Below are 70,627 nucleotides of genomic sequence, written 5' to 3'. Positions count from 1 at the left end.
GTTGTACCTGTACACAAAAAAAAAACATTTCTTTAGCGTAGGAGCAGCTTGCATCTATCAGGTAGCATCAGTTTTGGCGAGTAATTTTGTCTTTTGAATCCCATATATTGTGTAACCTGTATAATTTTAGCTAGGTAGGCAATGACTTGATTCGGCGTTTTCCAGTGTTGTTTATTTCAGTGCCCCGTGTAAAATAACCACACGTGGAATTTATCTGCGGATGCTTTACTGGTACTTGTGGACATCTTGTTTGTTCTGCTGGGACGCACTTTGATTCGTTGGAACCTGCCGCATCGGTAGGCTCGCCTGGCTGTTGAAGTCTGTGAACACGTATGTGTAGTCCACAGTAGAGGGGCATGAAATCAGGCCCTGCTGAAATGTGGCCTGTGGGGACCGGCCCTGTTGGTGGATCCCCATACGCTAATCCTTCGCTGCCAATCAGCAGAGACGTTCCTCCAGGTCGACCAGCTTTGGCTGTATGTATATGCATGAGCTCTGGCTAGAGCTGTGTTCGCTTTGCTTTTGTTCTAAGAGTGAGCAAATCTAGCGGATGCTGAGCAGATCACTTTCTGCTGTTTTGTAGTCACGATCACGCAACATGAGGATTGACTGACTTGCTAGGAGCCTAGGAGACGGGTGATGCTTAGAAAGTTGGAAGCAGTTTGTTGGCATGGTTGTTCAGACTGTTAGTGAAGGTTTTGTGGCTGCTTGCTGCATCAACTAGGCAGTGTTTGTTTTAGAGGCTGCTAGTGTGTGTTGGTCGAGATAAATTTTGCATGGCTTTGTAGTTTGGTTTTACACTTGTTTAGTGCTGAAATTTGGTTGCTTCACTACATGCCTAGCTCAACTGGCAAGGGACAATTAATCACACAACCAAAATTGGAGGTAGCAAAACGGCAGTTCCTAACCCAACTTGGGTAGGCTTGGCGATTTTCCTGCACATTTAGCACTGCCCAATTCTTTGTAGCCATACGAAGACCTTGGCTACCTTTAAGCAGAAGAAATCAAAGGTCCCGAGCTGAAATAAGAATCGATTGAAGAGCCAATGCATGGTAGATGATCCAGCTCTTTTGTTTGTCCTTTTACCAATATTACAGCTAGCAGGCAAATTGCAATGCATTTCTGGAATATATATTCATGTGAGGTTAAACATGAATAATCTAGCTCGGTCGCTCAGATTGGGCTCCCGAATCCCAAGCCCCAGGAGCAGCCGCCGGTGGAAGCAGCAGCAGACTGGGTGGTCATGGTCATCGTCGTCTCCCTGCTGGCGCTCCACCTCCGGACGAGCTCCTTGTACTCCTCCTCCTCGACGATGGCGGCGCCGACCTTGCTCTTCCACGCCTGCTCCGCCTTGGCGAGCTCCATCTCGGCGTCCTTGATGAGCGAGTCCAGGTCCAGCCCCAGGTCCAGGCTCACGCTCAGCCCCTTCTCGATCTCCTTGCTCCTCGCCCAGTACTTGTCCTCCAGCATCGCCAGGAACTCGTCCTCCACCTTGTCCACGTCGAACGCCGACGTGACGGAGGCGGCCTCCTCCGACAGCTCCATGAACAGGCACGGCTTCTCGTCCTCCTCGTCGGCGGACCCGGACGACACCGTGTCGGGCAGCGGCCGCCTCGACCGCGACGACACCGTGCCCTTCTCCATGGTGATGAACCCCGCGCCTTCCTCGTCCACGTCCTCCGACACGCGGAAGGCCGCCCCGCCGGCGCCGCCGCCGTCCATCTCGGCCACCGAGTTCTCGATCGTGATGAAGCCGCCACGGTCGGAGCGGATGGACGTCGCACGGCGCGCCGATCCGGATGCCGCCGCCGCCACCTGCCGGTTGCGGAGGCAGCTCAGGTCCGGCAGGCAGGAGGCGTAGGAGCCCTTGCCCTTGCCCTTGCCCTTGTTCTTCTTCTCCCGTGCATGACCTACGTACACGATCACCCACCAGTTGCATTGCTGCCTAATGTAAGTATGTAATTATTAACATCACGATGCAGACGCAGTTGATCATCGCATTTAATTTAATCACTTGATGACTAGGGTTCCTTTATTTATTTGATTCCGTGTATGCATCAGCTTCTATATCAAATCATCACTAAAACATCAAAACTTAATTGATAGAATGGAGAATTCTTTCTAAATAATAAATATACTGTGCACGAATTGAACATACTAATACTGCTACTGCATGTATGAACGTACAACTACACAGCTTCAATTCGTCGGTAAATAAAGGTTTTGGATTTTAATTTTTGATGAATAACTAATTAATCTATCGTATATGAATATTGCCTCGCATGTATTATTTGTATATGTGTAGTACTAGATGCATGCAACGCAACTAAAAATTAAAGCTTCTGCGCATCAACTAATTAAAAAACAATAATCACGTACCATTAGCCCCTCCGTGGTTCTCCTCGGCCTCCATGACTCTACAGTAGATGCTGACGGTGAGCACCGCACCGGCTGCCGCCCCGCCAAGCGGGAAGCTGAACGCCTTGCCTCCGAACTTGGGGTTGGAGGTCTCCGCGGCGGCGACCTCGGTGAGGTCCACGGGGAACGCGCCGAGATCCCCGTTCGCCGGCGAGTCCAGGAGCGCCGCCCACACGGTGAAGTTCCGCAGCGTGGCGCCGCCGGCGCTCAAGTAGTTCAGGAACACGTCGTCGAACGCGGCCGCGCCCCGCGTCACCCGCGCCGGCGCGGTGTGCTCCCCCTCGCCGCCCTTGCTTCGCCACCCGACCACCACGCCGCGTCCCTCCGCGGCCGGGGGCAGGCCGGTGACGTGCTGCACCTGCAGGCACACCACGCAGCGCGCGCGCCGTGGGAGGAGGCCGCCCAGGGACCCGAGCAGCCTGCACTTCCAGTGGCCCCGCGCACCCCGGCTCTCAGCGCGGCAGCCACCGTCCGGGGATCCCCTGGCCATGTGCAGCAGGTTGAGCTCCTCCGCCCCAAGTGAGGAGGAGCCATGGTGATGATGCTCTGCCTTGCCTACCATCTTGGCAATGGCAGCTACTATACTTTTCTCAGTCAGCTATATGCTGGAGAAGAGCTATCTAGCAGCTATGGAGGATGGAGCTAGCTAGGTGGAAAATATGAGACTAGACAGCTAGTGTAATTAGGTGTAAAGAGGAGAGGAATATATGTACACATCAAAGTACAAGGTGATGATTTGGGTAGCATGGCTTGTCTCACCATGTGGCTGATGGGTGGTGTGGAACCAGGATAGGGAGGGCTGCCCTAATGTGGAAAGGGGGGACCTGTGGGCTAGGGTTTTGCAACATTCTCCGGAACTTATGTTTTACTATAACAAGAGGGGAGTACTGATCAATCCCTTGGCAATGAAGGCATGTTAGGATATAACCTGTAAGGGGAAAGAGAGCCTTGTAGATCTCTTTCACTATCTTGCAAAAGTTGGGCTCTTGATTGGATTTATGTCATGCATATACTGCTTTGCAGCACTAGTTAATCAGCTCTACAACCCTGATTCAATTTCACAATTTGTTATCTGAAGCTACCTAGCTAGCTGACACATTACTGTTGTGGATATTATTTATCAAAACTGAATTTTGTTGGTATGAATATTATCGATGCAGGTTGCTCAAAATAAAGATTGTTATGTAAACTACCTACTGCTGCCGTTTTTGCAGTGAAGATACACATTTTAACCAATTTCTAAAATAAAATGAAGATCATCATTTTTTCTCGAATGCGCAGGAGAGCTGCACATCAATATATTAAGAAGAAAAAATGAAGATCATCATAACAGAAGCAAATGCCAACTAGCTAGTTTGGGGTGTAAGATCTTAACCACACTATCTGGAGGGAACACAGTGCATGTGCCATGCAGAAAGTGAGGAGGATTAGCACAAGAACTATGCACAATTAATTCTAAAAAATCAGTATGTGGTCCTAACCCATTGGTTATGGTGAGTAATTATCTGTTAATTAGTTTAAGGAGCAATGTTACATGACAATTGACAACTGTCACAATGGCCAATGCCAAAGGTGCATTTCTTTTTTCAGCCAGGGACCAGCAAGTACAAAACTTGCCACCTGCAAGCATAGCTACAGCCCTAGCTTGAAGGGCCATCCAACTCCATCCTTGGACTTAGCCAATTCTTTCCTCTTCTCGTGTACCTGCCTGCTGCTGATTTTTTTAACTTTTTTTTAATAATATTTTAATTTAAACCCGTATTGGTTTTTATTTGCAGGAAGTAGCCCGTTTGGTCGCGCCACTTTCCCCGGCGCGATAAATAGCCACTGTCGCGCCAGTGCATGTGGCGCGACAGGGTGGACACGCTGGCGGCCCGAGCCCGCGCTGCGCCGCGTCGGCGCTGACGTGGACCTCCCTGTCGCGCCACATGCACTTGCGCGACAACGTTGTCGCGCCAGGCGGGCTGGCGCGACAAGGCCAATGTCCTGGGCCCGCGCCGGCCTCTTCTCCCCCACCCTCTCTTTCTTTCCCTCAGTCCTCCCCGAGCAGAGCGCGTCCAGGGCGACGCCGCCGCCCGCCGCCCCCCAGATCCCCCCTAAATCCGGCATTTTGGAGGGGGGAAAGTGAGGGGAAACGTTCCCCACCCTTCCCCGAAGGTATTGCTCCTATTTTTTCCTCCTTTAACCGTGCACATTTGTAGATATTAGCGATTCTAGGTGATTAGGGTTTGGTTCTTGATTTGAAAAATAATGTCGTAGTTGATAGTTTTCTCATGATTAGTGCTTTAGATGATGCGTAGATGGTACTATGCTCTCTATTTGGACGTGAGGTAGTACGTGCATGCATCGATTAATATGATTTCTAGGATTGAGTAGTGGGGATGTTAATATGGGTTTCACCCATGGATACTAGGCACAGTGAAGAATTGTTATTGTAGTTGATTTCTTTGTATAAGTGATGAAGGTACTCCGATTTCTTTTTTGTTGTAGATGGACGAATTAGTTCGGGGTTTTCATGGTGGTATGGTTAAGGAAAATGGAGAGTTTGAGAATATGGTAGAGCATATCGAACTGTTCGATAGTCCTCCATTGTTAAAGGATTTGGTAGACCGGGTGGTTTCAAAACATTCATGTGGAATTGATGAAATATCTCTGTGGGGTAGATTTGATTGTGGTAAAGCTAGAGCACATTATGTTTTGATGACATTAGAATCTGAGATGCATTGGAGAAAGTACAAGGATATAGTAGCTCGTGCAAATGTGATTTGTTTGGAGGTGGTTGTTGAATTAACCCGTAGAACAAGATTAGAAGAACAAGTTGGGAGAGTAGATGAAATTCCATTTCCTATTGAGAATATGACTCAAGAGTCAACCTTTGTAGAAGATGTTCCAAATCCCACTTGTGCTTCGGATTACGATATGGCAGTCGCTTCGGATCATTTGGGGCTAGATAGCTTCGAGGAACAAGATGACATGGATACTGCAGATGATGATGATATTTCTTTAGGTTCGGAGGACAGTGAATACGATAGTAGTGATGAGGACGACGATGGTGAAGACACCGGGTAGAAGAACGGGGGGTAATGGTGTAGAGGCCCAAGTAGAGCAGGAAAATGATGCCGGCGATGGAGCCAATGCAATTGATGATGATCAACGATTTATTTATACCGCCGAGGAGTTGCGCATGTTGAAGTTAGCCCATGTTGAAGTCCCTGCGGTATCAAATGCTACGGACCTTAGCAGGATCGATAGAGCCATTTGCGATTCAACTATTTTTGAAAGTGAGTGTGTAATTGATAGTGGCTGTCCGGAGATTCGAAAGGGCATGAAGTTGCAGTTTTTCTTGGCTGATTATGCAGTGCGTCACCACCGACCATTTGATGTGGTTCATTCAGACAAGAGGGTACGTTACGATGTGCTATGCAAGCAGGGATGCCTTTGGGGTGTTTGGGCACGTATCGTTAGTGGCACTGGTCAGTGGAAGATCACCAATGTAAAACAGCCTCACACATGTGCATCGTCGAAGCCGAAGCAAGTTCATGCACAGTGCACCACACGTTACCTTGCTCATCGGATCCTTGGTATTGTTTAGAAGGACAGCGACACCTCAGTTCCATCGCTCATGGAGTCTATTTTGGCTTTAAGTTCTTACCGGGTGAAGTACTCCAAAGCGTGGCGTGCAAAGCAACATGCTATAGCTCTGTTGTGGGGAGATTGGTTAGAGTCATATGCCAGGGTACCTAGGGTATTGACGGGCATGTCTCTCTTCAATCCAGGCATAAGATGGTTCACGTACACGGGAAACATGATGCTCCCTCATAACGGAGTGTACAAGCATGTTTTACAAAGGGTGTTTTGGTGTTTTCCCCAATGTGCTGAAGCATTCCAGCATTGCCAACCTGTGATTCTCGTGGACGCCACATTCCTAACGGGTAAATATAAGGGGGCACTAGTGATGGCCGTTGCCGTGGACCCTGATAGGCAACTAGTCCCTCTAGCATTTGCTTTGACCGAAGGAGAAAACAACGATAGCTGGTCTTGGTTTATGAAACTGGTGCGGCTGTATGTGTTGGGTCCCTCGAGGCAAGTTTGTATGATATCTGACTGGCACCATGGTCTCCTAAACTGTGTTAAAGAGCACATGGATGGATTTCCACCTCTTGTGCATAGGTGGTGCATGCGACACTTTGCAGCAAATATGTGGAGGCGTCAGAAAAAGAAAGAACTAATTAGGAAACTAAAGTTGTTGTGTTCAGTGCGCACGGAGAAAGCTTTTTGTCAGTGTCCCGACCCGGGGGCCCGGATCCCAACTAGTAAATGCTGCGTGTTTCCTCATCCCAGATGATGATGCAAGAGGCAACACAGTAACACACGGTTTATTCTGGTTCCGGCTGCGGGGCCGTACGTCCAGCAAAGGGGGTGTGCGAGGGCACTGTATTATCTTGCACCCGGAGTGCTTGTATAGGGTACAAGCAAGGCGAGAGAGGGAGAGAAGCTCCCAAGTCTCAGCTAGGAGTGGAGTCGGTTGAGATGAGTGCTCAGTAGTCCCTGCACGTCCTCTTGAAGAGAGAAGCCGGAGAGACCAGGCAGACCCAAGTCCAGAGAGAGAGCTAAGGGGAGCCCGCCTCCTCCTTTTATAGTCACAAGGAGGGGCGGCGTACATGAGTGGGGCATGGAAGTCGCCGTCCTCCCCTGAATCGTGGGGTACAGTGGTCGAACACTGTAGGAAGTACACTGTGGGAAGGCGGCGTGCGTCGCTGTCTTCCTGGATTTCGTCCTTGGTTCCGCGAGGATTGCGCCGATCGTCCTGCAGTGTTCCAGCGGCAGTAATGGCGTGGGACGGCCCCGTACCCCCTGGTCAGAGTGCGGGCATGCACACTAGAAGGTCCGGGGGACACATGGAGGTCCCGGACCTCTGAGAGGAGGGGGAGGTCCGGGACTCCGACCGTGTGTGATGAGCGCTCCTCCTGGAAGGACACGTGACATCGCCGGACTCCTTCCCCAGTGGGAGGCGAGTCCGGGTGGTCGGTGTCGGCAGAACAGGAACGGGAGCAGTGCCGGGCCCGTCTTGTCTCGCGTCGCATGTCCCACAGTGTCGCTACAGCCTTCGGGATGGCGGAGCGGTGACCGAAGTCAGCGGATGGGACCCTGGTCACATCCACTGTGGGAGTGGCAGCCTGACGCCGTCTGTCCTGGGCGTCGTGGCGGAGTGGCTGGCCTTTAATGCCTCCGTACGGCGAGTGGTTGGGCGGCGGGGCTGTTTGTCCCTTGTGCCGAGGGGTGGCCTCGAGCGAGGCGGAGATGGCTTACTTGCTCGAGGGTAGATCCGCTACCCTGGAGCGAGGCGGAGATGACTCACCTGCTCGAGGATAGATCCGCTACCCTCGAGCGAGGCGGAGATGGCTTACCCGCTCGAGGGTAGATCCGCTACCCTCGAGCGAGGCGGAGATTGTCCGGCGGGCCCGAGGCGGGCCCGAGAGGGACCCTCGAGCGAGGCGGAGATCGTCCCGCGAGTGTAGCAAAGTGAGAGAGGGATGTGAATGGACCGCATGCTAGGCTTCATTGAGTCCTTTCCTTTCTTCCAGATTGGAAGGAGGCCGTGGGTCTTTGTGGGCCCAGTTGCCTTAACATGTGTTTGCGTTTTTTAGAATGATCTTGGTACACCGATTAGGGGGACCCTAATCGTGGTACCCGACAGAAGCCCCCGAGGCTTTGGTCGAGTCAAGGGATTCGGCCAAAGGGTAATTCGGTAATTTCTCCCTTGACGTGACCGGTCAATGCCGTGCACCCGCCAGGCGTGCCTGAGCGCCAGCTTAGCGGATGTGACAACACGCCGGTCGGGATAGTACGCCAGTGGAGGGAGTACTTCGAGGCACGCGCCTCTTTGTTTGTTTGTTTAAAGGACAAGATGTGTCCGCGCGCTGAGGGGGGCCAGGGCGACGGTGGCGCCCGCTGCTTGGCAGCTGGCGCTTTCGTCGCGCTGTCCCGCACGTAGGGCCTTGGCCCCGGCGTTCCTGGTCGCCTTGCGGCGCGCCATTCGAGGGCAGCCGGCCAGAGCCGATGCTGCACCGCTTGGCGTCCAGGGACTCAGCTCTGCTTTATTTCGTTCGGTCGTGTCTCGGCGCGGTGACCGAGGGCATCCTTTGTTCGTGGAGTGCCACGTCGTCACGGACGATACAAGCCTCCGCTCTTCGCCAAGCGTGAAGCTTTGTGCCCGGCGCAGCTATAAATAGGGGTCGTGGGGTTCCCTTTCCTCTTCAACCTCCCAACTCTTTCTTCCAGCCTCGCCTAAATCTTGTAATGTTTCCTTTGCCTTTTTGTGACCGGCCCCCAGATGGGGTGGCCTGGCTTTCTTAGGCTTTTGGCGCTATAAGAATGCTTGCGAGCGGTAGGGGAAGACCGGAGTGGGCGTGCGCTCCATCCCTTAGGTTCAGTGGGATCAGCAGAAGAGCATTGGGCCCGTGGGGTCCTGCTCCTGCGATGTCCCCTAGCCTGAAGGGGGATGGAGACGCCTGCCCATGGCGTTAGTGCCAGGTTGGACGACTGTTTTTCGTATCGTCCCCCCGGCGACAAGGTTGCTCTCGGGGAGACAGTGCGGAGGGCGCTGTCCGCCAGCTCGACCCCCCGCATGGTCTTCGGTGGAGGAGACGCCAGAAGAAGGCTTGCGAGGAAAGCATCCCGCTGGACCCGTGTGGTCTGGGGGCTGGTCCTCGCATCCCTAGCAGCCTCGCTGTTGCGTCAGCTAGGGGCTCGGTGCCTTTCTTCGTCGCTCGCTCCTCCCCAAGACAGGGAAAATTGCCACGTAGGTGGCAATGTGTTTGTATCTTTCGATGGCTTCGCGCCGGTAACCGTTTGTAATCTTTATTCGCATTTGAGCAATAAAGTCCCCTTTCTCCTCTACGGGGAGGATTACTGAGGGTATAGGGGTGTACATAGAGTTACGACCCTCAAATATGTGTGAAGTCACCTTCGCGGGGGCGCGTCAGCGCACCCGCGGGTGTAGCCCCCGAGGCCTTGGAGGAGAGTTTGTGCTCGTCCAAGGGCTATGAACGTTGTCCCACTGGGTAGCTTTACTGGGGCGGCCGTCCAACAACTTTTTCAGCCGGCATCGGCACTCTTTCAGCCGGCCTCGGCACTCTCAGTGCTGGTACAGTGGCCCGGCGCTCAGCTTAACCTTCAGGAGAGCGCACGTCAACAGCGGAGGGTTTGATTAGACACGTGGAGCTTCACAATGGACGGTTGTCGACTTATTCGAGGGTGTGGTTTGAACCGTGGTGTGCGGGGAGCCCCCGAGCCCAGGCCCGTGTGAAGGCGTTCAGGGGAACCCTCGACTTCGATTACGACCCTCGTCGCCCTTCCGCAGGGAGGAGGGGTGATGCGCACCATGCTACCCATGCCCGGGCCGCGAGCTATGGCTGCTTCAGTGAGCTATTAGCGGGTTGTTCAAGCGGACGTCCGTGCCCCGTTCGATAGGGGTCGGCTAGTGGTCCATAGACACGTCTTATAAAGCGCTCGCGAGGGTTCGCTAGGCGGGGCTCGAACCCATTCGGTAGGGTTCGAGGGCTCGATGCTCTCCCTCGATGGGATCCCCCTTCTAGGCACCCTCGACTGGCCTTGAACACTGCGTAGGATGTCTCGAACTCCGCGTTCGAGGGTAGCTTGTACGGCACATCCCTGCAGTCCTTGACTCTGGTGATCTGGGGCGCCTGTCGAACCCCCTGAAGGGCCAGGCTTCGACCCCCTGATCAGTAAGGCCTCGAAATGCGATTCCTTCGAGGGTAAAGAGACCCTATGAAGGAATATTTCATCGTGATCTGAAAACATCGTAGAGCCGCGAGCCACGCGCGCGCGGGTCTTCCGCCGGTAGCGGGCGACGTGGCCCGATTTGTGCGGCACGGTGTGGGCGCGCCTTTTCAGGCGACCGCCTCGGGCAGACGAAGTGGCGTGGGGTGGCGGCTGACGGATGGGATAGCGCAACAGTCGCGCCGCGCCCGCCGGTTACCGTGCCGCATTTATTGCTGCGTGCACGCGTGGGAGACTCCGCAGTCGTGGGGTCCATCCGTCAGCGGTAGCAAAATCTACCGCGTTCAATACGGTAGATTTGGGCCGTGGCTGCGGATGCGCCCATCACGGTGAATAAATATGAAGAGAAAAGGGATGCTTTGGGTTCACCTGGCCATTTGCCTCCATCCTGCTTTGCCTTCTCCGCCTCCGTCGCTTCCTGAACCCGTAGCCAAGAGCGAGAAGGAGGAAGAAGGAGAGAGAGAGAGACTTAGCCGTTTCAGAGCCTTCTTTTTCGCATCCCCCTCGACTCACGGAGATGTCGGACATCCAGGAGCCTTTGCCATGGGGGAAGTCCTCCGCCACCGTGGCGGTCCTGGAGCAGCTGGTCAGAGACCGGCTGCTGCCGCGGATCACCGACTCGGGGGCGCCGGCGTGGATTTCCCCGCATCCGGATGAGACCGAGCCGAAGCCCCCGCAAGGCTACGTCGTGAGCTTCGTGCGCCTTCACGAGCGAGGCTTCGGCCTCCCCGTCAGTAGGTTCATGAGGGCCTTATGCTAGTACTACGGGGTGGGGCTGCACAATTTCAGCCCCAACTCCATCTCGCAGGCGGCGGTCTTCGTCGCCGTCTGTGAGGGGTACCTCGGCATCGAAGCCCACTGGGACCTCTGGATCCATCTGTTCCGCGGCGAACTCTTCGTCGAGAACGCGCGGAACCAGCCGAGGCGGTACGCGCGCGCCGATGGCCTGACGATCCACGTCCGCCCGACCCGGAGGAATTTTTACATCACAAGCAAGATGACGACAAACAACTCCGGGTGGAGCCGAGGGTGGTTCTACCTTCGGAACTACAGGGGCGCGCTCCCAGCGTTTACTAACAAAGTTCTCCTGGAGCGACCGCCGAAGTGGGACTGGGGGGTGTCGCCCCTAGCGCAACAAGCCAGGCTCGAGGGCCTCACCGACACGCTTGGCGCGCTTGGCGAGGAAGGGGCTGACAGCAGCGGCCGTTATTGCGAACTTCCACCGGCAGAGAGTTATCCCTCTCGTGGAAAGGGCCCTGCCGATTTTCGAGCTCACCCCCGAGAGCCAGGTGGAGGGCTCGAGGACGTCGAACAAGCTTCTCTCCCACACCAACGCCGCCCGGAGGGCGAAGTACGCGGTGGCGGATTTCCCCCAAAATCCCGAGGATCTTTGGAGGATCAAGATGCGCCCCGAGCTAGGGTACATTTCCCTGGTAAGTTTTGGTTTCGAACTCGTCGTGCGCCGTGTAGTGCCCTTTTCCTGACCCCATCTCGGGCGTGTTGTACAGGGGTTGAGGTGCGGCTCCTCGAGGCCCCCGGTCCCGGAACAGCGCCCGATTAATCGCCTCCACGCGGAGAAGATGAAGAGGCGGAAGGACGTGGCGGAGACGAAGGCCGAGAGGAAAAGGAAGAGGAAAGCGAGGCATGACAAGGCGTGCAAGCTCGCTCGCGCGGAGGGGAAGCCGCAGCCCGCCACACCCGAGTCCTCGGAGGAGGATGAGGAGGAGGCCTCGGATGCCGAGGACCACGCTCTGAGGAGCGACGGGGAAGGTGCGGGCGCAAGCCCCCCACCGTTCTGCCTATGGGACGAAGAAGAGGGAGCGCCTGTGGCGCCAGAGGAGCCGAGGGCCGTGGCGGGGTCATCGGCGAATCCCTCCCTCGAGGGTGCGGAGCGGAAGTCATCCCCGCTGGCGGCCGGCGAGGAGACGCCTGCGCCCTAGGTGCTGACCCGTGGCGACGAGGCTGCGGCGGGAGAGGAGTCGTCCGTGCTGGCAGCCTCGAGCCACCGGGCCGAGACGAGGGGGGCGCCCTCGGGGCAGTCTTCGAGGGACGGCACGATGCCCCAGGCTCGAAGAAGCGCCACGAGGAAGCGGAGCATGAGTGCTCGGTCTGGGTAAGTATTTTGGATTTCGTTTTTGTTACGTGTTGGGTGGATTTCTCAATCCTGTTGTCCTCAACTCGCGTCTCTTGGTTTCCAGCCCCGGGGCCGTTCCCAAAGATGCGGTGCAGCTTGCCCCAGCCTGCTGTGGATCTCGAGGCGGCGGCCGTGAGGATACGGGAGGCCCTGGCTCGAGGGGCCCGGGCGGCGCAGCAGGCTCGGGCACAGGAGGAGGGCGACGCCGGCCAGAGTGGCGCCGAAGCGGCTGCTCAGGCCGACGACGCCGAGGAGACCGGCTGAGGCGGTGCCGGTGGTGCCGCCCAGGCGGCCATTGAAGTTGAGGCTGGTCAGGGCGATGCGGCCAGCGCCGCCCGACCGGATACGGAAGGAGAAGCTGGCGGGGACGCGCAGGAGCGCCCTGCCAGCCAAGCAGAGGAGGAGACCCTCGTCTTCGAGCCTTCGAGAGTCGAGGGTGAGGGCCTCGCAGAGGACACGGCGCAAGAGGCGCCAGGGCTGGAAGGAGCCCCCATCTCGGAGCCCACCGAGGCCTGGGACGAGGGTACCGTTGCGGTAGTGCCCGTGCCAACAGCGCAGGAGGGCGCGACGGCGGTGGTAGAGCTGCCGGACAGCAGCGAGGAGTACGAGGACTCGATGGATATCGACCCCGCTGCTGCGGCAAGCGTCGCCGCGCACATCGCCGAGTTTGCGTCGGCCAGCGCGGGCACACTCGAGGCGGGGACGTCCGAGGGGGGCCATCTCGGGGCTATCGTTCCGTCCGGGGTCCCCTCGGAGTTCCTCCGCAAGGAGGAAGAGGAGGAGGAAGCCTGGAACAAGCAGATGGGCGTGGGTCGGGAGATCTTGCAAGCCCTTGACCGCGCCTTCCAGCTCCACCAGAATGCGGATTACCAGGTCAGCCAGGTAAATACCTCCCCCCCCGAAAATTGCTCGGGTTCGGTTTTAGCTTTTACGCGTCTTCACCCACGTCTTCCCCCTTTGCAGCAGCTGAGGGAAATCTCATGCGAAAAGAGCACCGAGATGAACCGGCTGTACTCCCAGATGAGCCAGCTCGGGCAACACAACGCCGAGCTGGTTCTCAAAAATATCGACGCCAACACCAAAATGGCCGATCTGGGGGCGCGTCAGCAGGCGCTGGAGGAGGAGCTGGCGCGGGTTGCTGGTGGGCGAGACGTCCAGAGGGCGGCAGTGGAGCAGAAGGCCCGGGAGGCCGAGGCACAAACTACCGAGCTGCAGCGCCTTCGGACGGCGCTCGAGGAGAGAGCTCACGAGGCGGAGGTGCAGAGCGCTGAGCTGCAGCGTCTCAGCACGACGCTCGAGCAGCAGAAGGCCGAGCTCCTCCATAAAGAGGTGGCCGTGGTCGCGCTCACCGGGACCCTCCGGGAAAAGGGCGAGGCCCTCGAGGGGAAGGAGGTGGCCCTCCAGAACATGGGGGGCGCCCTTAGAGAGAAGGAAGCCTCCTTGTCCTCGCTCGAAGAGGCCGCCCGGACCCAGAGGGAGGAAGCGCAGAAGAATATGACGGGTGAGTACCTTCGATTTTTCATCGATTTGTTTCTTTTCGTAGCTAATGTCGATTTCCTTTGCTCAGAGCTAAGGCAAAAGGTGGCGGACGAGACCGCGGCGAAGGAAGCGGTCCACACCGCGCTCACGGTGGCACAGATGGAGTTTGCCGAGCTGGAGCAGACCGCCGTGAGCGTTGATCAAGAGCTCGAGGGGGAGGGTGCCGTCTCGGGCAGTTCGGTGATCAGCCCCTGCGCACGCTAGGCGGTCGGATTGCCGAACATGCCAAGAGCACCTTCCACCTCGGTGTCCTGCGGGCTCTCGCCGTGGCTTCGACGCATTACCTCATGGATCTCCAGAGGGTGTCGTCGGGGTACATTGTTCCCGATGACGCTGACGTGAACGCCGCATCGGCCATCATGGTTGAAGCCGACGCAGCCGCGGAGGAGTTCGCCACCGTTCTCGCCGAGAAGCTCGAGGCAGACATCCCTCCCATCGCCGAATTCGACGCCCCTGAAGACCCGCAAGGGGGGATGGTAGCCTGTAGGAAAGTTGGGCCTCGAAGCCCATGTAAATAGATTAGTGTTTATATCATAGCCGCGCTTTGTAATCGCATCCTATGAATATAAAAGATTTTGTTTCGTAATTTGAATGTGTGGCCCATCGAGGCCTTGTGTGTTCGAGCCTGTATTTCTTTACTTTATTTTCGTGTTCTTGTATGCGACTTGGACGAACGTCTCCGAGGGGGTTCGCGTTCATGAGCAACGTAGGCGTAGGGTGGTGAGGGGGGTGCCGTATCCCGGAGGCGTAGGCGGCCCCACGACTCGGCCGGCCCCGTACCGTAGTTGCTTATGCCCCGCGCCTGTTTTTTCCGAGGATACAAGAAGCTTAGGGTCGAGGCGAAAATATTTCGAAAAATATTGGCGACTTTTTGGGGACGTTCGGGGGTTCCCCCCGTAGTAGCCCCCGAGGGAGGCTCGGCTTTGCCGAGGGTAAAGCCGAGCGTACCTCAGTGTCAGCGCGCATCCTAGCCTTCGAGGGCCTAGATGGTTCCCAAAAATAAACCAGTAAAGCGTACTTTATTATTTCGGGAAATTGAAGATGCGAGTACAAGCAAATGTACAAAAAACTTGGAGTTCTAGGGATAGAAGCGACGTAGCTGTTGTATATTCCAAGCGTTGGTGAGGACTTCGCCTTTTTTGTTTGCCAGCTTGTAGGTGCCGGGTTTGAGCACCTCGGCGATTATGTACGGTCCTTCCCATGGAGGTGAGAGCTTGTGGCGGCCCCTATTGTCCTGTCGAAGCCTCAGCACCAAGTCCCCTTCGTTGAGGTCTCGGCGCCGGACCCTCTGCGCTTGGTACCTTCGCAAGGACTGCTGGTAGCGCGCAGAGTGGAGGAGCGCCATGTCTCAAGCCTCGTCCACTTGGTCCAGCGAGTCTTCGCGTGCTCGCTGGTTTCATTGCTCTTGGTATGTCTTGAGCCTTGGCGATCCGTACTCCAAGTCAGTGGGGAGTATAGCCTCGGCGCCGTAGACGAGGAAGAACGGAGAAAAACCCTTAGCTCTGCTCGGGGTCGTCCTTAGGCTCCAAATGACCGAGGGTAGCTCCGTGAGCCACCTCCAGCCGAATTTGTTCAGCTTGTTGAAGATCCTTGGCTTTAGTCCTTGGAGGATCATGCCATTGGCACGCTCCACTTGCCCGTTTGTCTGTGGGTGTGCCACAGCCGACCAGTCCACACGTATGTGGAAGCTGTCGCAGAACGCCAAGAATTTCTTGCCTGTGAACTGGGTGCCGTTGTCGGTGATGATCGAGTTCGGGACCCCGAACCTAAAGACAATGTCGGTGATGAACATAACTACTTGCTCGGATTTGATCTTGCCGATGGGTCGAGCCTCGATCCACTTGGAAAACTTGTCGACCGCCACCAGCAAGTGGGTGAAGCCCCCGGGCGCCTTCTTTAGCGGACCGACGAGGTCTAGTCCCCACACGTCAAATGGCCACGTGATGGGGATGGTCTGCAGAGCATGGGTCGGGAGATGTGTTTTTCGAGCATAGAACTGGCATCCCTCGCAGGTCCGCACAACGTCGGTGGCGTCGGCGACCGCGGTGGGCCAGTAAAAGCCTTGCCGAAACGCGTTACCCACGAGAGTGCGTGGCACGGCGTGATGGCCGCAGACGCCAGCATGGATGTCGCGGATCAGCTCCTTGCCCTCGGGGATGGGGATGCATCGTTGCAGGACACCCGAGGGGTCACGCTTGTGTAACTCATTGTCGATTAGAACGAAGGACTTGGCCCGCCTGGCGAGGCGTCGCGCCTGAGCGCGGTCCGAGGGTAGAACCCCTCGAATCATCCAGTCAAGGTACTGGACGCGCCAATCTCGCGAAGCGGGGGCCTCGTCAACTTCCATTGCCTCGGCCTCGTCCGCGGAGGTGGTGCCGAAGTCAATGTCCATGGGCTCGACCTCGTCCGCCGGAGGGTTCCCGCCGGAGGGTTCCCGCCGGAGGGCCCAGCGGACGAGGGGCCTGACTCCGTCGGGTCCTTGAACTCGACGGAGGGCTTGATGATGTCCCGAGCGAAGATATTCGGGGGGACGGTGGTCCGCCCCGACGTGATCTTGGCTAATTCGTCGGCGTCCTTGTTGTACTTGCGCGGGACATGATTGAGCTCTAGGCCGTCGAACTTGTCTTCGAGGCGGCGTACTGCGTTGCAGTATGCCTCCATCTTCGGGTCGTGACAGCTAGACTCCTTCATGACTTGGTCGACGACGAGTTGAGAGTCGCCGCGTGCGTCGAGGCGTTTGACGCCGAGCTCGATGGCGATGCGGAGGCCACTGAGGAGGGCCTCGTACTCCGCCATGTTGTTCGACGCGGGAAAATGTAGGCGTATCACGTATCGCATATGCTCTCCGAGGGGTGAGATGAAAAGAAGGCCGGCACCGGCGTCGGTTTTCATCACCGACCCGTCGAAGTACATAGTCCAGCATTCGCCCTGGATTTGTGATGGGGGTAGCTGAGTGTCCGTCCACTCAGCCACGAAGTCAGCCAAGATTTGGGACTTGATCGCCTTGCGAGGGGCGTAGGTGAGTGTTTCTCCCATCAGCTCCACAAACCATTTGGCGATTCTACCCTCGGCATCCCGGTTGCGGGCTATCTCTCCCAAGGGGAAAGACGAGACCACGGTGACGGGATGAGCCTCGAAGTAGTGGCGCAGCTTGCACCGAGCCAAAACCACTGCGTAGAGCAGCTTTTGAATCTGTTGATAGCGTGTCTTAGTTTCAGACAACACCTCGCTGATGTAGTACACCGGTCGTTGGACGGGCAGAGCATGACCCTCCTCTTGTCTTTCGACCACGATCACCGCGCTGACCACTTGGGTCGTCGCAGCTACGTACAGATAGAGGGGCTCGCCGTCCGTAGGTGGTGTGAGAATAGGAGCTCGAGTGAGCGATGCCTTCAGCCTTTCGAGGGCTTCTTGAGCTTCGGGGGTCCACGTGAAGCGCTCGGTTTTCCTCAAGAGTCGGTACAGGGGTAAGCCTTTCTCGCCGAGACGCGAGATAAAACGGCTAAGGGACGCTAGGCATCCCATGACCCTCTGTACCCCCTTTAAGTCTCGGATCGGTCCCATCCGAGTGATGGCCGAGACTTTGTCAGGGTTGGGTTCGATGCCCCGCTGGGAGACAATGAAGCCCAAGAGCATGCCTCGAGGCACCCCGAACACGCACTTCTCGGGGTTAAGTTTTACCCCTTTGGCTCGTAGGCAATCGAATGCGATCCTGAGATCAGTAACTAGGTCGTCCGCCTTCCTGGATTTCACAACGATGTCATCGACGTATGCCTCTACGCTGCGCCCGAGCTGGTCTCCGAAAACGTGGAGCATACACCGCTGGTATGTGGCTCCGGCGTTTCTGAGGCCAAAGGGCATCGTAACATAGCAGTACATGCCGAAGGGTGTGATAAAAGAAGTTGCGAGCTGGTCGGACTCTTTCATCTTGATTTGGTGATAACCGGAATAAGCATCAAGAAAGGATAAGAGTTCGCATCCCGCAGTAGTGTCTACAATCTGATCGATTCGTGGCAAAGGAAAGGGAACCTTCGGACATGTCTTATTTAAACTAGTGTAATCTACACACATCCTCCAGTTTCCACTCTTTTTCTTTACTAATACTGGATTAGCTAGCCTCCAGTTTCCTCTAGTTTCGGACATCACCGGCTTGGAGTTGGGTCGGACATCAAGAGAGTGCTCGGCGACCTCCCTCGGTATGCCAGGCATGTCCGAGGGGCTCCACGCAAAGATATCTGCATTGGCGCGGAGGAAATCGACGAGCACCACTTCCTATTTGTCATCGAGGGTGGCGCTGATCTGCAACACCTTGTCGTCGGAGTGGCTCGGATCGAGGGGAACCTTCTTGATACCCTCGGCGGGTTCGAAGCTCCCGGCGTGTCGGTGCGTGGAGTCCAAGGCCTCGCTCGCCATTTTGTCGAGGGTGGCTGCGAGGGCCTCATCCTCCGCTTGAGCTTCCGCGCGCTCAACGCACTCAACGTCGCACTCGTAGGCGTGCTCGAATGAAGAGCCGATGGTGATGACGCCCTTTGGACCCGGCATTTTGAGCTTGAGGTAGGTGTAGTTGGGGACGGCCATAAACTTGGCGTAGCAGAGACGACCAAGGATGGCATGATAGGAGCCTCGAAATCCCACCACCTCGAAAGTGAGTACCTCCTTGCGGAAGTTGGCTGCTGTGCCGAAGCACACAGGCAGATCAATCTGGCCGAGGGGTTGGACTCGCTTCCCCGGTGCGACGCCGTGGAATGGCGACTTGCTGGGGCGAAGCTTGTCCAGTCCGATCCCCATGAGCTCCAAGGTGGGGGCGTACATGATGTTGAGGCTGCTGCCTCCGTCCATGAGCACCTTGGAGAAGCGGGTGTTGCCGATGATGGGGTCGACAACGAGCGGATACCGTCCCGGATGCGGGACGTAGTCGGGGTGGTCCTCGCGGCCAAAGGCGATGGTATCCTTCGACCTGTCGAGGTAGGATGGCGTGGCTTTGGTGACGGAAAAGACTTCGCGGCGCTCACGCTTGCGCTGCCGAGAAGTCATATTCGTCGTTGCTCCTCCAAAGATGAAGAAGGCGTTCTCCACTGGGGGGAACTCGCCATCTCCACCTTTGTCGCCCGCATCCTTCTTCTTGTCTTCGTCGCGATGCGCGACGCGGTTGTAATACTTCTTGAGCATTTCGCACTGCTCGAGGGTATGATTGACCGGGCCCTTATGGTAAGGGCACGGCTTCTTGAGCATGTCGTCGAATTGGCCACCACCACCTCGAGGGGGGCCTCGAGGCCCTTTACGGTCTGGGGCGGCAGCAAAGGCCTCCTCGGAGTCCTCTGCCCGCCCCGACTCACGCTGGTTCGGTGGGACCGGCTTCTTTCCCTTCCTCCCCCGCTTCAGTTTCTTGGCGGGGGCGTTGGGCTTGACGCTGCTGCCTTCCACGGGCGCATCGTCCTTGCGCTTGCTCGATTTGTCGTCGAAGATGGCACCAACAGCCTCCTCGCCGGCGGCGTAGTTGGTGGCAGTGTCGAACAATTCATTGGTGCTGATTGAAGAGGCGTAGGTGCGAGCGGCAGTGTTGCGCATCCCGAAGGGAAAGGGCGAGGGCAAAGTCGAGCCCTCCCTGGGAGGCACTAGCACCGCTGCAGGTGACGGTGCCGGCACAGATGATGCCGAGGCACGTGACGACGAAACGGTGGCCCCGTTCGCCTCGATGCTGAGTTGCGACATGCCAGCCTCGACCCACGTAGGGGAGTTGTGACGTGCCGCGCGACGCCGCTCCGCGAGTGCTTGTCGCAAGCGCTAACCCGAGCGCCTGTCGTGCCGGGCCGGCGAAGTCGGGGTGATGGGGTTGCGTCTGGGCGAGAGGAGCCGCATGAGGTAACCGTTGCCGGTCGCTCTGAACTCGAGACTCCCGAACCAGATCACAAATCCAGCTGGGAGCGGATCCGAGACACCCATAGGGTATGGGTTGGATCTGCTCACCATCCCTGGAGATCAAATGGGAAAAATAGAGAAAAATATCACGCAGCGTCCCCTACCTGGCATGCCAACTGTCGGTGTCCCGACCCGGGGGCCCGGATCCCAACTAGTAAATGATGTGTGTTTCCTCGTTCCAGATGATGATGCAAGAGGCAACACAGTAACACATGGTTTATCCTGGTTCCGGCCGCGGGGTCGTACGTCTAGCAAAGGGGGTGTGCGAGGGCACTGTATTATCTTGCACCCGGAGTGCTTGTAGTAGGGGGTACAAGCAAGGCGAGAGAGGGAGAGAAGCTCCCAAGTCTCAGCTAGGAGTGGAGTCGGTTGAGATGAGTGCTCAGTAGTCCCTGCACGTCCTCTTGAAGAGAGAAGCCGGAGAGACCAGGCAGTCCAAAGTCCAGAGAGAGCTAAGGGGAGCCCGCCTCCTCCTTTTATAGTCACAAGGAGGGGCGGCGTACATGAGTGGGGCATGGAAGTCGCCGTCCACCCCTTAATCGTGGGGTACAGTGGTCGGACACTGTAGGAAGTACACTGTTGGAAGGCGGCGTGCGTCGCTGTCGTCCTGGATTTCGTCCTTCGTTCCGCGAGGATTGCGCCGATCGTCCTGCAGTGTTCCGGCGGCAGTAATGGCGCGGGACGGCCCCGGACCCCCTGGTCGGAGTGCGGGCGTGCACACTAGAAGGTCCGGGGGACATGTGGAGGTCCCGGACCTCTGAGAGGAGGGGGAGGTCCGGGACTCTGACCGTGTGTGATGAGCGCTCCACCCGGAAGGACACGTGATATCGCCGGACCCTTTCCCCAGTGGGAGGCGAGTCCGGGTGGTCGGTGTCGGCAGAACAGAAACGAGAGCAGTGCCGGGCCCGTCTTGTCTCGCGTCGCATGTCCCACAGTGTCGCTACAGCCTTCGGGATGGCGGAGCGGTGACCGAAGTCAGCGGATGGGACCCCGGTCACATCCACTGTGGGAGTGGCAGCCTGACGCCGTCTGTCCTGGGCGTCGTGGCGGAGTGGCTGGCCTTTAATGCCTCCGTACGGCGAGTGGTTGGGCGGCGGGGCTGTTTGTCCCTTGTGCCGAGGGGTGGCCTCGAGCGATGCGGAGATGGCTTACCTGCTCGAGGGTAGATCCGCTACCCTCGAGCGAGGCGGAGATGGCTCACCTGCTCGAGGATAGATCCGCTACCCTCGAGCGAGGCGGAGATGGCTTACCCGCTCGAGGGTAGATCCGCTACCCTCGAGCGAGGCGGAGATTGTCCGGCGGGCCCGAGGCGGGCCCGAGAGGGACCCTCGAGCGAGGCGGAGATCGTCCCGCGAGTGTAGCAAGGCGAGAGAGGGATGTGGATGGGCCGCATGCTGGGCTTCATTGAGTCCTTTCCTTTCTTCCAGATTGGAAGGAGGCCGTGGGTCTTTGTGGGCCTAGTTGCCTTAACATGTGTTTGCGTTTTTTAGAATGATCTTGGTACACCGATTAGGGGAACCCTAATCGTGGTACCCGACACTTTTGAAGAAAAACTTGCTGATTTAGCAAAGGACATGAATGAGAGGGCCAAGGAGTGGTTGAAAGGTGAAATGGTGGACAAGGACAAATGGGCTCTTGCTTATGATGACGGGGGGTGGCGGTACGGTATCATGACCACAAACAATGCTGAGTCAGTGAACAATATATTCAAAGGTATTCGATCAAGACCTGTTGCTGGCATTGTAGAGTTCCCTTTCGAAAAGTTGAACGAGTACTTCGTCGATAGATGGGGGAAAGCTCGGAATTTGTTGGACAAGGGTCAATAGTGGCATGTGTTGTTATAGAAAAAAAGAGAGCCACCACGTTCGTCGAGAGGGTCTAGAAATTTATACATTAATCTAAAAAGGAGAAGGATTTACACCATTGAATTTTACGAAGAACTAATGATCTAAACTGACTCAAGAGGCCATATCATATACAATTGAAAATATCTAATTTCATAATTAAAGAATTAAAAAAATTAGAATATAATTATAGAGTCCATGCCGAATACAAAAATTCGTCAGACTTTCCCACCCAATCAAGACTACGCCGTATGGCACGTCTAATGGGGATCAAAACATGTTGATCCTGATAGATGGAAGTAAAATGATGGGGCATGATGATGGGTCAAAACAACATAATATATGGATGCAAAAGAATGACACAATTATTGATTGTTTTATATGCTTATTTGTATATGGGCTTCCAACAACGTCAGGGACCGTAAGAAATTCGGCACAACGGTAGTAGAGAAGTCTCCATACAGGTGGTGGTGGCAAAACAGTTGTACATATGCACATGTAACTTCGGAGTTGATTTGTACAAAATAGATATAATGTATATGCACGTAATTTGATAGGCAATGTGAAAATATGTATAATAAGACTTAGTGATGTATAGTGGTTGAAGAACAAACTCTAGGGGAACAAACAAAATAGCCTGCTACAACAAAGTATTTATAATAATAAAAAAACAAAACGTAGCAAAACTAGCCACGCTATTAGCATGGACCAACTCAAAGTTAAAGCTATAATTAATAATACCTAGAGTGTTGCATTATATTCCGTACTCAATGATGATATAGTTTGATTTCTCATTGTATCTCTTATCGAACTATTATTATTTAGTCCATATTATTTCATATATCAAACATTATATAGAACATAATTTGTAGAACCATGATAAACATGTCAAGTTAGAGATAATCCGATAGAGGTAAAGTGCTTAATATGCTGTTAAAAGTTTAAATCAATTATTTAACCATCTTAATGACTTCAAATGAAAAAACTCAAAACTACAAAGTTATTGATCTCGTTGAGAGCTACAATTTTTGTATAAAAATCATCTCCATCCGAGTTCGTATGAAAAAGATATGATTTTTCTAAAGTCAGACCTTGTCACGCCAGAGCGGGTGGCGAGACAAGGCTGTACTGTCACGCCGGTGGGAGTGGCGTGACAAGGTTGACACGTGGAATATGAGCTGGCAGACCCCTTCCGAGCGCTCCGAAGCGTGTCAACGTGGCACATCTTGTCACGCCAATGCATGTGGCGCGACAGCGTGTTTTTGTCACGCCACGCAGACCGGCGTGACCAAAAAGATTAGACCTGCAAATATATATCCGAGTGAGTTATTTTTAAAATAAAATTGAAAAATAGGTTAAAAATAAAAAGATATTCGGTGGATACACTCATACCAATGTTTTGACTTGGTGTCGGTGTAGGATTTGAAAAAGATACTTGTAACTTGGATTCACTGGCAAGAATTTTCCATGATTGTATCAAAGACTAGTAACTACTCCATCTGTTCCAAATTACAGGTTATTTGACTTTTTTTATTCTCAGTTTGGTCACCCGTTTTATTCAAAAATTTATACAAAATATTACATTTTTTATTGTGGCTTGCTTTATCAATACAAGTTCTTCAAGAATGAATTAAATTGACTATGTTTACACAAATTTTTTGAATAAGACGAGTGGTCAAACTTTAGGTTACAAAAGTCAAATGACCTATAATTTAGAATGGAGGGAGTAGCTAGGGAGACCACATTTAATCTAATTTGCTAGTGACTTCAGGTTCATATATGTCAAGTAAATTACATACATACATATATATATATATATATATATATATATATATATATATATATATATATATATATATATCTGTTAATTTATTGAGAGGGATGCCTAGTAACCGTATAATGTTATTAGCCTGCATATAATTGATATGCCAAAGGAATTATATATAGCTTAACCCCATCAAGAACATTGTATATGGCCTGATTAATCTTTATGGCTAAAAAATCTCAGTATTGATACAGTTACTCTACATAAGGAAAAAGAAAGGGGACTGGTCGGCTGGCTCTTCAATTGACTAAGGTTTTTTACTGGCGTATAATACCGCATATATATTGTCCCCATATTATATCGCGGGTTATTATTATCTGGATGCATGCATCTAGCTACTCACTATGCAGTTTTAGAAAATACACACACTACTAAAAAAAACATTAACAAAGGCCTTTTGAAAACTCCTATGAGACGGGCAAAAAAACCTCGCATTTGCTAATGCCCAGCATTAATCGAGGCGGTCATTTCTTATTAACTGAGGCGGTTAGCGAAACTGCCTCTCAAAATCGATTAACAGAGGAGGTCACCATTAAAATAGCCGCCTCTGTTAATAGATCTATTTTTTGAGGCGGTTCACTTATATGAGTCAGCTTCAGTTATAATAGACCGGCCCAATAAAAATCCATATGAGCCCTGAAAGAGAGCCAAACTCTAACTCTTTCTCTCTCCCTGTCCATGCTGCCGCTCGAGGCTCGCCGCTCAACTCCCCTGCCGCCGCTCGAGGCTCGCTGCTCGACTCCCCTGCCGCCGTGCGCTGCCCACCCTGCGGCGGAGCTCAAGGCCCGCCGCCGGCCGCCGCACGCGAATCTGGGCAGGAGGAGCGGATCCGGGCGGGGAGGAGCAGATCCGCGAGTAGCGGCTCGAGCGGCACATGATGGCGGCGGCGGCTGTGGCCGGCCGCGGGCGGCGGCGTAGATGGGCTCGGCGGTCCCATGATGGGCTCGATGGGCTCATCCCCCTTTTTTCCTTTTTTTTGATTTTTTGTTCGATTAACAGAGGCGGGCATGCAAAAGGGGCGCATGTTTCATACTGTAGCATGGAGCCGGCAAGTTGTTCGAGATCGAAAATGAACTGCGAAGAAGGTGAAACTGCCGGAGCCTGTTTTTCTGGCTCCGCCGGCTCCGGCTCCGCCTCGCTACAGAACTGCCACAGTACATGGAGTCGGAGCCGGCGAAGCCCTCCCAAAAGGCCTTATATATAACTATTCATGAAGATGTTAATTTTTATTGTAGTACTCCATGAGGCAAAAAATTACACTGAATGAGGCTAAATATATTGTCCTAAACGTCTACTTTTAATGACACTGGAGTATAACGTAAGGTCCTGTTTGGATCCAAGTGCTAATAGGTGAAAGTGCTAAACTTTAACACTAGTCCATCCAAACAGATGTGCTAATGGGGTGAGCTAAACTTTAATCAAGATTCAAAAACTTCAGCAAATGGAATCTGGCATGAGATGGCTTCTCTTGGTAGCCTCACTTTCTCTAGGTGAAAACCAAGATCCAGCTATGTCAGATCGAGAAATGTTGGTATGTTGATGTGAAGTCCTCGTTGGAGGCATTGTCTCAAGATGGGCATCTTGAACTTGTGCATGGTGTTTGCTGTGGTTGCTGCTACATTTTGGAGCTTGTGCTTAGTGTGGTTGTGTAATTCGCGGTCAAGTTGTATGTTCGTCCTTGTGCTAGAATGTGGTGTTGTTATCTGTGGTTATGGCACACAATTTGCTCTTGTGCTAGGGTATGTTGTATAAGACCTAATTTAGCTAGGCAGGTTATCAGGGTTTTAACTTGGCTTTCCTAAAATTAACCGAGCATTGTATGGTTTTTTCTTATTTTTTTCCAAAAAAAAATGAGACCTTGATCCGTGGTTTGCCACAATATTTGAATACAATTTAGGTGGGCCGGGATGCTCCCCCTTCTCCTCCGGTGATGTTTAAAAAAAATTCAAATATATGAGTGCTAATTAATAGATGCAAGAATTTAAAACTCAACTTTAGGCCATCCATGCCAAGTAAACCGCGCCAATAATTTATCAATGTCGTCGTGTGCGCCTACTAGTGGTTGAAGGCTCACTAGCATCATCCGCAAGTTGTTGCTCCCCGATCCCTGTTACGGTCCAGTTGATCGAAAAGCATCTGAATCATCTCCATCTTTTACTCCACAAAAGCAGAGCATATACGTTTCCCGATATAGAAAGGAACGCACAAATATAATACTACATTCGTCCCAAAATATAAGTATTTGTTGACTTTTACTAATCATATTTGACCATTCGTCTTATTCAAAAAAAAATGTGAAAATATTAATATTTTCACAAATTTTTTGAATAAGACGAATGGTCAAACATGATCAGCAGACGTCAACAAATATTTATATTTTAAAAAGAATGTAGTAGTATATATCGCACCAATTGACATTAGTCGGCAAGCTGATCGAGCACACTGCACGCACGGAGAGATAGATAGATAGTAGATAGATGGATGGATCGAGCTATCGATGAGCCAGCTGCTCCTCGAGAGTGAGCGAGTTCGATCACTAACTCGTACCTACGCATGCAGCTGTTAGATGGGGCGGCGAGAAAACGACGAATAACAACGAAATCAAACCACCGGAAACACGAGGATTAACGTGGAAAATCCCTCCAATGCGAAGGGTAAACCACGAGCACCAGCCAGCAAATCTTCACTATATCGAGGTGAGTGTTTACAACGCCAACGGCGGCTTATAAGAGGAATAACTCAGCAGAAGCAAACCCTAAACGCTCCGGCTCAGCCTTCGGCTTTACCGGGCCTCCGCTCCGCTCCGTCGGAAGTCAGCCGTTTTTTATGTAATGAATTTGGATCACAATATAACAGCAGCTAGGTAGCTAGCTAGGGTGGATTTTATTGGAGAAGACCTTCAGTTGGATCGCGTTTGTTCAACCGCGTACCCTCCCGATCGATCCATGTTAAGGCCTTAAGGGAAGGCAAATTATTGGTGCGCGCGCGCGTTCCCAGTGTTAGCTAGGCTTCCTTATTATTAGCTCTTGATGATTATCTATCTGTGCTTCTGCATATATTGAACGCCTCGTTCCCTACCTATACTATTAGCTAGCTAGCCGTGATCGATATCGCCCAATCAGATCCCTCCCACATGAAGCTTGTGCCCTCATGGTACGCGCGCCTACCCTTTAACAAATGCACCCGCTCGTAGCGGCCTTTCGTAGTCTTGCCTGGACACACTCACGGCCATGCAAATTGCAAAAGTATGTGTGAGATTCATGCATGCAGTAAGCAATGACTTTGCTTGACATCGAGGGTGGGGCATGATCAAATTAGCATGCAGGCGTACATGATCCAACTGATTAAAGAACGGGTAAGCTCATGATGGTGCAGCTCACTCCAATTTCCAGAGGATGTCTACGTGGACGTGGAGACGCTGAATAAGGCCAGTCTCACTGTAGAGTATCATCTTACAGTTACCAAGACTATAAACTAGATAACTGAGTTGTAAGAGTGTCTTGGTGATAACAAATCTCTCATATCTCATGACACCCTTTCTTCTCTTTTTTATCATATTAGCAAATTTAATGTTCATCACATTCCTATAATTTCAGCTCGAGGAGTTGCAAATATGTAGAAACTAAAATAGAGATATTCTTAAAAAAAATACAACTCGTAAAGATGGCAAATAGTTAAATATCCCGATTCTCCATTTTTGCTTGTCAAGCAAGATGAGGAGACGCTCCCCGGTATTGTCCTTGTGCTGAGTGGGTCCACCATGCAGACGGCAGATCGAATGCTACCGCCTTTCTTAAGGCTGCCCGCACTGGGTACGCCACCCTCCCCGCTATCCCGTCCTGCAGGATGGATTTGGGGGAAAATAGTCTGCAGCGGGTGCGGTAAACAAGATCGCTAAAGAAGCGGGCGACTTCGCGAACGCTATTCGGAGCGGAGGTAGAGGAGGTCCGCCATAGCTGATCTGGCATGGGGCCCGCGCGCGCAGGCCCAACCGCTGAGCCGCCGCGGCTCTGGAGTCTGGAGCCGCCCTTGCTCCTCCGCCGCACCAGCCTCCGCCCGGCCGGCCTCGCCACGGAGTTCGCCCCACAGCGCCGGCCAGCCCCGCCCCGGAGGCCGCCGCGCCCCGTGCGAGCCTCTGCAGCCGCGCAAATGCGGGCCTCCACCGCCGCGCCTTGCCCAGCCACCGGTCCCTGGCCGCGGCGGCGACAAGGCCGGGGCCGGGGTGGGCGCTTGGAGCCTGCGTGCGAGCTCCGCGGACCGCCGCTCCCGCTCCACCGCCTTCCTCCACATGTACAGGTACGAGCCATCGCCGGCAGAGGCGGCGGCCGCGCGGACGCGGGCACTGCGGCGACGGCCGAGGAGCAAGGAGGGGCGCGGGGCGGTGGCTGGGGACACGGATGCGGCGTGGGATGCCGCCATTGCCTACTCTCGCCCATGGCTGGTGGTGGCGGCGAGCTCCAGGGGAGGAAGCAGGGGAGCCGCCGTCCGTCCCGGCCACACGCCCGCGCCGGACCCTCGCCGCCGCCCGCCCCGGCCGCACGCCCGCGCCGGACCCCAGCACGCCGTCCGTCCCGGCCACACGCCCGCGCCGGACCCTCGCCGCCGCCCGCCCCGGCCGCACGCCAGCGCCGGACCCCAGCACGCCGCCCGCCCCGGCCGCATGCCGCGCGCCGGACCTCCGCACACTGCGCGCCCCGGGTTGTACGCGCCGCGCCGGGTCGAGCTCCTCTGCCCGGCGAAGGTGAGGCCGCCGTCGTCCGTGCGGGGAAGGAGGGGCCGGGCCGCCGTCCGGCCGGCGGAGGGAGGAGGGACGAGGAGCTCGAGGGCGTTGCCGCGAGGCCTGGTCCTCGTGCGCGCCGCCGCGCGCATCCGCCTCCTGTCACGAATGACAAAGAGCTGCTTATTCAGTTCGTCAGACAACATAAGTCGGCGATGAGGGCAACGCTTCATCGACTCCTTCTCTGACCTTGGATTGGCATCCAACGGTTGTTTTGCTAATACGTGATAAATAATATTACTTCTTGTATAATTAATTACGACCATGCCATCTTGCTATTTAGGCTGGTCAGAATTTGTAAGCGGTAGCGCATTTGGTATTCTCCTGAACCCTAGAGTAGTTAGCTTTAGCTGTAGTTCGTCGCTACTCGGCGGCGCTGTATCAGACCTGCCCATTTTGCAAGTAAGCTAGCTATCTCAGAACCCAATCCCGTTGATTGCTTGTTGTGCTCGTGGTTCTTGTCCTATTTCGTTTTCTGGATTTGCTCGATTCCTCACAAGGGTATCCAGAGCTCGGCGTCCTCGGCCGATCCACTCGATTTCCACAGCCAGTCTTCCGGATTCAGTCCGATCGGCGCGGTGGTTGGAGGTTGCAGCTCACCTGCCTAAAATCCCTCCCACCCACCCGGATCCGTGAAGAACAACCCCCAATTTTCCCCAAAATTAGCAGTCAGTTCGTCAACAACAAGGGTTGCGGGACATTGTTTCCGTGTAAAATTCTGTAGTTGTTGTTGGATCGTGACTGGGTGGCGAAGGTGCAAGATGCTCTCTAGCTCGGGTTGCAAGACAAGTTCCTGTGTAAAATTCCAAGGCTAGATCCGTGTCTTGGGCGGCGGTAGAATTGCTTGTGAGCCTGATTGGGGAGAGCTTTGGCTTGAACCGAGCTTACAAGTGGCGTAAGGATGGTGAATCTCACGGATCCAGTCGAGTCCAATTAGTTTGCTACGACAGCTGAAGTGGATGGCATCCGAAGGACATTGGATGAATTCATGAAAAGCCAGGAGGAGACGAACAACACAGTCAAAGCCTCGCTGGATCAGTTATTGAAGCACTTCTCCAACACTCCTGTGCAGGGAGTTCCAACACCAGAGGATAAAGGGTCAACTGTTAAGGGTAAGGGACAATTTGCTCAGAATCAGTACTTTCAGTCAACCCACCCACACACTAGTAACATGAACAGACATCAGATTATGCCAACAAAACATTTTCAGTATCAGTATCCTACTAGAAATCAGTTTAGGGCCACACAATTTGATGAGATGAGTTACATGGGGAGAAATCAGTATAATACTCACCACAACTGGTCCACTCAAGGCCAATACATGGACACTGAAGAATATGCAGAAGAGGAATATGATTATGAACAGGATTGGATTGACCACCCCTGGAATGTCCATGAGATGGAGGTACCTTTTACAAGGCCTCCAATGGATCAGGGAGCTGCTGTTGGAAAAACTCATCAACCGAAACAGCAAGAGGGCCCTTCACACAATCAGGATGGTATACATGACAAACAAACCAACAGAGATTTCCATAGACCGCCACCGCCGCCGCTGCCGCAGCCGCAACAGCAACAGCAGCAGCCGCCACAACCACAGCAACAACAATCTCATCAATTTGGTTCTCAAATTCAGCATCAACATAGAGCTGTGGCCAGAGGACCCAAACTGCACTTTCCTGAATTCACTGGTGAAGATTGTGATGGGTGGATTAGGAAAGCTGAGAAATACTTTGAGCTGGTGGGTATACCAAATGAGGATAGAGTGAGAATTGCAGTGTTGTATGTCAGTGGAAAAGCTGAATATTGGTGGAGAGGGACAGGTTGCAATGCTAACTCACTACCTTGGCATCATTTCTGCAGAATGGTGGGCGACAGGTTTAACCAAGTCTATGAATATGAAATTATTGGACAATTTCATAATCTGAAGCAAGTGGGATCTGTTGTGGACTATGTAGACAGATTTGAGGAAATGGTCAGCATGGTAAGAAGAAATAACCCTGCTTTACCTGACACCTACTATATTAGTAGCTTCATATCTGGCCTTAAAGATTATATCCAGTATCATCTGCAGTGCTACAGACCAACTGCCCTTTCTCAAGCATATTGGTATGCAAAAAGGCTGGAGCAGGCCCAACCAACTTTCAAGAAATTCAGTAATTTCCCTGGACCAGTCAAAGTACAGAAAAATTGGTCAAAAGAGAAGGAAAAAGAAGCTTCAAACCCCACAATAGCTGACCTGAGGGCAGCTGGTAAATGCTTCAAGTGTAGGGAACCTTGGGTCCCTGGACATACAAAGGTGTGCAAAGGCAAACAACTCTATTCAGTGATACTGGTGCAAAATGAAGAAGGCAAAGAAGAAGTGGCTGTGATAGAGGATGCTGATCAGGAAGAGGATGCTGAATTTCAGGATGCTGAAAACATTCCCACCATCCAAATATCTATGCATGCCTTGTCTGGTAGCTGCTCCCCAGCAAACTCATTTACCTTGAAGTTGCAGATTGGGAACAAAACTGCCATTGCACTGGTAGACAGTGGTAGTGATGCTTCTTTTATTAATGCAAAGTTTGCAGTAAAAGCCAAATGCAACATTCAGTCAGTTTCTGAAGTAAAAGTAGCTGCAGCTACTGGTGCTGAAATGCCATCTGAAACTGCCTGCCTGAAATGTCCTTATTCTATTCAAGGCCACCAATTTTCTTCTGACTTCAGACTATTGGAAGTACAGGGCTATGATGTGGTTCTAGGAGCTGATTGGATCTATGAACACAGTCCAGTGGGTCTAGACTTGAAAAGAAGAGAATTTTCCATCACTAAGAATGGCAATTCATTGGTTACATTTACAGATGATATAGCTCATAGCAGCTCACAGGTGATAGGTGCTAAAAAGTTCTGCCAACTGATTAGGAAGAGGGCAGTTGGAGCTGTCATTGTTCTTAACACCATCACAACTGAACAGCAAGCGATTACTGGACCAACACACCCAGAAATAGAAGCTCTCCTCACGGAGTACAATGACATCTTTCAAGAACCATCCGAGTTACCTCCCAAAAGATCAATTGACCATGCTATACCACTGATAGACTCAACTAAGTCTGTTAATCAGAGAGCTTATAGGCTTCCTCATCATCAGAAAAATGCTATGGAGGACATGATCAAACATCTGCTACAAGCTCAATTGATCAGACCAAGTGTAAGCCCTTATTCTTCACCAGTTATCTTAGTCAAGAAAAAAGATGGAACATGAAGAATGTGTGTTGATTACCGACTGCTTAACTCAAATACAGTCAAGAACAAATACCCCATTCCAATTATTGAGGACCTGCTTGATGAGTTATTTGGAGCACAAGTATTTTCAAAAATAGATCTAAGGTCTGGGTATTACCAAATAAGGATGACTGAAGAGGATATTTACAAAACTGCTTTCACTACACACATGGGCCATTTTGAGTATGTAGTTATGCCTTTTGGCTTAACTAATGCCCCAGCCACCTTTCAGACACTAATGAACACAATGCTAGCAGAATTCTTGAGAAAATTTGCATTGGTTTTCTTTGATGACATCCTAATCTATAGTTCTTCCATCAAGGACCATGTAGTTCATCTAAGAACTGTATTGGAAATTCTACGACAAAACAAGCTGTTTGCAAAGCTCAGTAAGTGCACCTTTGCTCAGTCTGAAATTGAGTATTTGGGCCATATCATCAGCAAAGATGGGGTGGCAACTGAACCTTCCAAATTGGCCATAATCAAGCAATGGCCAGCTCCAGCAACAGTTTCTGACTTGAGAGCTTTCTTGGGGTTAACGGGTTATTACAGAAGGTTTATAAAGAATTATGGCATCATTTGCAGACCTCTGTTCAATGCTTTAAGAAAAGATTCCTTTCAATGGGCAGAACCTCAAGAGGAGGCCTTCCAGCAACTTAAGAATATTATGACAAATTCACCTGTCCTAGCCTTACCTGACTTCACACAACCATTTGTATTAGAGGCTGATGCAAGTGGCAGCGGCATAGGAGCAGTTTTGATGCAACAGGGCAGACCCATATCATTTATGAGTAGAACATTGGGACCCAAAGCTTCAGCAGCATCAACCTATGAGAAAGAGGCCATGGCAATATTGGAAGCACTTAGAAAATGGAAACATTATTTTGCAAGCACTTCACTAATTATCAGGACAGACCAACAAAGCCTGAGATATATCCATGATCAGAAAATAGTAGAAGGCATCCAACACAAAGTGTTAGTCAAATTGCTGGGATACAACTACAAGATAGAATACAAAAAAGGCAAGGACAATAAAGCTGCGGATGCTCTATCAAGAGCCACTCATTCTTCTGATATTATGGCTATTTCTTGTATTATACCAAAATGGGTGGAAGAAGTCAATGCCACATACTTACAGGATCAATATTGTCTAGTTATGCTGGCTAAGTTGAATGTGGATCCACATGCGGTCCCTAATTTCTCCCTTGAGAATGGCATAATTAGAAAAAATGGCAAAATCTTGATTGGCTCTTCAGGAAATTTGAGAACCCAGTTGCTGGATAACTTCCATAAAACTGCATTAGGTGGTCATTCAGGGGGGAGAGCCACCTACCAATGTCTGAAATTAATCTTCTATTGGCCACAAATGCACAAGAATGTCAAAGATTATGTGAAAGCTTGTCCTACATGCCAGAAAAATAAATCAGAGAACATTCCTTATCCTTGATTACTACAGCAACTACCGGTCCCTGACATGGCCTGGACTCATATATCCATGGATTTCATTGAAGGCCTTCCAAAGTCCAATCAGAAAAATGTGATACTAGTCATAGTAGACAGGTTCACAAAATATGCCCACTTCCTTACACTGAGCCATCCTTACTCTGTCCAAGATGTCATTACATTATTTACTGACAATGTTCTAAAGTTACATGGTCCTCCTTCAGTAATTGTATCTGACAGGGATAGGATTTTCACAAGTCAATTATGGCAAGCAGTATTCAAGTCAATGCAAGTTGATCTCCATTTCAGTAGCTCTTACCACCCACAAACTGATGGGCAGACAGAGAGGGTAAACCAATGCCTTGAAAATTATTTGAGATGCATGTGTTTTTGTGCACCAAAGAGATGGTTTCATTGGCTCTCATTAGCAGAATGGTGGTACAACACTACTTATCACACCTCTTTGAATATGACTCCATTTCAAGCCTTGTATGGATTTCCTCCTCCAATGGTAGCAGAAACTGTTCTACCTGATTGCCCAAGTGACAATGCCAGAGAAATCCTTCAGAACAGGCAACTAGCAGCCCAGCTGATAAAGGACAATCTGTTGAAAGCTCAAGCTCGTATCAAACAACAAGCTGACAAACATAGGACTGAGAGAGTATTTACAGTTGGAGACATGGTTTATTTGAAAATACAACCATATAGACACACTTCTTTGAGCCTACACAACAGCATCAAACTGCACTCGAAATTCTATGGCCCATTCAGAGTCCCAGAGAAGATTGGCAACACTGCTTACAAACTCTTATTGCCTGATGGCTGCCAGCTACATCCGGTGTTTCACGTCAGTCAGCTTAAGCAACATATTGGACCCTCAGTCATTCCTTCTCCTAAGCTGCCATTGATAGATGACAAAGGCAATATCAAAGTGGCCCCAATGGCTATACTAGAACGCAGAATGATCCCAAGAAACAATGAACCGGTGATACAATGGCTAATTCAATGGACTAATCTTCCGAAAGAAGAAGCTACCTGGGAGGATGTTTCATTCATTCGCAAGGTATTTCCTTCATTCAATCCTTGAGGGCAAGGATCTCAAGGGAGGGGCATTGTCAGGAATGACAAAGAGCTGCTTATTCAGTTCGTCAGACAACATATCAAGTCGGCGCTGAGGGCAACGCTTCATCGACTCCTTCTCTGACCTTGGATTGGCATCCAACGGCTGTTTTGCTAATACGTGATAAATAATATTACTTCTTGTGTAATTAATTACGACCATGCCATCTTGCTATTTAGGCTGGTCAGAACTTGTAAGCGGTAGCGCATTTGGTATTCTCCTGAACCCTAGAGTAGTTAGCTTTAGCTGTAGTTCGTCGCTACTCCGGCGGAGCTGTATCAGACCTGCCCATTTTGCAAGTAATCTAGCTATCTCAGAACCCAATCCCGTTGATTGCTTGTTGTGCTCGTGGTTCTTGTCCTATTTCGTTTTCTGGATTTGCTCGATTCCTCACACCTCCGCCGATGCCCGCCGCGCACTCGTCGGCCGCGTGCCATGGCCGCCATGCTGCTCCGCCTCGCCGGCGGCATGCTGTTCCCGCGTGTTCTCGGGCCGCGTGCCATGGCCGCCATGCTACTCCCGCGCGCCATGGCCGCCGCGCCCGCCATCCCGCCGCTGCTGCTCCGCTTCGCCGGCGGCAGGAGGAGGGAGGAGGGCGCACCGGCGAAGGGAGGAGGAGGGCGGCACGGATCCGGCCGGCGGAGCTCGGCGGGGGCCGCCGCCGACGGGCCGAGAGCAGGGGAGGTCGGGAGGGGTGGGGAGTGGGGTGGAGAGAGAAAAGGGGGAGGGAGAGTGGATGGGAGAGAGTAAAATAGAGTATGACGCGTGGGTCCAATGATTGGTAGTTGATATAGAGTATGAGTTTAGAGTATGAATGGGTGCAGCAGAACTAAATATAGAGTAGAGAATATTGATGAATAGAATGGAATAGTTTTTTAGAGAATAAATTTAGAGTATAACGAATATGGACAGGCAAAGGACATGTGTAAGGTGTGGTGTCGCAGGCTGCAAATTCGTTTCTCCTTTCTCAGTTGCACAACTACATTTCCCTTCTTTTTTATTTTTCATCAAACCATGCCTACCCTACCGTATTGCTAATCTCGACAGCCAACCGTCGCGGCAATCAGAAAAATAACATTAAATTAAGGTAATAATATCTCTTCTTGCTTACACGATCGAGATATTACAGGACGTAGAATCAATAGAACCTCTCCTCTCCTCTCCTCTCTATGGATGGAGAAAGCTAACACCTAGTACTGTAGTAAGATATACTCCACAGCTGCTACTTTACAAGATGCAATCAGATTATTCACTGGCATGACATTGCAGATTTCAACAATACTGTTCACCAGCTTCATCATCAAAATACTTGACGCAATTTCAACATGACGACGAACAGGTATAGAAACAGCCCATGTTAAGCATGGGCCCTCAGCTGTCTGACACCGTCTCTTCCGATGAAGCGCCGGTGTCGCTCGGGGTGGCACCGTTGGCTCCTGCGATGGCTGCAGCTGCAGTCCCCCGGGTCTGATCCATGGCGTCGCCGGCCTGGAACAGCCTCTTGCTGAACGAACGCCAATCCGCGTTCCTCCGCATCGCGAGCTTCAGCGAAGCATCAGGGAGGACATGGGGCTTCAGGTCGTCCGAAAAGAGATTACCTCTCAGGCTATCCCTCGGTGCCTCTGCAGCAGAATGCCCTGGTGCTGGTGCCAAGCTCGGCCACATCTCTCGATCGATTCGACTAGAGCTGGTCTCCGCTTCCTTGATCAGCCACTGCGGAAGGCTGTTGATCGGTTGCTGGTTCACGGGAAGGAACTGAGGCGCCCTCTCTGATGGTTGTTGGAACCAAGCTGACTTGCTATCGTAGTATGACTTTTGGAGCTTGGATGCCCTCCTGCGCCTGCCGCCACTTCTTCCATACGACGAAGAAGCCCCAGGGAAGCCTCCCAGGGACAGATTTCTTGGGCCACCGTCAATTCCATGAAGGTTTAGCATGCCCAAACTCAACAAATGATGCTGACCTCTTTCTGAAGCACGAGCATTGCGCAGGTAGACATCGCCCAAGGAAAGGTCCGTTTGGGCTCCAAGAAATGGAGACTTTGAGCAACCTGAGCACGAAGCTCTACTAAGATAATCTTCCGCTATATGAAGGGGTGCTGCAGGACCCAGACCAGATGTCAGAAGCTTCTTCTGCTCCTTGCCCCATTGCTTAGCAAGATCCTCAGGCATCCTTGAGTTTGAAAACCGTAGCCGTGTATCCCTCAACATAGCATTCCAATTATTGACGCCATACCTCCTAACTCCAATCCAAAGAAAATCCAACTCTTCTTCTGACCAAGGAGCTGAGTGCCTACTGTAGGAGTATGTGCCAAGCCTTTCTGTCAGCTTATGAGATATGCTGGAGGTGCCTCCAAGAAATAACTTACCACTCCTCAGGGTAGGCACTCTTTTGTCATGGAAACTATCCAGGCTTAGATCTAAGCTGAATTCAGGAGCCTTATCCATTATTCTGAACTTCAATTCAGAAGGCAAGCTCCTTGGTCCCTTCAAACTCCCAGCGTTCCATGGTGGAGTCAGGTCAAATAAATTTGAGTATGAGGTATGCATGGTTGAGCTTTCTTCATGCTGTTGCTGCTTGCCATGGATAGTGTCTTTCTCCTTTGTGAAAAACATCCTTTCAATAGGTTGGGACATCTGTTTTCGAGCACTACCATCTAGATCCTGTGAGCAGTGAGAAAATGTTTCAGAACATCTGTGTTAAGATTTTATTTTTACAGTTATAATACATTGTATTTGTATGACAAAAGAAAATGATTTCAAGCTTGTAGAGAACTTGGTGGTTATATGAAGGGCACAAAATTGAATGAAGCATGTGAAACCACCCCTCCACGCTCGCAAATAAAACTGAATAGAAAAGAAAAACTTAACCCCCTCTGTTAGAATGAAGGAAACGGCAATATATTATTTAGATAAAAAAATTACAGCACCAAGAAAACAATTCTCATTTAATGCATGGAGAATTTGGACATAAGCTGAACTGTCAAGTCAACACGTGATAAAACATCTAATTTTATTATCCTCACCTGATCTGTTAGCTTCTGAATTGAAGAGTCACCCAAATGGAGAGAACCCTCTTGTCGTAATTCAGCACAGTTCAGGTCAATCAACCCTCTTTTATTTTGATGAAGACCTTGATCAAGTGCCTCTGAATTTTCTATTTCTTTGCCTCTCTCATCACTATCATCATCCAAGACAATAAATGCTATATTTTTTGTTGAACCTTGAGATTCAGGAACATCTTCTGCGGCAGATTTATTGGTTGGTTTCAACCAACTGACATTTAAGTTTTCTCTTGGCAGCTGCTGCAGTGTAGTTTGCCCAATACCATGTCCCTCCCCTTGCATATCTATAATGTTTGGCGCTTCAATAGTAATTGGCAATGTTTTGCTCGAGTCCTCAACTGTTGCATCTTGCTCCCTGACCTCTTGTACACAAGTGAACTTTGACACTGGTGTACCATCACCTTCCAGGGTCATGTTTTGGTTTCCATGATCAGCACTCTGTGGAACCATAGGCTGAACTGAGGATTTTACAATTTGAGAACTGCAAAAGGAACGTCGTATTAATTTCTTGCCTGTGTATTAATAACAAACAGGTACCATCACCTTACCTTTCTTGTTCAGGCGTGTGTTCAGCTTGTGTAGATAGCCCAGTACTTCTCACTGAAGCTACCTGTAATTGAATTAGATGTGAGCTTTAATTTTCTGAATGCCCTAGGCAGATGATGTGGGGACAAGGAAATTATCAACAACCACATGGGTTATTGCGAAAGCAATACATAAAAAACAGAGTAAGTGCATGATGCATCTATAGTGACATAAAAATGGATTTAAAATAGAGAAAAAAAAGTGTAGTAAGAAAATTTGCCTTTAGCACAACAAACAAGGGATCATCTATTTCATTACTTTATGTTACCTTGTATAGAAAATTTGCCATGATACCAAAAGGCTATGCATACTGTTATGTTCAGGTTTTTATATACTCACAAAATCAATAATCTTTTAATGGCATCATTTTTTTCTCATTCTCTACACCTATAAAGATCTAGTTCTAACATTTAAACGCAGAAAGTAGAGGTGATAAATTATAAATTAAACATGACAGAATGCTAATATGGTTAATTTTTAAAGTCTTTTTAGCTACCATAATAGTTCCAGACAATGACACATCATTTCAACAGTACAAGGTACTGAAAGTAGCAGATACAGATACATCCAGTATAAAAGGTCCTCTCTGTTTCGTTGGTACTTTATGTAGCAAGATAAACAACAACTTTATGGTACTTCACGTAGCAAGTAAGATAAACAACAACTTCTACAAGTAAGCTATTGCTTAGTATTTTTACAGTTTTGTTTTTTTGTGTGTTTGAAAAACAATGCATTAGATCACTCATCTAGCATCTGACCCTCATAGCTTAGATTACAGTCTTCATACCTTGATACAGGTATAGTGATAAGTTCTTGAGCATATATTATGAAATCATGGCAGTGTTAAAAAAGTACTAGTTTCCTTTTCTTGGTTGCCAGCTCACAACTACACACACCGCCACCCACACACAGACAGCTAAAGGCATAAAGGCAGGAAATGTGAAGTTGAAGGGAAAAAAATGCCATTTTGCATCATTGTGCAGGTACAGGGTAAGATGAGGGTAAAAAAATACCTTATCCTCAGTATCCAAAGGGTCTCCAGCAGTATATTTGAGCAACGGTATACCATTAATTGACGAGCTTGGTTGGCTACATGTCAGTGTTGAACACTGTTTCTCGTTGTCTGGTGAACAAATTTCCTCTGTTGGTTCATCCAAATTAATTTTCTTTTTAGCTCTCCTGCGAAAGGTAAGCAGAGGGCTAAACCTATTCTTACATTGGCGAGATCCCATAGTACTTTCTGGCAAATTATGAGAATTTGTTTCCACAATGGCAGAGGTATTTGGATCTTTTGTCTGACCAACTGTTCCATCAGCATACATGAGACCACACACAGAACTTGAAACAGGAATTTGATTATTTGTGTCCTCGCTGCATTGCAATAATTCGCTCTGCGCCGCTGCAGTTATAATCATGGCAGAATAAATCTCAGGTAACTCTTTCTGTGGTGATGATACATGTAACTCATTTTGACCTCCATCTGGTTCACATTCTTCTTTAATGCTGTTTTGCATTGACAAACGCTGTTGCTTTACAGGAGTAAACTGCCAATCATTCCAGATGAGAAAAGGGTATCAGACAAGAAAGTATATGGAAGAAGAAACTTAAACACTCATCAGTGATGTCAAAGATGGAAACTAATTGCTACCAGTATTTCAGAACACATAACTATCAAGGATCCCTTTAGAACCTGATACACCAGTGATATACCAGGTTCAGTGGTAGAGTTTCATGGCACACACAGACAATTGATGAAAACATGTAACAATTAACATCTTTAGATGCAAATATCAATATGACATCACAAGTTCCATGCCCAAAAACAAGCCATAAATTATATTATGCCTTTTAAGGAATGTGGGAACAGCAATAACCTAGATATTCACATGTTATAGAGATGACATCAAATACCAACATCAACAGGAAGAGAAACAAGACAGGATTCTCACAAAATTATCTTCATTTGAAATGGTGTTCTCAGCATGCTCCTCAAATTTTGGGGGTAAATTGCTGGCAACTACATTACTGGAAGTAGCAGGGGATGAATCAAAAACTGTGTCATCAGCAGTATGGTCTTGTGAGGTAACACGCTTCCTCTTGTAGGTTATCATGATCTTGGAAGTCATCCTGAAATGCGCAAATGTGATGGAAACTGGAAAGTAAAGCCTGCCAACTGTATCAAATTTGTTCCACCTGTGTTCACTGCAAAGAGACAAGTGACAAGCTGTAACTGTAAGTAGAGTCCCAGCAATGGTAGTAAAGTTGTGCTGAAAAAGATTGTGAAACGTAGAGCGAAAAGTTATAAAGAAAGAGAGACTATTATATAGAATGAGACCACAATTCTTTTTCATGATTTACATCTCAACCATTCTCCCGCACAGATTAGTGTGGTTGCAATGTGAGCGTCATATGCTAAACCTTATCTGTTTTACACTCAGACAAGCCCTTATGGACCAACCAGTCAGCAATGCCAGCTTTACAGAAGATAGTGATGATAGGACTACTCTCCCAACTGGAAACACAAAACAACATTTTATTTCCCCTCTCCACGACAACTAGTTCTCTGCATCAGTAGGCTGGAGACCTACAGCACAGACTTCAAACTTCCATTTAAATACAGACTAACACCTCTGGAGAAAGATGATAATCCAATCCCACTTGTTCCAGAAGGGAGGCTCCTCCCCATTGGTGAAGTGAACCCACTACTCGTCATAGAGTAAGCACTGCTACATTTTTTGCTCAAAAAATGCATTACATGGACATGACTATTGATCATTCAGGAAATTACTGGAGTTCCTTGCCACCATCATCGCTGAATTGTAATGCACACACTAACCCAGAACTCAAGTGGGGCGTTGGGAGTTTAGTTGAATCCCCAAAACTCTTATAGGAAAAGAAATGCACTGGCACCTAAATTGGTTATCAGGAATTGGTACCACCATTCGTATGGATCGACCTTAAGCGCTGACACAGATGGAGCTAATCGAACCACGGATTGCCACAGCCAAAATAATAATAAAATCCTCAACTAACCGAATGGTGTGACGCAAAGAAAGGAACGCCTAACTCGTAGAACAAATCCGCGAAAGCAAGGTAGGGCGGCTACTCACGAACAGAATAAGAAATGAAGCAAGTCCGGATGGATCCCCCGGTCCACGGCAGTGCAGTAGCATTGGAAGGGGCATGAGGATGATTCGAGGAAGAAGGATAACGAGCGGAGGCTCCGGTGAAGCGAGCGCTGCCCTGCCACCGACTCGCCGAGGATTGGGGAGAAACCGGAGGAGGGAAGAATTGGGATGGAGAGGCGGGGAACAAGGCGGAAGCGAAAGCAAGGGTGGTGTCTGTCTCTTTCGTCTCTCCTTCCGAGAAGAAACGATTCTCACCAAACCCAACAACCGCTTGCCAAAAACGAAACGGCAATCATCGCGGCAGAGCAAACCGAGAAGAAATCTGGGACCCTTACCATTCTCCCGATCGCGCAGGCTCAGCGGCGGATTGGGGACGGGTGGAAGATTCGGGCGGCGAAGGAATGCGGGGATGGATGGAAAGGGACAAGGACGAACCTGCTGCTGGTATTTCGTATCGTATCCCCCCTTTTCAGGGGAAGAGAGAGAAAAGGAGGGAGGAGCAGTCAAGCAGCGTCGAGCGGACGGACGGGGGTGCCCCTGATCGCTTGCGCGTAAATGCGCGGGTGGGGCCTCCTACTGGGAGGGGTAACTTTGGAAGAATTGGGAGTGGTTTGGTTTGTTTCTGCTTCCCGGGGAATGTTTTGGTGGTTGTGTGCGTGGGTTGGCGCACGAATCCGAACCTTCGAAATCCGATGGCGGGGAGAGAGAGCCATCTTTTGGGGAGAGGGAGGACCCTCCCGCCCGCCAACGAACAGGAAAGACATGACATGGGGCCGCCGGCCGGAGGGGAAATACTGCGATTTTACTCGACCAGACCCCGGACTTCAACTACGCAGCCTCCCGAAACAAACAATTACAACTAGTCTGGTCGCGCGACATCTCCGCGGAACTGAACAAATCACCGAATAACGCAAAGCATAATATAGCCGAAAACGATGCATCTGCTTCGAAGCAACTCGAGCACGTCCACCCACGCACACCACATGAACAAACGAACACATGATAGGCATTACACAAAGCAGTTACACGCGGTTCAGACACAAGGCACCGACAGTATTTATGTCACCAACACAACTGCATTTGGTATACGGCTTTCCTTTCTTTTTCCTTGCACTGTTGATTTACAGTATAATTTACAAAATCTATAGCCGGGGAGAGGCTACTAACATTGCCTCTCCCCACTCCTTACCACCCTTGGGTAAAAGATTGATTTGATGTTGCCCTACAAAGAATCATTTGCCCCGCTTTAAAAGATACGGCCTTTTCTAACTGTGAGGGGGGATCCCATCCCAACCCTAACAAATACCTATATGGATTTTACAAAAACTAGCTGAAAAGAAAAAAGATGGCTAAACAAAGGCACATATGGGGAAGAAAAGGATCAAAAAATTTACAACAAATCAAAAGATATCTAGCAGTATAAAGCTCGAGGCGTCACAAGCCCTACTCCTGTAAAAAGTGGAAGGCAGGGTTCTCGAGTAGCTCCTCAGCTGGTTTCATATCCGAGAAATCCTTCTCTTGCATTGAGTTGGTGATATCGTCCACTGAGAATGGGATGCTGCATTGCACAAAATATAAGTTGAGATTATGATATTATTCAGGATAATCCAACAGCTGAGTGAAATGGTACATTTCATACCTTGAATTATCATCCAACAAAAATGAACTGCTTTCAGCATTGTTAGAATCCTCTGTCATTAGCACCCGCATATTACTAAGAACCTGAAAAATTAGAGAGTCAAGTTTGTTTCCTTTTTTCCCTTGAATACCGTGTAAAAAAAATCTACCAGTCAGGTGGATATGCAAAATAGCGTTGCAGTTTTCTATTAAAAAATGCATGAAGTAGTGAGCAATGAGTATCAGCGCATTCCATACGACTAGGGAATTCTGAATTTTTATACTAACGAAATAAAAACATTTTCAAAAGATAAGGTTCCAGATACATTATTGAATTTCTTCAGAAAAGGAACTCACATCTGATGAAACACTTTGGGTATTATACTTGTCATCCCAGTATTGTGTACAAATTCTGTAGAGTTGTTGAACACTCAAGATCTACAAGCATTGACAATAGACATGTATTAGAAACAAGATGCCTCTATACTTTGCACATGAAGTGAATGGAAGTAGAACACAATAAATACAAGAGATTGAATAAAGTAGGTTCCAAGCATTCAGATTTTACCGGACAAAGGTCATTGACTATCTCATCATAAGATATTCTAAATTTTTGGAATATAACCTGAAAAGAGAATTAAATATGTATTAATACATGCAAGTTTAACTCATAACACAAGACAAGTCAGGTCAAATTAAAGATCAAGCTGCAAAATTGCTGTGTTTGTCTTCCATGATCATGAAACTTGATAAATCAAAACATAAGAGTATGACTGAGCTCTAGGATGCCAAAAAATTGGATATAGAAGGTGGTTGTCAGAACTATATCCAAGCATCGATGCACAAATCTCAACATGAATAAATTAGAATGCATAATTTGTTAGAACATGTTGTACCAAAAAGCCAACAGCCTGTCTGATATGCTTGAGCTCATCCCATGAAGATGCTGCATACTGTAACCAGGAAACTTCAGTAATCAATGGATAAAACAAAATAAAACTAACCATTTACACAGCAAGCAGATCACCTCAGTTGTTGCCTTTGCACACCACAACTCCAGCTCAGCAAGACCAGCCTTGACATACTCTCCATTGCTGAAGGAGCAACACTCACGGCGAAGCAATAGACTGCAGAACACAGCGAAACCAGTCACTACACTAGTTGCCACATGCATAAAAGTTGAAACATTGAAAAATATGTTCACCTGTTGAATAGCTGTACATTAGTGTATGAGAATATCTGGGTAAAGATTTTCTGAGATAAAACTGGAGGTACCTGAGGATAAATAAAACACAAGTAAACATACATCCAGCATGAGTGAATCGTATGGAAACAATGAGAAACATACATAGTTATCTTGCAGTGTCTTCAATAGCTTATCCAAGCTTTCAATAATTTTCTGCCAGTGGTTGCTCTGATTCTGAGCTTGACCAGATAATCGTCCAGAAACCCGCAGCATGCTAGCTTTCATTGTTCTTGGGGCCTGATGATTAAAAAGATCAAGAATGGCAAACCATGAATCTTTTTGGATAAAAAGCAAAATGTTAAGACCTAATGCTCAATATGAATTTATCAACAAGCAGTAAACAAACTACAGAGAGGGTATGCTACCTGGATACATAACGAAATCAAAGATGATAATTCCTTTTTAATATTGTCTCGTACGATTCCATATATCTTCTCCACATAAGCAGTTAACTGCTGCTTGAAAAGCAAAGCAGGATATTTGGCCTCAACTTGGCGGACAACATCTGTTGCTTCCACATGCATATTGGCAAAAGATGCAGAACGCAAGCCCTAGACAAATAGATATATGTTATACTATATATTCCCCAACTCATTGATTCATTTTTCAAGCATGCAAAGGTCGGTAACATACTTGAGCCATCCTGCCAAATAATGATGTCGGCTGAGGAGGTTTCTTTCGTGAAACACTACCAGGAGCACCAGCAGCCTTGAGACTTCTCTGCAGTAGGAACAGTAAGCTAGATGTGTTCGAGAGCCAGTAGGCAAGGTTGTCATTGTCGTCCTCGTTCTGCATCAAACACTAGACAAAGTGAGTGGTGGCAGGATAGAAAACAAAATGATAAGCTTGCCACTTACAAAACTAGAAAAAAAGAAATCCTAAAGAACATAGCAGCAGGTTCATTTGTAAAAGATTTTGGATTAGGAAAAGTATGGTGGAGTGCTTTCAAGGCTTAAATCTTAATTAACAAGAATCTGCTAGATTAGTGAAATGTCACAGGTGATTTGTGCCTCTGCATCAAGACTTTTGCATAATATGTGCAGCTTTTACACATCTTCATTGTTCCATGCCGAGAGTAAATTTTGAACTTTATCAGCAAAGGATGGTTTTTTTAAATGGACTAGGTACTTTCATATTTCAGTATCTTAACTAAAATCCCAGCTCCATATTACCTCGATTGCGGATCCTATTAACTGAATGAGACGGTCAAAAACACTAGTCTTCTCTGCCTCAAAAGATTTCCAATGAAGAAGGCATTTGTATATGGTAAAAGCAGCAATTGGCTTCCCAGCACAATATCCAAGGTTTTTCCCTACACAGTCAATAAGTGCATCCACATTTTCCTACATAAAGGTAAGCATCAGGTGACCATGTTTACATAAGAAATTTAAACATAAAATTTTGGTAACCTACAAGTTGCCTGTCAGCATAAGATTTCCTCAGTTTTGGATCACCATTCCCATATTCCTTAATAGCAGGTGGTGCACTTTGAGGTTCCTGAAAAGTTACAATGTTTCTCATGAGATTATGAGTACAAATGGAAGTTCGAGAGGCAAAAGGTTGACAAATGGAAAATTTCAAACCTTTTGTTCTTCAACCTCATGATAGCCATTCTCCAAATTCTACATAACAAAGAGAACAGAACAATTCAGTAAGGAAATAAAGAATTTCAATAGCAAGAACCATCATTTTCCAATCATTCCATTACTTGTACCTTTGGAGCAATCGGAATTGACAAATGTTCAGACATACTCTTGACAGGCGTGTTTAACAGCGCTTGTCTTTGCACTTTCTCATCAGATTCCATGGTGGATATTTTCTCTTGAAGCCTGAAGCAGAATAATAAAACATAAATGTCTTCAATGATTATGGATCTATGCAAACCAAGTGCAATATAAAATATAGGAGAAGTAGCAATCAGCTATATGGTGTAATGACTAGGAAAATAGGAAAACCTTAGCATTGCCATGTTCAGATCAACAATTTTCGTCTCAGCATCCATTGCCTGTTTGAGCCTCTCCTCACTAATTTTGCTTGTTTCTTGATATTTCTTCTCAGTATCATCAATCTTCTTTTCAAGAGAGCTGACCAAAGTCTGTAGCATGGCATGCAAGTGTCATAAACAAAGCTAGCAATTATGAGAAAAAAAAATTAATGCAGCTGAAAAGGTAGAAGGAAAAGGAGTCTAGAAAATATAACAAAACAATAATTGTTCTTAAATTATGGCAGAAGTACTAAAGGGAATGCAAACGCTTGTCAATGTTGCATAAGTGGGAGGAATTCACATTGTGTTAAGTTCTCTCACCTTCAGTTTGTCATTTTCATCTCTAAGCTTATTCATGAGCTCTGTATCTACAACAGGGACCTCTTTAATGACCGGAGCTATCTCTGCAGCCTTCTTGGCTGCTTCCCTTTCCTGTACTAGTATTTCTTTTGTTTCTTTGTACTGTTGTTGCACCTCCTGCAGTGCAGCTTGCAACTTTGCATTTTCTTGTGATTTAGCTTCCTCGAGATCAGCCTACAACAAGGATGCATTACACACAATATATGGTCTCAAAATGACTCTACAATCTACACATTTTATTGATAAGACAGCCTCCTAACTATACAACTAAGTTGGCTTATTGTATGAGAAATTCTGCAAGAATAGTTCAAAAGGAAACTGGAACAAGTAGTCATTCATGTTTGTAACCTCAACAAGAAGGATAAAAACTGGAGCAAGGAGTAAAACTAGATGGTACTATCTCAGTGGGGTAACATGCTTTAGATTACATGTTCATGGTGATAGTTGCAAACGTTACTATAGAAAACTCACTCTCATGCGCTTCTCCAACTGTAACCGCCATGTAAGCTCTTCAACTTGCTTTTCAAGTTTGTTTTTGGCCACTTGCAAGGCACCAGTTTCCCGGGCAGCCTAATAACATTAATATGGACAAGAATTGGCATGAGAAATATGCATATTCCACAGAAATAGCCTTGGTAGGACACAAAAGGTGTCAGTGTGCTCGAACTTACCATTTTGAGCTTTCGGAGATCCTTTCTAGCAACCTTTCCTCTCCAGGCACACTGTGTAATAATTGCAGCTTTCTTTGTCCTTGAATAATGCAACCTTGCCAAAAATTGGCGGCAGTGACTCTGGGATAGAAACATGAATGATCATAAAGGTCAGGACTGAAAGCAAATATGGCTTGGGAAATAATAGATTGATGATGGAGAGACAAAGCTCGTGCACATATATAGGCAAGGATGACCTAGGGTTTAGGAAATAATACCTAATCGATGGAGATCCTTGCCTAATCCATATCCAACTATACATCCCCTGAAGGGGGAGGCGCACGGTCAGGAGGACGGCGCTGCCTGCTACCCACGGCCCATAGGGCCTGCCTAAAGTACTCGCTAATTCTCTTTTTAAGCAAAAAAAAAATCAAAAGTTCCTACTGTTGCCGACGCATTCGTGGGCATCACGTACAGGCGTACCCGGCGCAAGGACTCTCCGACGGCTTCTAGTGGCTAGATTAGTCTCTTTTCGTTAGTCTTTTTTCAGAGTTTGTTATAGAAAGGATAAACATTCTTATTATTAGGAGGTAGTTTGTTATGGCCGGCTACTTAAGGAGCTCGGCAGGACACTTTTGGTTAAGCAATAGATGAGATCTTAAACAACTCAGAGCCTCCAAGGGAGGGCGAGTTCTTATCTCTACGTTGCCAATACATCTACCAAATCATATGGTATCAACCTGGTGATCCTGCCGCCCCCCTTCCGATCCTCTCCCACCACCATACACCAGCCCCCAATCTTTCATCGCCATCTCGACGATGGGAGACCACTCTCAGCCACCGACTTCAAGACCACCATGGACAAGATCCTCGCCGAGATCACCTCGATGCGGGACGAGCTCACGACCCTCAAAGGCAACCAAAGCCGGTTGACAGTCGCCATCAACCGCCTCCAGACGGACAACCACAAGCCGGAGAGTTCCGGCGGCGACAATGACCACCGCCCGCCGAACCCTCCTCCACCCCCGCCACCCCACACCACCCACAAGCTGTGCTTCCCCAAATACGACGGTAGCGACAACCCCATCGGCTGGCTCCATAAGTGTTAGCAATTCTTCCGCTCCCAACGCACGCAGGAGGACGAGAAGGTCTGGACCGCCTCCTTCTACATGGAAGGCCCGGCTCAACAATGGTACTATCGCTTGGAGCGCAACCAGGGCGTTCCAACCTGGCAACAGTTCGTCGACGGCGTCAATCGCCGATTCGGGCCACCCGTGCGCAGCAACCCGCTGGGGGAGCTCACCCATCTGCGCTACATGGGCACGGTCGCCACCTACCAGGACGCCTTCCTCCAACTCCTCGCCCGCTGCGACGACGTCACCGAACGCCAGCAGGTGGACATCTTCACCGCGGGCCTCCGCAACCCCCTTAGCATCGACGTAGAGATGCAGCGTCCTACCTCCCTGGAGGACGCCATGTCCTTGGAGCGTGCCTTCGAGCACCGGCTCCAGATCGACGACGACGACGTCCGCGCTCCCTCACGCGCGCCTCCGCGTTCAACGCCCTCTGCCTCGCCGCGCACACCAAGGACCCACCCAACCGCGTCACGCAACAGACGCCGGGCGCTCCGGGGCGTCCCGCACCCAAACCAGGCGTTCACTTCACACGCCTGACTCCCCAAGAGATGGCGCAGCGACGCAGCGACGGCCTCTGCTTCAACTACCCGGAGAAGTTTACCCCCGCCCACATCGACCACTGCTCCATGAAGGGCATCTACCTACTGGAACTCGACGACAACACCCCAGTCGACGCCGCCGCATCTGACGACGAGATGGAAATCTCGCTCAACGCCATCACCGGCATCAAAACCGGCGACACCATGCACCTAGCGGCGTCTGTCGCGGGCGTCACCTTGAGGGCCCTGGTGGACTCTGGATCCACCCACTCGTTCATCTCTGAGGCGTTGGCACATCGCATCAGCACCGCCATCACGCCACGCCCGAGGCTGTCCGTGGCGGTCGCAAATGGTGACCGCGTCTCCTGCAGCCTGTGTTACCCCGATACGTCTAGGAAGGAGCGTATCGCGTATCCGATACGTATCGGATACGGATACGTGACCGATACGCCATCGATACGTATCCATGAAGTATCTGGATTTTTATTATTTTTGCTAATTTCGGATACGTGGGCTGATACGTATCTGCCTTCTAGATACGTCCCCGTCGCCCTGGCATCCCGCACGCCGCCGCCGGATCCGGTGCGTGGGGGAGGAGGGGCACCGGATCTGAGGGAGAAGGGTGCACTGCCGCCAGATCTGGCCCAAGGACGTGGTGGCGCTGCCACCGGGGTGGTGTAGGTGCGGCTTCTGCTTCTACGTCCGCCGGATCATCGCCAACACTGGAGCTCGCGGATCCGCCAGCCGCCGCCGAAGAGCACTCGTCGGAGGGGCGGGCCGGAGGCTGGGAGGCTGCCGGAGGGGGGGGGCGACGATGTCGCGGCGCCCTCTGCACGAGACCGAGGGGAGGATGGGGGCGGCGCGGCGCGGCGAGCTCCTCCCCGCCCGCGCTTGATCTGATGCCGCCCGCACTCGATCCGCCGCCGGGAGAGAGAGAGGAGGGGAGGGAGCAGCGGCGCAGGCAGGAGCAGCGGAGAGGGTGGGGCTGGCCGGAGAGGGAGGGGCCGGCCGGAGAGGGGCTCCTCTCACCGTCACCATCGGGGAGGGAGGGAGAGAAGACAGAGAGATACGGTGAGGGAGAGACGGGGAGAGGTGCGGCCCGACAGGGAGGTGTGTTGATATTAGATAAGGTTTGGGGTTTTTCCGTTTTGCCCCTTTTCTTTTTTTGATAATTATATTTTAGTCCCTAGAGCTTCTATTTCCCTACGTTTTAATCCCCAGAGCCCCTTTATCTGCTTGTGTGATTATTTACTTCACATTAAAGTAAAATGCTCACTCTGTTTTATGTGTTTTAACTGCTGTTCCTGGTATCTGAGTGTGGCTATTTAATATGCATTGTTATCTATTTATTTAAAAAAAATTAGGTGAAACGTATCCGCGTATCGGGTTCTTTTTGAAAAATGATGTATCTGCATATCCGTATCCTCCCGATACCGATACACGTATTTGTATCCGTGCTGCATAGCCTGCAGTGGCCTCTGCACAGCGGCCCCGGTCACCATCGGCACGGAGCACTTCGTCATCGACCTGTACGTGCTTCCCCTGGGCGACTACGAACTGGTGCTCGGTTGCCAGTGGCTCAAGACTCTCGGGCCCATCCTGTGGGACTTCGACCTCCGTTCCATGGCGTTCTGGAGGGACGGTCACCAGGTCCGCTGGGTTGGCGCGGAGGACACCTCGTCGCCCCAGCTCCACGCGCTACAGCACCAGGACCTGCTTCCCTTGCTGCTCGCGGAGTTGGCGGACATCTTCGTCGAGCTGACGGATCTGCATCCTCCATGCCGCTTCGACCACCGCATTCACCTCCTCCCCAACACGGCACCCATTGCGGTACGACCTTACCGTTACCCACAGCTGCTCAAAGACGAAATTGAGCGCCAGTGCACCGACATGCTCCGGCAAGGCATCATGTGCCCAAGTACCTCGGCGTTCTCATCGCCGGTCCTCCTTGTCCGCAAGAAGGATGGCTCCTGGCGGTTCTGCATCGACTACCGCGCACTGAACGCCAAGACCGTCCGCGACTTGTTCCCAATCCCGATTGTGGACGAGTTGCTCGACGAACTCAAGGGCGCGGCGTTCTTCACCAAGCTGGACCTCAGCAGCGGCTAACATCAGGTGCGCATGCACCCGGAGGACATCCACAAGACGGCGTTCCGCACGCACCACTGCCACTTTGAGTTCGTGGTCATGGCGTTCGGCCTCACCAACGCACCTCGACATTTCAAGCTCTGATGAACGAGGTTCTTGGCCCTTTTCTTCACAAGTTCGTTCTCGTCTTTTTTGACGATATTCTGATATACAGCAAGACATGGTCCGAGCACCTCCGACACATCCGTGTTGTGTTCGCCGTGCTGCGCGCACACAGCCTCTTCCTCAAGCAGTCGAAGTGTTCCTTCGCCGAACACAGCGTCACATACTTGGGGCACATCATCTCCGACGCCGGCGTCGCCATGGATCCCGCAAAGATCGAGGCGGTGCAGGCATGGCCCCAACCGCGCACGGTCAAGGCGCTGCGCGGCTTCCTCGGCCTCACCGGGTACTACCGCCGCTTTATCAACGGCTACGGCGCGCTCGCGGCTCCACTCACGGCGTTGCTCAAGCGGGAGGCTTTCCTGTGGTCGCCTGAAGCCACGGCCGCGTTCCAGGCGCTCACCTCCGGGCCGGTGCTACACATGCCGGACTTCTCCAAAGGCTTCGTCGTTGACTGTGACGCGTCCGGTTCCGGCTTCGGCGCCGTGCTGCATCAAGGCCAGGGCCCATCGCCTTCTTCAGCCGGGCATTGGCGCCCCAGCACGCCAAGCTGGCCGCCTACGAGCGCGAATTGATCGGCCTCGTCAAGGCGGTCAAACACTGGCGGCCGTACCTGTGGGCACGCTCCTTCACCGTGCGCACCGACCACTTCGCCCTCAAGTATCTGTTGGACCAGAGACTCTCCACAATCCCACAGCACACGTGGCTACGACTTCACGGTGGAATTCAAGCCGGGCAGCCAGAACATGGTCGCCGACGCCCTAGCTCGCCGGGAGGAAGACGCCATGGAGCTCCAAGTCCGGGCCCTGTCCAGCCCCGACATCGAGTTGTTCGCTGCGTTCCGCAGGGAATGCGCGTCCTTGCCGGACATCCTGGCCAAGCCCGCAGAGATCGAGAGCGGCACCGCCGGGGCATCCTGGTCCTTGGTGGACGGGTTTGTCATGCACCGAGAGCGCATCTTCGTGCCCACGTCCTCGGCGATCTGGCCGCAGATCCTGGACGTCGAGCACGGTGCCGGCCATTAAGGCGTGGAGAAGACCCTGCATCGACTCTGGGCGTCCTTCTACAATCCCCATGCCAATCGCCTGGTTCGAGAACATGTCAAGAGTTGTGCAGTATGCCAACGCAACAAGACAGAGCACCTACATCCGGCGGGACTCCTACAGCCGCTTCCAGTACCCACAGCAGTATGGCAAGACATCGCGCTTGATTTTGTGGAAGGTTTTCCCAAGGTTGGCGGCAAATCCGTGGTCCTCATGGTCGTCGATCGGTTCTCCAAATATGCGCACTTCATAGCGCTGGGGCATCCGTACACGGCGCCATCTGTTGCACGGGCTTTCTTCGATCAGATCGTCCGTCTCCATGGCATCCCGTGCTCCATCGTGAGTGACCGGGATCCGGTGTTCACAAGCTCCTTTTGGAAGCTCTTCCAGTTGACCGGCGTCAAGCTCTGCCTCAGCTCGACGTTCCATCCACAGACGGACGGCCAGTCCGAGGTGACTAACCGCATTTTGGGCGTCTACCTTCGTTGCTTGGCAGGTGATCGCCCTCGCAGCTGGCTGCGTTGGCTTCCTTGGACGGAGTTCATCTACAACTCCTTCCAAACGGCCCTTCGCGCGACATCATTTGAGGTGGTCTACGGCCGCCCTCCTCCGACCATGGCCTCCTATCAGCCGGGTGTGGCCAGGGTCACAGCACTGGACAAGCAGCTCCAGGACAGGGACATGTTCGTGCAGGAGATCAGGGAATGTCTCTTGCACGCACAAGACCACATGAAGCAGTACTACGATCAAGGACATCGTGACATGAAGCTGGAGATCGGCGACTAGGCATGGCTTCGTCTACATCATCGTTCTGCGTCCGGCATCGTTGACAAGAGCGCTGGGAAATTGGCGCCCCACTTCTACGGCCCTTACCAAGTACTGGAACGTATCGGTCCTGTGGCTTATTGCCTGCAGCTGCCGGCCCGGGCCAAGATTCAGGATGTGTTCCATGTGGTGTTTCTCAAGAAGCATCAGGGCGCGGCGCCTACTGCTCCAGTTCCATTACCTCCGGTGGTGCACGGCCGCGTCGTTCCTACACCGGCGGCCATCAAGCGCGCTCGGCTCAATCGGGGAGTCTGGGAACTCTCTGTGCATTAGGTCGGCCGGGACGCATCGAACCGTACGTGGGAGAAGCTGGACGACTTCAAGGAGGCGTATCCGGAATTTCAGCTCGAGGACGAGCTGTTTCGAAAGAAGGGAGGAAGTGTTGCCGACGCATTCGTGGGCATCACGTACAGGCGTACCCGGCGCAAGGACTCTCCGACGGCTTCTAGTGGCTAGATTAGTATCTTTTTGTTAGTCTTTTTTCAGAGTTTGTTATAGAAAGGATAAACATTCTTATTATTAGGAGGTAGTTTGTTATGGCCGGCTACTTAAGGAGCTCGGCAGGACTCTTTTGGTTAAGCAATAGATGAGATCTTAAACAACTCAGAGCCTCCAAGGGAGGGCGAGTTATTATCTCTACGTTGCCAATACATCTACCATGTCACCTACACCCTCTCTATCCCTGCTCTTGTGGTGCGATCGCTATTCGTCAGCATGGTCACACTGCTTTGGTTTAGGGTCCATCTAAAGTACGCCCATGACAGTGTGGCTACTCATATTGCTGTCTTCACACTAACAAAACCGTAAAAAAAATCCTATAAACAATTTTTCCCTGTCTTACTGTATATAAAAAAACATTAAGAAAACCGACTTCCACAAATTTTTATGGCTTATCTAGCTTCCTACTCCGGAAAAGATTCAGCCACTAACCATGTAAAAACATTGAGAACTACTGGCTCAGATATTAAACCAGTAAAGTTAACATTGCATGTTTCAGAATATATTCTAAATATACTAGTATAATTTTTTCATAATGATTATTACCTTCTAGTAGTCCATTGCTTGTAACACAAAATGAATATGTAAAGGTTTCTTTTTTGTCATATTACCTGGACAATAATTGCAGCTCTTGTTTGTCTTCTAAAGTGCAACTCTTTACGTGCGCACATACCACGCAATGCTGACTGAATTGTAACTGCTGAAGTAGAGAGCTCTTTGTATGCTTTTCTGGCAGTATGCATACGGTACGAAGTCTGGATCTTGAGTGAAGCAGCTTCTCTGCGCAGGTTGTGATACTCTCTTCTTGCAAGCTCCCCTACACAGCATTAACCAAAGCGACATCAGAGAATCGTCACAAAAAAAAATATTAGTTTCAGATAAATAGATTAATTACTATAATAACTTTGGGAGAACAAAATAATCTCACCGCGACAAACTGTCTGGATTTGTAAAGCTGATCGTCGCAGTGCGATGAAACTCTTCTGAGCTAAAAATGAACGAACTTTCCTCTGTATCAAGCTAGCTGAACGCCCTAACACTTCATTTCTACGAGCATCAAGTTCAGCCATCTGACCAGCACGAAGGAATACTTTTGTCTTGCCAATCTAGATGGTCATATTTGCAGAAGACATACAGCTTAGTCCACACATCAAAGAGCCTTCATTGTATGGTTGAAAAGATTACATAATAGTAGGCGCCAAAAGAGGACATCTGATCTGAAAGTAATATCAAGTTACTATTAACATTTTCCTTTTCTAAATTTTATATACACTTTTGTGGTTCTTGCTGGGTTCCATCTCTAGCCTATTCCCCACTTGCTTGGAAGAAAAGACTCAATCATTGTTGTATTTTAAATATCTTCACTCCACAGCCTACAAAAATATGTATATATCTATTTGGGATAACCATGCCTTTCTTGCACATATATTCACAGTTCTATTATGATATCTAAAGGTGCATGGGGGGTAATTTATTTTTAGTTGGTACCATGCCAATAAGCCACTATAATATGAAAAGCAATATAGTTTGCTTGAGGTATCAACCACAGGAAGGTCCATAATGTGAGATTTCAAATAATGCTGAAGGTCCAATGGCAGGTCCACAAATAAATGTCTACCAGCTCCAAATATTTGACTATCTAAGAGTCCCTTCAAAATCTTTGGGAAACAAACTTCCGCACCATCTAAGGCAGGATCACCAAATAGTCTACAAGGACGCAATATTTTACTTCTAGTCCTAAAAATAAGTACTTCTAGAGTTCAGACACGCTGCAGAAGAGTTTGAAAATTTAGCTTCGTAATCACCAATAATTCAGATTTCCATTAACATCCATTACCTGATAACCTTGCAGATCTACCTTCTCTAACAACCTCCTTACAGCACTGACCTCATCAGAACTACAACAGTGACAATTGCCACAGACCAGATCAACAATTAGGCTCAAAAGAAAAATAAGAACATGGTAAAATATGTTCTTATTATTCACTGAACATCATTACCTTCCGCTCAAAACATCAGGGGCAAGAATACCAAAACGGTCTATGAACTCATAGAATGTTCTTCTGGTTGGATATCCAGCACAGCTAATCCTAATTGCTTCCATAACTCCCTGAAGCAAGCCAATTATTGTACCCAATAATGTAAATACTGATGTTGGAAGCCAAAAGAAAAGTGACAGAAAATCTTACTCCACATCTTAGTTGCTGAAGAACGTTTTGGTTCTCAAAAATTGCAGGCTTCAACAAATTATTGGGCTTTACACAACGGATGTAGTGTGGCTCAGTTGCACTCAGAGTTTCCAAGAGAGATTGCAATTGTTGCTGCATTTATATCATAATTACTAAAAATATTAAGACTTGACTCTAATGAAATCCTATTGAAGAATTGGGAGGAAGCCATTTTTCACCTTGAACCTAGAACCAATGGATGAAAACTTGGAAGATTTAGAGGAATCCTCAGATAAAAGAGGGAAAAGGCCCGAAACAAATGCACATTTTGAAGCACTCAAGAGAGCCTGATGCTCAGCAACAACATAATCTTTATTCTTGTCCAGAAATAACTCTGTTTGATAGGTGACCTATACAAAAAATATACAGAGATAATTTTGTCAACGGTTTAGTTCTGTGGACGAAGTTAACAAAAAAACGCAAAATCAGTTCATACTTACATCTCCTGCATAATGGCATATAGTAAAGTCTGACCGAGATAATTTTGGCTTAGCAAAGCGCTTGTGATTTTTGAAAGTTTGGTACAATTTCTGAGCAAATGTCTCATGTGTTGATCTCGGCAACATACTGTAACACAGTAGCAAATGTAGACATGTTAGATTAGAGTCCTGTATAGTTGCAAAAAGGCAACTATAAAGAGATATTTTATAACACATCCCATACCAAGCTTCATCTAGAAGGGCAATAATTCCACCAGGTTTCTGCAAAGTTAGGATCGAGTGCTTAGATGGAACATGGAAAAACAATAGAACAACATAACATGACCAGTGTGAAGTCGCAAAGTTTAAATACTCTGGGCATCAGAGAAATTAGCACAAACGTCTATTTGAATTGGGACTATGTATCAAAGCAGTATCAACAACAATATTTGATAGCTAAGCATCATGCCTTTGCTTTGGTGTCTTTGATAGCATGTACGCTCTCATCTGAGCATTTGATGGTGCAGTTGGATCATCCCAATCGGACATGCAAGTTACTAATTTGATTTGATGTATAAGGCAGTTGGGATTCTATTCATTTGCTTCAACAAGGTGATTCAGGATGGCAATTGAGTATCACTAGTTCACCAAATCAGTGCTATTATGATTTATGAAAAATTAAAAAAAAGGTAAAAAAAACAGCGAGCAACTATTCAAAACATGATGGCATGCAAAGAAAACTACCTTCTCAATGAGATCAAGAACATCCTGGTTGTCAATGAACTCAATATAACTCCAATTAATTTCTTCTTTAGTGTACTCTTCCTGTTCCATCTTAAAGACATGCTGCAGGAAGCAGAAATAAAAAGTTAAATCTCTTTCAGAAAGAGAAATGGAACTATGACTATGGCACCAACTAAGAAAGGCTCTATAAACTTGCCTGATTGAAGTGTTGTTGCAGCTTTTCATTTGTCAGATTGATACAAAACTGCTCAAAGCTGTAAAGAAAATAAGCCTCGGGTAAAGAAGCAGCAGCAGAAAAAAAATAAGACAAATGATTAATTATTTTATTTGCGTCAAGTAAAATGTAACCTTAGTCCATTTGTTCATCAGATTGAAAATTAGACATTGTAGTCACAGACTCACAGTCTCCATAACCTACTTCGCTACCATTTGCATTCATAATCATGTCACAACTACTATACAAACATACGTGTCATAGCAGAAGCTGCAGAACTGCTTATACACTGTGCAAATAATAGCAAAACCAATGGTGTTACTGCAACCTATGTACAAATAGAACAGTAAGTTGTCGCCAAATAAAAAAGGGGAATACCCTTCGTTCCACATATGTCGCTTGTTGTTAAAGACTTACTGTACAAGTCAACTTTCTGCCATGTACTGTACAAGAATTTACCCTAAAATGCTATTTTTTAAAAATCTGATGCAAAAGAAAAGACCCAGGCAGAATTGGAAGAAAGTTAGGAACCACTGTGGCAACTTCCGCTAGTCAGTTCTTCAGAACATGAGACATGAAAAAGCCTGCTGTGAACGATGATTCAAGATTTCAACAAAGAGAAATAGCCGAGGATATCACCCCATCCCTGATAAAGGAAGTTATGTGGCCAAATGCTCCAGCACTTTACAACTAGCTCGCAGGCTATTGACAATAAAACACCCAACATGCAACCAATCATCAAAGTGTGGCAATTAAGGACCTGTTTGTCTTGAAGCTTTCAAACCCGTAGATATCCAGCACTCCGATCAAACATTTTGAGTTTGGATCTTGGCCAATAGAGTTGTTGATCTTATTCACAAGCCTAAGATCAAATGTCATTTTCCATATAAGTGTCATAAGGAAAAATATGAAAAATAGCCATGAAGCTACTTTTGAGCAAGAATAGCAGGCAAAGATAGTGCAAAACGTTGAAACAAACTCACCAATCAAACAACCGTGAGTAAACAGTCTTAGCGAGTGCATCTCTACTTCCCTTGGCAGATTCAGGATCCAAAGTTTTTACTATGTTCTCATCGCGAGTCACAATGATGCGCTGACATAGTGAGTCTTCTAAAGCTTTCGCATCACACCTACAATACCAAATTTGGAGTCCTTGTAAACCAGAGTAACCATGTAAAATTTCTAAAAATAAGAAGAAAAAAACATACATGAAGAGCTCAGCAGCTGTCCTCAAATGAAACAGAGATTTTTCATCTTTTGGTTTTGATGAATCTCCATCAACCCCTTCTGCAAACTCAACATTCCCCAGGTGGAGAATAGCAGCAACAACCCGAAAGATTGCTTCCTAAATGAAACACAAGCATGTGGTCAAGGGTAGGCACCAACTGATTTTATAAAGGAAAAACAAAGTAAATGCAATCAAATGTGTACCTGCTCTTCAGAACTAATTCCAATAATATCCATAGCCTTCCTGGTTTCAAGATACTCTTTAGATTCATCTAGGCCTTCAAGCTTGATGCAGTTAGACTGATTAAGGTAGTGAAACGTTCTGGGATCTCCGAGTTTGTATCTCTCACGCTCCTGACAGATGCACAATATGATTACTGGGTACACATTTATTGTAAACATGTCATATTGGAGAAGTGCATGGACAGGCAAGGGGCAGCACCTCAGGAGGGGCAGCACATAGCATGTAGAAACAATGGTAATTTCTCTCTGGATCAGATATTTGACAGACACGGGATCTCTCAAGGAGATAAGTTCTTACGGCAGCTCCTGATATTCTCCCATTCTGATCAAACTGGATCTCAACAAATTTACCGAAACGACTGAAGTAATAGCAGCAAGAACAAAGCTGGTTGAGTTACAAAAATAGCTACCCACAATATTAACCAAGATGATAATGTAAAGAAATACCTCTTACCTTGAATTATTGTTTCTGACAGTCTTTGCATTTCCAAATGCTTCAAGAACAGGATTGGACTGCCATAGGAAAATGATATGTGTTATTCAGCAAAACAAGAAAAAAAAGTGGTCACGGCAATACTTTTTTTCGAAACTACGTATCTAAGAAATTGTCACCTGAAGCACTTGCTTCTCGACAGTTCGCCCTTCAGATGCGGCCTTCCCACCCATGTAAGCAAGATAGCGCATGATCATTTTTGTGCTTTCCGTTTTACCAGCACCACTTTCTCCACTAACAAGAATCGACTGACTTATTCCTTCATTCAACATCAATCTGCAACAGTAAAGTAATCAAGATATTCTCCTCTCAGTCGAACTCCAAAATCAGAAAAGGAGATAACAACACAGAATTTCTTCTATGGAAAGTGCTTGTTAAATTATATAAGTACAAACCACCCAGAAACTATTAAATGTATCAGAATGAACCTACCTATATGCAACATCTGCAACGGCAAAAGGATGGGGACTCAATTCACCAAAATCCGCTCCTTTATATTGCTGCATCATCTGAGTATCGTATAGATGGGGCAGTCTTCGGAAAGGATTTACAGCAATCAAGATATTTCCGGTATATGTCTGGTTTGATAACGAAGAAGTTAGAAACACGTGTCAGAAAAGCATGGCTGGCTCAGTTAATAAGTAGCTGCGGAAACTATATTGGATTATAGTTAGGCTATACAGTTATTCTAACTTACATAAATTTCATTCATGTCATATCTAGATTTCAAATTCTGAAGAACCCCAGGTTCATGCAGATAGGCAAGCTTTGTCATGTCGTCAACTCCACATGGCGCTTCCTCAGGATCCTTAGCATGGACATTAGTTGCTTTCGCCGTAACCTGAACAGAGGAACAGGTTTTAATTCAGCGTGCATGCTATTTGTAACTTGAAAGTGTTTTGCCTATTTATAGAAGGTTGTTTCAGCTTGGGGTGGCCCTTCTTAGCAGTTTTGTCTTTTACAAGGCTAGGACTAACCCCAAACTTGCCAAATGCAACATACCATCTTCTCGTTCGAACATTTGACCGTAACTGTGTCTCCATTGACTTTTATGACCTCCCCATCAATCCATGCCACATCAGGGTCCTCGACCCAAACTTGGGATCCTACCGCAATGGAAGCTTGTGCCGCCTGCAGGAACACATCAACATTAAACACTAGCCGCATATGTTTGATATGGGAAAAAATATGCTTTGCCAAACAAAACATAAAATGCCAACCCTCATGCACTCCAGAGCCGTCATAGCAGCTCCATATGGAAACTAGAGAAACTAAGTTGAGGCCTTCGCCCGTTTTCGTGGCTCGAAAGAGAGCAGTGTCCTGGGCCTAATGATCAGAAAGGTAGCAAAGCACAAGTCAACGCCTGTGGCGCTAGAATTCGTCAGAAATGCCATTCCCATTTCTCGGACTAGATCTCCATGGGAAGGCTTGAAGCGGGGAGCGGGGGTCCAGTAGGACCCCAGATTTTTCTTTGGAAAAAATAAACCGCTCTCAGCTCTACCAGCTTAGGGTAACAGGCGCCCTGATACAATGTGTGCTTGACCATGCACCGGACGCGTCGTGCTGCTCCCGGATCTCGCGCGCTCTCTGGAAGCAGGACTGAATCGAGCCCATGACGCGGCGAACAAAATCCCGCAACTGACCGGGCGGGGAGGGGGAGAGATTCGGAGATGCGATGACTCCCGGAGCGAAGCAGTAATCGAAGCAAGCTAGGGCTCCCTTACCATCACAGCAGAAGGGCCCAAGTCCGGACGGATCTCGGCTCCACGCCGGTCCGGAAGAGGGGAGGCGGAAGGCGGCGCCGGCGCCGGCGACGGATGCTACGCCAGAGAGGCTTCCCCTCCGTGGTGCCGGCGAATTCGGGTCGGCGGACGGCAGCGCGTCCGACGGCGATGAGGAGGGGGGCAACCCCTCGTGTTGGAAGATGTTTTTCGCTTCGACCGAGAGAGGAGGGAGGGAGGGAAGGGGAGGGGGAACACAGCTGCGCCGAAGGAGACGCTTTTTTTCTGTCTGCTTTTGCTTCCACTTCTCGTTTACTGCCGTCGCCGTCGCCAAAATCCTACGGCGCCGTTTCGTCGGGGTCTACTCTTTTGTTGAGTTACCCTTTTCTCCATTCTGACCCGGTTGTGCTGGCTTCATTGCGGGTTTTGGGTTTCTTCTTCTCCTCCTGCACCCTGCAAATAGGTTCTGTACGCTGCAAATGGGTTTCCGTCAGAGGCAAAATGGAAGTGACTCCTTCGCTGCTGAAATTATTGGCTTGCAAACATTTCCTTTTGGTTTGGTAATGATTTTGCAATGGATTTTTGAGAAACTACTAGGGTAACTTCACTCGAAGGTGGTCTCACATTGACAAGATTTCAACCATTGAATGGCATTGAGTTCAAGTAGGGTTCTCTAAGCGCCCTGATGACACGTAAAAGGATATGTAGGTGGGTTGTAAAACTGGTATGAACACTCACCTCAAGAAACGTACAATGTTACGGTGAGAAAGGTGGAAAAATGCCAGAATAAGCTGGCTTTTATCGCCACATGATGAATCTTTATAAGTGAAGGTGCTATATGGTGGCATGCATCCACGTAGAGAGTAACATTCATAAGTGTAATGTCATTTAATGTGGTATTAAGTTACTCTTACCCCATCATGTTCTTTCATATGTATTATAGAAAGGTAGTTGTTTCACTTGCTCTTGTGCGTTCTATTTTACGGGTGGAAATATATACTTTCTCTAATTAGTAGTAGAGAATGTTCCACATATGTTCCCACAAATTAAGGCTAATAAATATTTACTAGTTTGTATGTTCATATTACTAGCTGTGAATTAGATTGTTATGGAAATCAAATAAAATCATATGAAGAAATCTTCACATGACAGCTATGATTACAAGGTGTAGTAGTCTAGGCTCATCCCCTCTGGAACCACTACACTACCATCTTCATTGATCATCCCTAGCCTCTATGGATGTCTTACATGTAATCGGACCTATCATGATGAATATATATATAAGTACCTGGTTAAGAGAATGGATGGTGTCCTTCATTTTTTTTTCATGAAATTCCCATATCATGTTTGTGCATGCCGTCCGTATCAATATAATATCCTAAACTTTTTTACATTTGTAACTGAGAGAGTATTTCAGCACAACAATACGCAGTGTATATATATTTTTGATACGGCACTGGTCGTGCAACGGAGCCGGCAAAAGGAAGCGAAGCAAGCAAAGCCCGGATCCGACAGCTTGCATGACCCCGGTGAGAGATTGTTTAACGTCCGACGTGGTGCCTGCTGATTGGCCCAACCGAAACGGAAAAAATGGGGGGCTGGCTGCCTCTCCTCCCGTGGACCCCGCCGCTCCTGAGTCGTGGGCCCGCGACATCCACCGCCCCAAGGCCGTTTGCTTACCTCCCCCGCGTGGGCCCCACTATGTCGGTGAGCCTTAATCGGTGGCAGTTTATGCCGCTCCAACATGTGTGCCTCGTGATTCCGTCTCAGCCACAAACCAACCCACACCACACAATGACACAACACGGCTTGACATCTCATTATGGGAGGCGCGAGGGCACTCTGGGGATTTCCGCGATGCTTACTTGGTCGGTGGCGCGTTCTCTTCTTTTCTAAAACGTCAGCAGCTGGCAGCTGCTCGTTGCTCTGTTCTTGGCATGAAGGAGGGTCGCGTGTGCAATGACGTAACTAGGCATCAGCTCGCGTTTTCGCAAACAAAGGCGGTGACGGCGGCAGGTGGTGGCGCCCACGTCGTCTTGCTGGTTGTCCCCCATGAATTAGAACGGAACGGAACGGAACGGAAACAGCCGTGGTGCGTTGGTGGTGTGTGCTTCCAAGGGACAACGAAAGCGAAAGGAAGAGTGCTGCATGCCGTGCTAGCTACATGTACCCCGGGAACACGGCTAGCTGTTCCATTCACCGGCTGGTGAATTTAATCGGCATGTGGCCGGTGGGCTTTCATTGTTGATGATAGCAAGTCTTGCTTCGTCGTCAAGTACTTGTGTGTTTTATTTGTATTTTGTGCAAATCTTGCGGACGACCTGCAATCTTACGGTACAGTAGAATTTTATGCATACATATCTTACATATACACCACATGTGTCATACTATCTGCATCTAGTCAGGAGTATTGGTTGGAGGATGAGTTTCTGTAAAATATGTGTATTATTAGTGTTACACCAAGGAAAATGCAAGATAGATGCCCGATTCCACTTTTTTCACTTAGTTTCACCAGCTCACCACGCTTGGTTCATGGTGGTCGCCACTTCCTTTTAAATGTCACAAAAGATATGGTTTATGGTCCCATGGATATAGATATCCAGTACCCAACCCTTAGGGGCGAAGCTAGCCTCCTGATTTATCAGTGCCAGCATTTTTTTCTACTGGTGTCATTGACCTTTGATACAATATTTGAACAGTATTTTACACTAAGATTTCAAAAATACATTGTTGTCAGCCCTCAACCCTTTAATAATTATTATTAGATATGAATTCAAACAAAATTCATGTTAACAATTCATTGTTGGAAAGAAATATATATAAAAAAACAAAGCATTTAGACGGCCTCTAGCATTGTTGAATAATTAGTTATTTCTTAGCATGGTCAGGTCATCGTGTGTTCCATGCATGTGGCGAAAAGAGACGGCAAAACACAATTAAGCCATCTTTTTGTCGGTGTCCTGATGCGGGGGGTCCGGCACCAACTAGTAAAATGCTGCGTAATCCCTCACCCTGGATGGTTGATGCAAGAGGTAACACAGGAACGCACGGGTTTATCCTGGTTCCGGCCGCGGGGCCGTACGTCCAGCAAGGGTGAGCGAGTGCACTGTACTATCTTGCACCGGGGGTACAAGCGAGGCGAGAGAGGGAGAGAAGCTCCCAAGTCTCTGCTAGAGGAGAAATTGATTAAGGCAAGTGCCAATATCAGGGCTCAGGAGAGCGGGTGTGTGTGCTACGAGTTACGTGTGTGAATGATGATATCGTGAGAGCCCGACGAAGACAGAGCCCACCTCCCTCTTTTATAAACACAAGGAGGGGCGGTGTACATGTACAGGAGGGGGAGAAGTCGTCGTCTTCTCCCCGAATCGGGGGTGTGCAGTGGGTGACTACTGTAGAAAGTACACTGCGGGTCACTGAAGAGCATGGCGCTGGACGTGACGATTGTCCTGGGAGTCGTCCTTGGTCTTGCGGAGATCACGCCGGCGTCCTGGCAGCTCCAGCGGGCGGCATGGTGGCTCCTGTAGAGGGTACCGTCCCCTACACTTGACGTGGTGGCGTTCCGAGGGTCCTGCTGGCGGGGGTCTTGATCGGGTCAAAGTTCGGGCCGCGCCCGAGGGTCGTGCCCATGCCATTCGAGGGGCCTGCAGCAGAGGAGGTACACGGAGTAGGCAGCACAGTGGAGGGAGCAGCGCCGAGCACGTCTTGCACAGCGTCGCAGGTTCTCACAGTGCTGCTGTAGCGTCGGGGATGGTGGAGCAGTAACCAGAGTTGGCGGATGGGACTCCCGGCGCTGTTGCTGTGCGCAATGGCGGCCTGACGCCTTCTGACCCCGGTGCTGCGGCGGAGTTGCTGGCATTTAATGCCTCCGTACGGCGGGCAGGTGGGCGGACGGGTCGCTTGTCCTTTCTGCCAAGGGGAGGCCTCGAGCGAAACGGAGATGCGGGGAGCTGTCGAGGGCCTCGGCGGGGAGCCCTCGAGCGAGGTGAAGATTGCCCCGCGGGTTTGAGGGGGGTGCGGATGGGCCGCACGGTGTACTTGGGCCGTGGATTTGGGCTTCTTTGAGTCCTTTCCTTTCCTTCGGATTGAAAGGAGGGTGTAGCCCTTCGTGAGCCCGATTGCCTAACATATATTTTATGTTTTGAGGGTGATTTAGTCCCCTGGTTAGGGTGCCCCTAATCATGATACCCGACACTTTTATTCTCGATCGCTCAGAAAATGATGAGGTTGCGAGAGCCAAAACCTGATCTTCAGGTGTGACGACTCTTCTCCACTTTTCAGTACCTTTTTATGTATGTGCAGTGCAGCCATCAATTATAAACAATAAAGGATAATCTTGGAGATAGTCTATTAATAAAGAAATTAGCTCTAGTGATATCTCTGATATGGCAGCATGCATGCCTTAGAGCTAGAGCTATGTTTTAAAATTTAACTCTTGGAGGTGGCCTTACGGCGGCAGAACTTGAATCAACGACCAGGAGCCAGGCGCTTTTGTTGAGCTCCTATGGTTGGACGCCTAACCATGTGGGTGGGCCGGCATTCGCGGAGCTAGGCCATTTTTCAGCAGGATGATGAACATATCTCTGGGAGTATATGTATTTCTTGTGGGATATGATAGCTCGACAGTGGTGTCGTACCTACCACGTTTGGCTGGTAGGAATCAGTTCAACTCCACGCACTGCTGACTGCTCGTTCTGTGTACACACCGGTACTCCGTAGTACTATTGTTTACTACTCGTATCGTCAAACCGGATCAAGTTACGACCATTCATTCACTCCTCATGTAAAAGTGTGAATTAAATACGTCTCGTTCCATGTGACTAACCGTCTCGTACTATCTTTGCAGAGAAAAAAATTGTCAGTGCCAAAGCCTCATTCTTTATTAGTATTTTCTTATGGACATCATATCTATTGATCGTGTCTTAATTTGCTTCACAATGCATATCTCGCCAAGTTAATTAATAAAGAAAAAAAAGAATGTTGAAGACACACACCACCAAAACCTCTTTCTCGATCTTTCAGGGAAAGCGAAGAGAGAAGTTTTGCATCTGAAGCTGAGATGAAGAAGAACATTTCGTCAAGGATACTCTGTTTCTTCTGCTATAAGTACGGGTAAGCTGACGAAGCCGCGAGTGCAAGTGAATTGAAGTCATGAAAAGCGAGCGCAAAAGTGAGCGCGGTACTTGCTCCACAGAGAAGCATATCGTATTACTGCTAAAAGGGAACCTGTACTGTGAATATAATTAACAAAGCGGCAAGGTACATGAGCACCAGGATCACTAGACCAGATGAACTACTCGTGCAGAAGGAAACAAAAAAAAATAATAAAGGGTGGAGGGCATGCATGAGGAGCAAGTAAACGCGTTGGGGGAAGAAAGGGTCAAATCCCCCATCAATGGCTTGTCTGATCTTCTCCGCAGGATCTGCAGCATGCCAAGGAAGGAACCAAAGGAAAAAAGAAAAAGAATTGCCACAAGATCGAAGACACCAAACCAAAAAAATCAGGGCATCAAGCCATGCGGCTGCCTTTTGTCTCAAGGCATGCATCACTAAATGATGACGGGGCTCGAACGATCTGCGCCTCGTTACGTTCCTTTTACTGGGCGGAGCCGGCCACGAGAGCCACCGATGTCATCTTGTTTAAAGACCGGTGTCAGCTCCATGATTGAATGTGGAACAGTGTTTTGTCACTGATTTTACAGAAAAATGATGATGCCAGATGACAACAACAAACACCTCTAGCTCAGCCCTTGCTTTTTCATTAAAATAATGCACCAATTCTTGCGCTCACTCGAGAAAAAAAGAAGAAGAAAATGTACATGTTTTTTTTTTGGATCGACTAATGCTACCCAGATCATCGGACTTCAAACAAAATGGCGATGAAAATAAGCTATTTCTACTAGCACTTAATAATCTGGGTGGCTGATTGATGCTGTCTGGCCAGTTGTAATCAAGAATGACACCCTGGTCGTGAATAAATAAACACGGTCAGTTGAATGAAATCCCAGAATCATGCTCGGCACTTTGACAAATGAACTAGCTAGATAATCTAACAACCGAGTTGGTAGGATAAGCTAGTGCTCTGGTCGTCGTAGGGTACAACACACCGTCGGTGTCAGCAGCCCCGGCCCACAGGAGACCGGCCCAAGAACCAGGCGGCCCAATAGCAAGGTGGCCGGCCCAGAATGGGTACACTAGGCTAGTATATGTACTGAGAGATGAGGAGAGAATAGACAGAAAATGATGTAACAAACTAAACCCTATTCCTCTATCAATCCGACCTCCGCCGCCACGACATTCTTGCTGCCTTCCCGAACTCCAGTTCTTCCTCCTTCTCCCCGCTACCCTTCTCGATCTCTAACACCTGGTATCAGATACTCGGTCCTGCGCCTCGGGCTGGATCCGCACCACCACTACACCCCGGCTCCAGAGATCCCTGGGTGCCATGGATCCCAATTCGAAGCTCCTGCTCGACGAGATGAAGAAGCTGGGCGACCGATTCGCCCTGGTGGAGTCGCGCGTCGACAGCATGGAGGCGTCCCTGGGCGACCGCTTCAAGTTGGTCGAGGAATCAACCAACAATCTCGTGGAGTGGCAGCCCGGCGTCGACTCCGCCGTCGCAGATCTCACCTCCAAGATCTCCGTCGTCGACGACATCTCCGACAAGCTGATCTCCCTCTCATCCAAGCTGGATCGAGTGGTTCTCGATCTACTTCCAGCCGGTTCGGGCATCCTGCCGAACCCCGTGGCGGCTGCGGCACATCCACCTGCCAGCAACCCGGCCGTCGGCCCCGATGGGCACCGCGTTGAGAACCGCTACTAGGAGCCTGGGTTTGGGTCGGTCACGACCATCACCCATCTCCCGGTCAAGGGTACATCTCCTTCCCGTCCTCTACCCATCGAGTTACCTTCCCGTTCTCCGCCTTTCGAGTTGTCTTTCCGTATCCCTGAACCTCGTCAGTTTAGCACCTATCGTTTTCAGAGTTCCTCTGGGCCGTCCATGTACACCGCCTCTGGCAAACTACCCAAAGTCCCTTTTCCCAAGTTCACTGGTGAGAATCCCAAGCTGTGGCAGTCTAGATCTGAACGATACTTTGACATGCATGGGATAGATAAATCCGTTTGGGTACCAGTAGCTACGATGTATTTTGATGATGCAGCCGCACGATGGTTGCAATCAGTCGAGAGTAAAGTGTCATCTATTGAGTGGGAGGATTTCTGTAAGCTTGTGCACGACCGCTTTGGCCGTGATCAACAGGAATTGTTGATCCGACAGCTTTTTCATATCTGTCAAACCAGCACCGTCACTGACTATGTTCAGCGATTTACTGAACTTGTGGACCAGCTTTCAGCCTACACCTCCAATACAGATCCCCGCTATTATACTTTACGCTTTGTTGATGGTCTTCGTGATGATATTCGTTCTATTGTGCTGGTTCAACACCCAAACGACCTCGATACTGCTTGTGTTCTTGCCGAATTGCAGGAAGAGGTCGGCGATCAGTCCCGCCGACGGGATTTCAGGCGGCTGGAGGTGCCGCTCGCGTCCAAGCCGACGTCCAGAAGTCCCCTGCCCCTGCCCCCGCCTCCACGTTCGTCTTCGACAGTTCCTGTCCCGGCGACCGACCGCCGCGGAATGGACGCTGCTCGGGCCCCTTCCTCACCTGAAGCCAAGGCTGCGGCACTTCGAGCTCATCGTCGCGCCATGGGGCTATGCTACCAGTGTGGTTCAAAATGGAGCCGCGATCATACTTGTTCATCCACAGTGGAGTTACACATGGTGCAAGAGTTGTGGGAATTATTCCAGTTGGAGGACGAGCACCCCGAGTATCAGGTGTCCAGCCCAACAACTTCTGAAGAATTGTTTCTGGCTCTGTCCAAGGCCGCGGTCAGTGGGTCCGACGCTCCTCGCACAGTTAAGCTTTCTGGCTCTATCCAGCATTTGCCTGTTACCTTGCTCGTGGATTCTGGCAGTTCTGCTTCCTTCATCAGTGCCCATTTGGCGGCTCGTCTATCTGGCATTTGCTCTTTGCCGACTGCGGTTTCTGTGCAAGTTGCTGGTGGTTCTACTTTGTCTTGTCACTATGTGCTTCCTCAGGCATTATGGTTTATTGGTGATCTAGCTTTTCAAACTGATTTGAAGGTGCTACCTCTTAAAGCCTATGACATTATCCTTGGCATGGACTGGTTGGAGTCCTTCAGCCCGATGACAGTACATTGGCAACAGAAATGGCTGAAAAATCAGTATGAGGACCAAATGGTGGTGCTGCAGGGCCTTACTCCACCATCTCCGGACCAAGTGTTGGTACAACTCTGTGTGGTCAGCGATTCTAATCAGCAATTCCAGTCCTCTGCTCCCACTCTTCCTGCTGAGGTCCAGCACTTGATTGGTCAGTTCGCCTCACTGTTTGTTGAGCCAACTTCCCTTCCTCCTTCTCGGGCGTGTGACCATGAGATTCCTCTGCTCCCTGGAGCCCAACCCGTGAACATCAGACCCTACCGCTACCCTCCTGCACTTCGTGATGAGATTGAAAAGCAAGTGGCCGAGATGCTTGATAAAGGGTTAATTCAACCAAGTGTCAGTCTGTTCTCGTCCCCGGTGTTGCTTGTCAAGAAGAAAGATGGGTCTTATCGCTTCTGTGTGGATTTCTGTCACTTGAATGCACTCACAGCCAAGTCCAAGTTTCCGGTGCCGATATTTGATCAGTTGATTGACGAACTAGCCAATGCGTCGTGGTTTTCCAATTTGGATTTGAGGGCAGGTTTTCATCAGATCCTACTTAAGCCCGGGGAAGAATTCAAAACTGCCTTCCAGACGCATTTCGGCCAGTATGAGTTTCGTGTCATGGCATTTGGCCTCACTGGTGCTCCAGGAACATTCCAGGGAGCTATGAATGACACCTTGGCACCGGGTTTGCGCAAGTTCGTGGTCGTTTTCTTCGATGACATCTTGGTTTACAGTCGTTCTTATGAAGAACATCTGGATCACCTTCGGCAAGTGTTCCAGTGGCTGTCCAAGGATCAATGGAAGTTGAAGCTGTCCAAGTGTAAGTTCGCGCAGCATTCCATATCTTATTTAGGCCACATTGTGAGTGCACAGGGAGTCTCTACTGACCCAGCTAAGGTCCATGTGGTAACTTCTTGGCCACCGCCAACTTCTGTCAAGGAACTTCGCAGCTTCCTCGGTTTGGCTGGTTACTACTGCAAGTTTGTTCGAAACTTTGGCATCATATCTCGACCGCTTACCAATTTGCTAAAAAAGAACACACTGTTCGTATGGACTTCTGAGCATGACAGGGCATTCAATACCCTCAAGACTGCCTTATCTACTGCACATGTGTTGGCCATTCCGGACTTCTCCATTCCTTTTGCCATCGAGACTGATGCGTGCATTTCTGGTGTGGGCGCAGTACTGACCCAACAGGGCCACCCTTTGGCGTTTATCAGCAAGGCCTTAGGCCCCCGTAACATGGGTCTGTCTGTCTACGAGAAGGAGTATCTGGCCATCTTGATTGCAGTGGATCAGTGGCGCCATTATCTTCAATGTGGGGAATTCATTATATATACTGACCAAAAGAGCCTCATTCATCTGAACGAACAACGTTTGCATACTCCATGGCAGCAGAAGGTCTTCACCAAATTATTGGGTTTGCAGTATAGAATTGTGTACAAGCAAGGCTCTGAAAAATAGGGTCGCCGATGCTCTATCCAGGCGTACCTCTGCCGACTCTTTGCTTGCTGTCTCATCCTGCACCCCGCAGTGGCTTGAAGCTGTGCTTGCATCCTATGCACAGGACCGGTAGCAACGGAACTGATCGAAAAGCTTGCTGTCCAACCAGGATCTGTACCTAACTTCTTTCTGAAATCTGGTATATTGCGTCACAAGAACCGAGTCTGGCTAGGTCATGACAGTAACCTGCAGCGCCAGATCATTGAGGCTATGCATAGTTCAGTCCTGGGGGGTCCACTCAGGCATCCCAGTCACTTACAGTCGCCTCAAGCAGTATTTCTCGTGGTCGGGGATGAAATCTTCTGTTCAGGCGTTTGTCCGTGCCTGCACAGCGTGCCAACAAGCCAAACCTGACCGTGCACGCTACCCCGGCTTGCTGCAGCCGTTGCCTGTTCCTGCCGGTGCTTGGGATATGGTTTCCTTGGATTTCGTTGAAGGGTTGCCTCAGTCTGGATTTGCCAATTGTATTCTCGTGGTGGTTGATAAGTTCTCCAAGTTCGCTCACTTTATCCCCATGAAGCACCCATTTATAGCTCTAACGGTTGCCAAGGTCTATATGGACAACGTGTACAGGCTTCACGGTATGCCATCATCCCTGATATCTG

General features: G+C 49.4%; 3 protein-coding genes across 7 annotated transcripts in view; 1 reads left to right on the top strand and 2 right to left on the bottom strand.

The window, feature by feature from the left end:
• Positions 1-256, top strand: part of LOC120657615 (actin-related protein 2/3 complex subunit 1B-like) — a 5,819-nt gene extending 5,563 nt beyond the window's left edge. For both annotated transcript variants that reach the window (XR_005668247.1, XM_039935983.1), the window contains one exon: positions 1-256. This exon is cut by the window's left edge and continues 191 nt beyond it. The gene's annotated coding sequence lies outside the window, so the exon portion shown is untranslated.
• Positions 257-35,144: 34,888 nt separating this feature from the next.
• LOC120657614 lies at positions 35,145-41,516 on the bottom strand. Of its 4 annotated transcripts, none has more exons than XM_039935982.1 (6): positions 41,294-41,516; positions 39,680-39,932; positions 38,744-39,274; positions 37,694-37,755; positions 37,107-37,626; positions 35,145-36,744 (listed from the first exon to the last, which is right to left on the bottom strand). In XM_039935982.1, exons 2-6 carry the CDS (start codon positions 39,854-39,856, stop codon positions 35,455-35,457), a joined length of 2,580 nt encoding a protein of 859 aa, XP_039791916.1. In that variant the 5' UTR covers positions 39,857-39,932; positions 41,294-41,516; the 3' UTR covers positions 35,145-35,454. The 4 variants fall into 4 exon arrangements, with proteins under 4 accessions (XP_039791916.1, XP_039791913.1, XP_039791914.1 ...); XM_039935979.1 differs by having other exon boundaries at positions 41,194-41,368; XM_039935980.1 differs by lacking the exon at positions 41,294-41,516 and adding an exon at positions 40,841-41,147.
• Positions 41,517-41,920: 404 nt separating this feature from the next.
• On the bottom strand, positions 41,921-60,566 carry LOC120657613 (myosin-6-like). Its single transcript, XM_039935978.1, has 39 exons — positions 60,299-60,566; positions 59,577-59,705; positions 59,272-59,415; positions 59,007-59,152; positions 58,694-58,850; positions 58,536-58,594; positions 58,281-58,440; positions 58,043-58,192; positions 57,820-57,956; positions 57,595-57,741; positions 57,372-57,473; positions 56,594-56,651; positions 56,398-56,499; positions 55,898-55,935; positions 55,675-55,801; positions 55,414-55,584; positions 55,196-55,327; positions 55,007-55,116; positions 54,844-54,904; positions 53,935-54,112; positions 53,618-53,823; positions 46,737-46,856; positions 46,537-46,635; positions 46,027-46,239; positions 45,677-45,816; positions 45,436-45,550; positions 45,305-45,343; positions 45,135-45,218; positions 44,894-45,064; positions 44,355-44,510; positions 44,087-44,272; positions 43,824-43,958; positions 43,680-43,750; positions 43,503-43,602; positions 43,372-43,428; positions 43,044-43,100; positions 42,833-42,913; positions 42,498-42,580; positions 41,921-42,416 (listed from the first exon to the last, which is right to left on the bottom strand). Exons 1-39 carry the CDS (start codon positions 60,299-60,301, stop codon positions 42,302-42,304), a joined length of 4,539 nt encoding a protein of 1,512 aa, XP_039791912.1. The 5' UTR covers positions 60,302-60,566; the 3' UTR covers positions 41,921-42,301.
• Positions 60,567-70,627: the final 10,061 nt, after the last annotated feature.

This window comes from Panicum virgatum, chromosome 1N, assembly GCF_016808335.1.
Source record: "Panicum virgatum strain AP13 chromosome 1N, P.virgatum_v5, whole genome shotgun sequence".
In the NCBI taxonomy this organism is placed as follows: Eukaryota; Viridiplantae; Streptophyta; class Magnoliopsida; order Poales; family Poaceae; genus Panicum; species Panicum virgatum.
Note: the sequence above shows the minus strand (reverse complement) of the source record. Positions and strands in the feature narration are given on the sequence as shown.

Excerpts from the sequence above, each read along its gene's own strand:
- LOC120657614 (XM_039935982.1), bottom strand. The coding sequence starts at position 39,856 with ATGACTTCCAAGATCATGATAACCTACAAGAGGAAGCGTGTTACCTCA. Across the intron at positions 37,627-37,693 it reads CACACGCCTGAACAAGAAAG|TTCTCAAATTGTAAAATCCT; the intron begins GTAAGGTGATGG and ends TTCCTTTTGCAG. Across the intron at positions 36,745-37,106 it reads TTCAGAAGCTAACAGATCAG|GATCTAGATGGTAGTGCTCG; the intron begins GTGAGGATAATA and ends CACTGCTCACAG.
- LOC120657613 (XM_039935978.1), bottom strand. Across the intron at positions 55,802-55,897 it reads GCCCTTCTAGATGAAGCTTG|TATGTTGCCGAGATCAACAC; the intron begins GTATGGGATGTG and ends ACTGTGTTACAG. Across the intron at positions 55,328-55,413 it reads CCATTGGTTCTAGGTTCAAG|CAACAATTGCAATCTCTCTT; the intron begins GTGAAAAATGGC and ends ATATAAATGCAG.